This window comes from Marmota monax, unplaced genomic scaffold (assembly GCF_021218885.2).
Source record: "Marmota monax isolate L192 unplaced genomic scaffold, Marmota_monax_Labrador192_F-V1.1 WCK01_AAM20220418_F8-fsc00043, whole genome shotgun sequence".
NCBI lineage: Eukaryota > Metazoa > Chordata > Mammalia > Rodentia > Sciuridae > Marmota > Marmota monax.
The window spans coordinates 2,365,947-2,438,035 of NW_026691982.1; positions in this window are offsets into that span (position 1 = coordinate 2,365,947).

Sequence of the window (72,089 nt, forward strand, 5' to 3'; positions counted from 1 at the left end):
TTGGCTGCTATACACATCCAGTAGACCCCAAGAAGCCCATGCTGCTAGATCAGAAGAGTTTAGCCCTCCAACAGCTGAAATAATAATACATAACAGGCCACATTAATCTATTATGGTTTAAGGCCTAGATGCTTTGTGGACATGAACTATGAGGGTTTGTAGTCTTCTGTCTCAAGTTAGTGCTATAGTACATCTTGCCACCGTTGACATTGGCATGCACTGTTCCTGCCTGAGGCATTAGATGTCTAATTTGATCAAATTCAGACTCTATAATTTGGATTTTAGCCAAACCACAATCAAATCATAAAATTTCCAAAGCTGCCGCCATCTTGGAAATGTCAAATGTTGGGGGGGTGGGGGCAGGGGGCAGGAAATAACTATATGGGAAATAAATATAGCCCATTTTAATGAATTTTGCATCTGGTCCTTATGTGAGTCCATTAATCCACTAGCTGCAATTTAAACATCTTGATTAACATTTCATTACCTTATGTGACTGCTGGAGAAAAAAACTATATCTCCATGAACCACATATACCAAAATATCCTAAGCTCTTTCAAATTTTGAGGTGCTAAATATAGTGTTCTCTGTCCACTTAGAAAGTCTCTGAAGTCTGCTTGATATTAGGCATAAAAAATAAAAGTTGAGAAAAAAGGATGTTTTTCTATGCTCAGATATGAGGGCCTGCTAAAAGCATAGACGCTTTGGCAGTCACCGTTGGACCGCCCGGTGTCTGAGGAATTGTATGCGCCTTTCTAAATCCTTTCGGAAATTGCCAGTTTGATAGAATAACATTGCAGGAAACCACTCAAATTGAACATGTTTGTTGTTTTATATTCTGCCAGGCAAGTGTCAGAACAATGCCAGGAGACCAGAGTGGGTCACAATTGGAGAGAGCAGGAGGGGAGGTGAAGAGAGAGAACCAGGAGAAAAAGAGACAATGAGAACAGGATAAAAAGTTATTTTCATGGGGAATTTTGAAAGCATAAAACCAACTCTTGCTTTTGAGAATTAAAAGCAAAATGGATTGCATCTTCTCAATTGTCCTGTGGTCAATGGCATGATGTTTAATTTAAAAATTGTGTTGTAGAATTTAATTATTCTGGTCAACAATTATCTGGTAAATCTCTATGCAGTGGTCAGTGCTGTTGGCAGTAATGAATACTAAACACGGGCTCAATTGAAGAACTTGCTGATGGGGGTTGTATTCTTATTTGTTCTTTATTGTATTTTTCTTGAAAATGAATCTGTTTTACTACTGGAACTTTTTTTTTTAAACGTTGCATTTTTCATTTACACAGTGTGCCATATAAATCATTTTAATTAATTAGGAATAACAATTTACCATAACCATTCCCCCCCCCCTCATGTCTGAGTTAAACTTTCTTTTTTCTACATCTGGCAATATAATAGAATTTACTAGTAATGATTCCAAATAGTTCTGCAGGAATTTATCTTTCCAGAAAGATCAACACAGGGAAAAGCTGCATGAACTACTGTTTTAACTTTGCCTTTTTTTTTTTAAGTGGTTGCCTCATAAATTAGGAACTTGATTCTCTCTTCCGGGCTTTGGATGGCTTCCTAATGAGCAGAAGGGCTGCTTTATTTATTTATTTACTAACCTTTGCGGATTCAAACCCTTGCAAGCACTTAACACCTTAGTGACTGTGGTTATATTGGTATTTCAGGCACACAGTATTGACTTGGATACCAGCAAAACTTTTGGCCTCATCTCGACTCAGGTATTAAACCCAGTACCAAATCCAGGCTGCTTAATTTTGCTAGATTATCATTACATTTTTAGTACATTGAACAAATTTCATATTGATTAAAATTGAACGTTATTGATCTACTTTATTTACCACAGTAGTTAAAAAAAAAACTATAGTTTCCTTTATAAAATAATCTAAATACATATGCTCTGACAACAGCCAAATAGTGAAAACTATATCATATTATGAAATGTGTGTCAATGCATCTAGTAATTTTTTTCAAATCATGATTTGGATGAATAATTCTTTGAACAAAATTAATGCTTACATTTAGGTACATATTTGTCTAAATGCCCTAAAATTGAAGACTTTGTTTTGATGTGATTTTAATATACTTAACAGGTAGAAATGAAGATGTAAAGGAAGAGTAGGTGGTCACATATGTTATATGACTTGAATACAAAAACAAAAATTATCCCTGTTATATATCCCCCAGCTGTCTTTATTGAAAAAGACAGATTCAACAAAGAGCAAATTATCTTCATGCAAATTTTCCTGTTACTCTTCAGTGAATGGAATCTATTTTATTTCTTATCAACAATCAAGTAGAAAATATTTGGTCTATCTCCCCCCCACACCCCCATTTGTTCTAACCATCCCTTTTAAAGGATTGAAGGAAGAACTAGAATTTAGTGTTAGAATTGATTTCTTGCTCTCTGGAGACACCTTCTAATAAAAACATTCTGTCAGTTGATTTTTGTTTGTTTTATGTAGTACTGAAAATTGAACCCAGGAGCATCTGCCTCTGGTTACATCCCCAGGCCATTTTTTTTTTTTTTAATTTGAGATAAGATCAGGCTAATTTGCCTAGGCTGGCCTGAACTTGGAATCCTTCTGCTTCAGCCTCCTGAGTTGCAGGGATTACAGATGTGCACCACTGTGCCTGCCATTTTTTTTTTAGTTGTAGATGGACACAATATCTTTATTTTGTTTATTTATTTATTTTTATGTGGTGCTGAGGATCGAACCCAGTGCCTCACAGATGCAAGGCAAGCACTCTACTACTGAGCCACAACCCCAGCCCCTGTTTTTGTTTTTAATAGCCACAGAGATTGTAACTTTTCTAAATTCATAACATTAGGAATGACATTTTGTACCCCCTGGTTCCTTCCTCCCCTGCCCCTCTCTGCTTCCTGTCTTCGCTGAGCTGAGCAGCTTTCCTCTGACATCCATTGTGCCTTGATGTTCTGCCTCATTTCAAGCCCAGAGCAATGGAGTTGGATGATCATAGACTGAAACCTCTGAAACCTTGAGCCCAGAATAAATTTTTCCTCCTTTCAGTTGTTCTTGTCAGGTATTTTGTCACAGCAACCAAAAGTTTACTAAAACAATCATAATGTATTTAGATCTGTGATCTCTATGCTGGTGATAAAAAGGGATTCACTAAGTAACTACTTACACTGGGATCTTATTCCTATTGGTATTAGTTCTTTGCAGAATAGATATTTTTCCTAGAGAGTGATTCTTTTTCTTTTCTCTCTAGTTTTCAGTCACTTTGGGTTCAAATTGATCCAAGTAGCCCTGAAGCTTGGGCCTCAACTGAACTGAATAATACTATAGCATAAGATTAGAACTTTCTGAACAATTTTCAATTCACTAGAATTGTCTCTTGTGCTGCCACTATGTTCACATTGTTATCTAGAAGTTAACCTTTGTATTTCCCATAGTTTGGTCATTTTTAAAGAATAATATAACTATATTTCAAGCCTGTGTCTAAATATTTTGTCTTTTCAAAACCTTAAAACTTTAAAGGTTTCTTTAGTCTCCCTCCTTCTTTAAATGGAGGCTGGGGAGGCTGAGGCAGGAAGATTGTAAGTTCATAGCCAGTCTCAGAACTTAGCAAGACCCTAAGCAACTTAATGAGATCCTGTCTCAAAATTAAAAATAAAAAGTTGGGAGGTCTGAGGATGTGGCTCAGTGGCTAAGCAACCCTGGGTTCAATCCCTGGTATAAAAAAATGACATTTGATATCCCTTACTTTTATTCTCTCTTTCAGTTTGGGGGTTCTGAAATAATTTGTAGAGAGAGAAAGTCTGAAGTATGAATATTGTAGCAGACCCCTATAATGGACACATTTTTAATTACACACCTACCAATGTGCCGGTGCTATTTTTTCTCATTGTTTCTCTCTTGCTTTTCATGCTTTTTTTGAACAATTTTTTGAAGAACACATTTCTTATTGCAGATAGTTGTTTCAAGTACTGATTCAGATATGTAATTAAAACACATATAAAGAGAAAAAGAAGAGTTTTCACATGCACAGGTAGAAACCAATTTATAACATTAACAAAGACAATGATGTGTGGGGTGGGGTTTAAACTCTGTAATATTTTACTTGTTTTTTTAAGTGAGTGAGCTCTGATTCAAGTAGAGCAAACTATAGTATCAATTCACTCTATTTGCTCATTACACTCGGTCCTTTTTTCCATATGTGAGACCTGTAGAGTATGAGAGGAGAGTTGTCTGTGCCTTGCCGTGTCCTTGATTTTCAGCCATCGAGGTCTCTCAGTCTCTGTTGGTGACAAGAACACCACACAGTATTTCTGCTGTACTGAAGGAGTGGCCGGTCTGCTTTGGCTTTCCTCTGAGTTGTACTTTGGGTCATAGATAGTGCTGCCAATGAAAACATCTTGTCTTTCAGAGAGTGATGAGTTTCCCGGGAGGGACCTGGAGGTGCACCATGCAGGAGGAGGAGACGATGATGCCTCATGGAGTCAGGACTGGCCACCAATAGTTATCTTCAGTTCTTTGGGTGAATCCTGAAGGTTTTCTAATGTTGACTCAGGAAGAATCCCTTTGTTATGGAGTATTTTAGGTGGAAACTGTAAGTATGAAGTTCATTCCACAATAAACATTTCTCCCTCCAGTGCTTACAGAAGCCCTTCCTTTGTGGATTTCGGTGGAAGCTTCCTGCCAGTTTTTGGTTCTTCCCTGTTCTCTGACATGGCACTCTCAAGGGTCCTCCATCCCCTTTCTTCTCCCCTAACGGCTAGGACGGTTCTTGTCTTCATAAGTGGCTGCAATTGTTAACTTATATCCAATAGCCCTTTAAGTGTGTAAGTGCAATACAAATGATAAAGGAGAGGAGACGTCTTCAAATTTTTATTTTCATAAATCAGACATGTAGTTGATTAATGGATGCCTTGTTTCAGAAATCTCCAGGTGTTACAATGTGGTCATAGCACACTCAACTCTCACCAGTTGATATAATTAGAGATAAACTCTTTTACCATTTTTTTTTAAATAGGATGCTAGTAGACACCCATTACATACTTATTAATTGATAGATTCCATTTCATAAACATCTGCATTCCTTCCTAATCACTAAAATTTCTTTAATTTGTTGACTAATATGGAACATGAATGTCATCCCATTATGTTACACGTTCTACATACAAAATTTAATTTAAAATTTCTAGCTCATCCAAAGTTTAAAATAAGATTAAAACTATTAGAGAACAGACAACATTGAAAAACAATATTTAAATTTTTGTGAGTAATTTTTATCATGATGGTTTTTTGCTGACTCATAAGTTATTTTTTTTTAACGTTTGTTTTATTTATTTATTTTATGTGGTTCTGAGGATCAAACCCAGTGCCTCACGCGGGCTAGGCAAGCGCTCTACCGCTGAGCCACAGCTCCAGCCCCATGTTAGTGATGTATTAAACATCGACAAGTGGTCAGGTAGTATGATTTAGTTCCCTAGAACTTTTCAATTATTATTCAGATGGTTGTTCTAAAAGAAACTTTTCTTCTTATTGGAAAATCATAATATAAAATACAAAGAAATGTGTACTTTTATAAATAACTCTTTTTAAGAAAGCATAAAAAATTAATTCATACAGATTTCATGATTGCACTTTAATATATTGCTCCATCTGAATTAGTCCTCTGATATTCTGTCAATAAAAAATTGTAGCAAAGGCTTGAATTTTTTTAATGGACTGAAACATAGAAACCAAAATAAAAGCTTTTTTTCATAGCCCTTGAAGCATAAAACTATAATAGAATTCAATCTCACTGAATAAATGCTTTCTCAGTACTGATTTATAGATTACATCTACTCATTTATAAAATGATAATCTAAGTGAGCTCGAGTTTCTTTAAAATCTCTTCAAAACCCATATCCATTTGAGTGGAACACTTGTCATGTGATTGACATTTCACTATGTACCTTCCTAATGTTCTTAATCGTATAAATAATTGACTCTGTGCTATCCTGCTTGTAAGGATGGTCTTCTCCAAGATCATCTTTTGGATCTCATGTATACAAAGTAACCCATATTGTACATCATGTATCTAAATATTCTACTTGATGAACCAAAGGCAAGTGATCTTTATTTTGCTTTTTCTACTGAATTTTGAGATTATGAAATACTAGTAATATTAATATAGAAGAAACTATAATAAATACTTGCAAATTCACAACTTAGTTTTAAAAAATCTTATTTAGAAATATTTACTGTATGTTTTTGTGTTTCTAAGTAGTTGCATAAACAAAAGCAATATTATGATAGTTCTTCAAGTTTTATAATTTTATGTATTTATAACTTTTTATATTATTCATACTGTAATCTACATTACTGTGACCTGACTTTTTAAGAATATGGATTTGATAGATATGACTGAAGTTCATTCATTCTCTTCTTGTGATATTACATTTATACTATAAGACACAGATTATCTTTCTACTGATGGACATTCAGGTAACATAATTTTGTGATTAAGTACTATTATAAAAATTATTTGTAGATGTCTGCTTTGAAAGTGTTAGAGTGATTTTCACTTGGCAGGAGAGAGCAGAAGTTTACTATTCCTAAAAGCAGAATCAAGGGAATCAGGAATTTTTATATATATTTAAATATATACATACCTTAATTTTTATTAAATATTTTCAAATTTCTCTTTACACAGTAATTGTAATAATTTCCACTTCAAGAAGCAACTTTTATTTATTTTTAAATTTGTATGTCTTTATAAGATATCTTACTATATAATGTATATTACTATAGTTCCTTGTAAGTAAATACTGTAAAGACTTTATAAGGTATATTACTGTAATTTAATACATGTATAGAATATATTAATAAAAATAGTGTAATACACATTTCCATTTCATCAACAATTAACCATTGTTTAGTTGGGAATTTCATATGCTTCTTTTCTAGCCATTTTAAAATATACCATAGGTGGTTTTGCCCGAGAGTTATCCTACTGTGCTTTATAAGAACCAGGGGCAGTTCCTCTACCCCGCCTGTGTTCTAGATGCCTCTTATTGAATTTCTATCTATTCTTCCTCCCTCTGCCCTTCCCTGTCTCTAGTAACCAATGTTCCATTTTATTCTTCTACAAGGTTGACTTCTACAGTGAGAACATTTGATATTTGTTTGTATTTTTTCACTTAACATAATGATCTCTGCTTCCATCCAAGTTGCAAAAGCAGTGGTTTTTGAGAATTACCAATTCCAAATATTCTTAATGACATTTGATATTGGCATATTTAAAATTATTTTCAATTTGTGAGTTTGTATTATTCATATGATTTATATTAATTTTGTTTATTTACATTGACTTGATAACTTAGAATTTTGAAAATCCATTTTGTGTGTGTGTTTATATTTGGACCATTCAAGTTTTTAGTTATATAAATTAAACTTTTCCACTTTTCTAGTATTTTATTTTACTGCTTAAAATATTTCTATTTCAAGGTTGTCAAAGTTATCAATTTTTTCCTTTAATCTCCATGCTTTTGATACTTGATATCATATTGATATTATTCTATATTTTCTTCTAAAATATTGAAAGTGTAGCTTTTCACATTCACATGTTAAATTCACTTGGAACCAATTTTTTAAATATTGTGTGAAGTAGTGTTTAATTTATATTTTTTTCACATGGAAAAATCTTGTCCCAATGATGTTTATTTAAGTTATCAATGACTATTAATGTCATGTCTCCCACATGACAAGCTCCATATGTACCTGTGAGTATGAACCTTTCTCTCCACATTCAAAGAGTAGCTACTATCAGTTATAGTCTTTGATATGACTGGCAGTTAAAAATTTATTTATGTTCAGATTGTTGATTTGTGGCTGTATCACTTGGGCTGATTTCTTTGTGTGTTTCTCAATTCTGGTTTTTTCTATTTCTGGTCCACTTTATCAATTTATTATTGAGGTAAATTTACTTCACTTTTTTCTTTTATAAATTCGTCCTTATTGTGAGTCAGGAATTTTGTATTTATTGTTAGAACCCAAATTATGATAACTTGAGGCAGATACCTAGATGAGCACTATCCTCTATTATCCTCAACTCTTTCTGCACACATCAAAAAGCATCTGGGAAATCTCAACAGGTCTCATCCTCATTCTCACTATCTTCTACTCAGCCCCTGTGACAGTCTTCTTGTGGTGTCAGTACTTTGATTGACATGTCTGCTGCTGTTGAGCCACTTCCCTGACCATTCTATTTCTAAGTGAAGGGACAAAATACATTCTTTCCCTTTACTGTGCATACCCAATTTCTCACTGCACAGCAAAGACTTAACTGGTTATGGTCAATGAAGCTCCATTGAAGACTCCACAATAAAGAAAGGAACTTTACAAGGCAGAGACCATGGCTTTAAGGCTGTTTCTCCAGGTCACCTCCATGCTTCATTTTGGGTTCAATTCTCTGAGGCAAGGACTGACCCACTGTCCATCACAGTGTGTTCAGCTTATCTCAATGCATGGAATCCAAGGCAAGACCTCTGATGGCCAGGAAGAAGGGAAAATTATAGTCTCAGGTCTATTCCTTAAATGTTTTTTCTTCCAGGATAACTGACCTCTGGTATATTTATGGCAATTGAGAATTTATTAGTTTCCTATTGCTGTCATAAAAAAAGTACCACAAACTTAATGGGTTAAAACAACACAAAAGTATTATGTTACAGTTCTGGAGGTCAGGAATCCAAAATAGTTCTCAATGGCCAAAAGGAAGGTGTTGGCAGGGCTACATATCTTCTGAAGACTCTAGCAAAGAATGCATCTCCTTGCTATTTTTAGCTTCTGGTGGCTGCCCAAATTCTTGCCAGAGGCCCCTCCTTCTCTTCAAAGATAGCAATGGCTGATTGAGTCTCACTCAATCACATCATTCTCTCTTCCGCCATCATATCCCCTTTCCAGGCTCTTCTGCTTTCCTTTTCTGCATTTAAAGGGCCTTTGTGATTTCATTGGATCTACTTAGTAATCCAGGATAATCTCTTTATTTTAAGGTCATTTGACTAACATCCTTCATTCTCTCTGCAATCTTAATTCCCCCTTGCCATGAGTGTTAGTCAGCTTTTGGGAAAATCTGTTCTATAGTTAAATTGCCATGACCATAATAAGAACCTAATAAGAACAACGTGGAGGTGGAAAAGCTTACTTTGGCTGATGGTTTCAGAGTGTCAATCCATGGTTGGCCGACTCCATCTCTGTGAGCCTGACATGAGGCAGAACCTCATGGTGGGAGGGCATATTGGAGGAAAGTGGCCTGCTATGTCTGGCCTGCTGAGAAACAGAGATTAAGGGGGAAAGCTGAAGGGAAGATGGATTCGTTCAGAACATGCCCTTAGTGACCAATGTCCTCCAGCCATATCCCACCTAGTCAGTCCATTCCAAATAAGATGAATTGATTAGGTTAAAGCTCTCATAATTATTTCACATCTGAATATTCCGGCATTAAAATAGAAGCTTCAGGGGACACCTAGTATTCAAACCACAACATCTGATAACATAACATATTTGCAGGATCTGAAGATTGAAGCTTAGACATTTTTGGGAGCCATTATTTTTTCCATCACAGTTACAAAAGCTTCTATGATCAGGGTTTTGATTCCTCTATAAGTGCATTAGCATATAGTTATTTAGTATCTGTACATTCACCAAATGCCAGGTTATTTGTCTTACTTGTCTTTATATTTGAGACCTTCCTAGCTCTGTCCAGAATGGGTTGCAAAAATCTCAGTCTATCTCCTGCTACATATGGTCATAAGATGAAGGGAACATCATTGGATTTTTAGACCCTTTTTTTTTTCTTTTTCAGATTCCAGGGTCTCCAGGCAGCTGTTTAGATAAGAGTACACATGTGTTCTTCCTAAGAGCAAGACATAAAAATTCATGTAAAAATCAATCTAGACCCACTCTTAGGAAAAGAAACATACCTCCATCAGAAATAAAACTTGCAGAGACTTTTAATTCCTAACAACACATTCAATTTTCAACGCTAAGCTAAACAACGAGTCATTCTGTTTGTAGTATTTATGTTTGATTTAATTCCTTACATCCAGCTTTTCCCTAAAAACACAGGTGGTTATTTGTACATATGCATAATCTAATATATATATTTTTTACAGAACGATGGGAAAATCTGTTCTATAGTTAAATTTAAGTCTCTATTTTAGAAGAAAGAAAACAATTTGCAACACTTAAATGACACTATTTGTAGTTTAGAAATTGCCAAGATCCTATCTTAAACAGTACCCAATATCTATACTAGTCTCACTATCAATAATTTTGATGTCCATATGTGAACAGATTTTCCAAGCCTTCTAAATTTTAAAATACTTGCCTTTATTGTCCTTGTTCAGAGCTTAGGCACTCAAAATGTCATCTATTTCTATCTCAACTTACTTTTTCATCTTAAATGTAGCTAAAAGAATTTGCCAGTTAGTTAACATAATTTCTTTCCTTCATCTCCTCCAAACCCCTGCCTAATGTCTTCCAAAATTTATCTAAGTTCCTCTCACATCCTACAATTTTTCTCTCCTATTGCCAGCCTCTAGTTATACCAATCTATTCTGTTTATTTAAGGCATTCTTTCTCTTCATGCCTAGCCCAAGTTATCATCTCTGTCATGTTAAAACCAGTATTGGATCCTCTTCGTGATTAGGCCAAGAATACATTTGATTTATCATTGCCTTTTTCTTTTTTCCTCCCACATATTATAAATGAGAAAGAGCAGTTTATCTTAATCATCTAAAAATATAAATCCCCTGGGGGGCAAGGACTGTATCTTTCTTACATTCAATAACCTTCAAATAATTGTGTATAGAAAATGTTAAAGTGCTTAATTAACAAATGAATCAAGGCACTACCACTTCTTTCTTAAATGTCACATATTTTTACCCAGCTAAAAATATTTTTCTGTGGTCTTGGCATTTTGCATGTGACATGACATCTGCTCTGAAAGCAACAATAGAATTATAAAAGACCTCTCCACTGCTATTTTGAGTAAACTATTTTGTCATCATAAAATCTTTTGTTAAAATGCAAGAGAAGATAATTATTCTTTTTTCTCAATGTTATTGTGAGTAAAAAAAAAAAGTGCAATGTGCTTACAATAGAAAAAATATCATTGAATGGTCTAATGAGGTTGATATGGAATCATTTCAGTACTGTCCTCTCAGAGATCACTCCAGATTTTTTCACACAAGTATCTTAAGAAGTGATACTCTGACTATAATCTGTCTCTCAGGTATTTGTGTGTGTGTGTGTGTGTGTGTAGTGCTAGGGACTGAACCCATGGCCTTCTGCATGCGAGGCAAGCACTCTGCCAACTAAGCTGTATCCTCAGCCATCTCCCTCAGGCTTTTAAGGGACACAAATACATGATCATTTTCTTTCCTATTTAAATAAAGACTGGGTAATGCAAACCTACCTGAATAGCCCATTACCTAATCTGCCACTGGACAACCTGGTTCAATTGCTTCAAACCTAGCAACAAGCAATGACATTTGCCCAGAGAATTGACTGGGGTAAAATTTAGGCTTCCTAAATATTTTAACATCTCAGTTGTAGATCATCAAATTAAATTTAAAAATTAATCAAAGTGATCAATTTCATTTATATAAGATACCAAATAAATGCCTGTGTTACATTTCCTCCCATGAAATTAATGGGTTGGTTAATTAATTAACAGTTTGCATGGCAAACTGTTAGGAAGAGTATGCAATTGATCTCTGAATTATATCACAGAGATATGAAAAGTAAAGAGAAAATGAAGTGAAATAATTAAACATGTAATTATGCATACTAAAATTATGATAGAAAAGCAATCAGACTTATTGCATAAATCACTGTAGTGTGTCATACAAATTCTCAATTTCTAGTTTATAAAATTGTTCTTGCTTTATCTAATTTATCTCTTTTTAATTGGCAGAACTACAAGTATGGATCAATCAGTCTTGTTTTCTATATTTCAAAATTATAAATTCTTTTCTCAAATTTATGCATAAATTGTATGTTCATTATTCTTTCACCTGTGATGGATACTTGAGTTGTTTCCATATCTTGGCTGTTGTGGACAGTGCCGCAGTGAACTTAAGAGTGCAGAAGCCTCTCTGAGATGCTTACTTTGCTTCCTTCAGATATATACCCAGTACTAGATTGCTGGATCATATGGTACTTCTATTTTTAATTTTTAAAAAACTTTCATATCCTTTTCACAATGGTTGTACCAGTCCCCATCAACAGTGTAATAGGGATCCCTTTTCTCTGCATTCTTGCCAAAATTTGTTCTCTCTTATCTTTAGGTAATAGTCATCTTAAAGCATGTGAAGTGATATTTCAGTGTGTTTAATTTGCATTTCCCTAATAAATAGTGATGTGGAACACCTTTTCTTGTTCACTATTTGTATATCTTCTTTGGGAAAACATCTATTCAAGTTCTTTGCTAATTTTTAAATCAGATTTTAAAAATTTTATCCATTCTTTCAAACATCTTCTTTACTGGATTTCTATTATGTCATTGGAACTAATATTTTTGTACTTACTGAAGGCTTAAGGTTTCTTTCTTTCTACATAGACTCTATTGGCAAATATTTCACCTCTGTGCCCTTCGTGTCTCTACTTACCTTCATCCCCACTGCAACTGCCTAATCCAACAAAGTGATGTCCTTTCCCTCCCTCATTTTACTCAGTCCCTTTTCCAATGTTGAGTCTTCCTCAGAAATATCTGGCCTGATCACCTTCTGGACTTGCAACTTTTCTTCGAGCTTTCCTATTCCCTTACCTTTATCACTTTATCTTGGTGACAAACACTTTGTTAGTCAGCTTTTTATTGCTGTGACCAAAATACCTGACAAGAATAACTGAGAGGAGTTTATTTTGGCTCAGTTTTAAAGTTTTTAGTTCATGGTCAGTGGGTTTCGTTGCTTTGAGCCTGAGGTGAGGTGTGACATCACAGAGGAAGCCATGGCAGAGGAAAGCTGCTCGACTCACAGCAGCAGGAAGGAGAGGAAGAGCAGGAAGAGGCTGAGAGGAAGATAAATCTTTGCCAGGCCTGGCCCTAGCAACCTCCTTCCTCCAACTGGGTTCCAATTCCCAATAGTTCATTTTGCTATCAATGGATTAATCCATCAGATGGACTAACCCACTTATGAGATCAAAGTTCTCATGATCCAATCATTGCCTAAAAGCCTTACCTTTGAATACATGAAACTTTAGGGAACATTTCAGATCAGAACCCTAACAAGTACCTTTTAAACTCATCTCGTTGTTTCCCCCTTGGGTCCCTTTAACAAGTCATCTTCTTAGCTTCCAGAGTGATCTTTCAGTTACACATTACATCATTTTTTTTCACATGAAAAATAGGAAAGTATACTAAGAGGCCCTTGAGATCCATAACAGATCCATGCTTCAATCTCCTGCTATTTAAAAGTTCTGAAATCCATATATTCTAAGTCACCACATATAAGACTTTCATTAAAATGTTGAAAATTGTGTAAGATTAATCATTCCATTTCACAGATAAGAAAACTAAATATTATATAAGATTTGCAGGGATACATAGCCAGTTGCACATCTGAGAACTGAACCAAACTTTTAAAAATTCATATTCTTTCTTTATACCACACAGCAACCAGGTTTTTATTCATACAGTCATGGGAGAGCCAAGATTGTTTTAGGCCTCAGCTTCCTCAACAGCAAAGAGTGAAAACAAACCTTATTTTATAAGGTGGTACAAGGTTAATCCAGACAATGTACCCTCAGTGCATAGTACATGGTTGCCTACCTTATAAACACAATAGATTCAAAATTTCCTTGAAACCCATAATATATCAGATACAAAATAATTATTATTTTTGAAATAATCAAGATAATTGAAGATAAAAAGTCCATATCATCATCTACTTAAAACTATAATTCAAATTATTGTAAAATCTATTGTGGGTACAGATGCAAAAGCAATGTAAAGTCAGTTGGGCTTATTTTTAAAATCATTCAGCTTATGTTATATGCATGCAAAGGCATCTTGGCCTTGCAAAGGCCACAGGTGTCTTATAACCACCATCCTGGTTTGCCTTCTGGGGTTGTATAAGAGGCACTAATCTTGGAAAGTTTTCTGAATGACTTTAAGTGTTTTTTTTAAGAATGTTTAAATTCTTCTCATGACATTCATAGTAAGTTTGATGGATATTATGGATACTTTCATCAAAGATATTTGACTCCACTAATAGCAATGGCATATTCACCTTAGAATTTTGCTCCATTCCTAGTTAGTAGGCACACAAAAACATAGTGGTAACAGATCTCCATTAACAACTTTTACATAAAGCCTTTAATTGTAAAAATAAGTGATATAATTACAGCCAATGTTTTTTGAATATTTAGTGCCAGGTATTTTGCATACACAATTGTCAATATTCCACCAGCCAAGAAAGATGGATATACACTAGACATCAAATGATTTCCTGGGGACTAAATAGTTAACTTAGAGAATTATTATTTTAACCCTGTTTTCTCTACTTACAAAATGCTACTTTTTGTCTCATTCCACTCTCTCATTATTTCATTCATTCACTGAACATTTATTCATTCAATGGCCGTTCTGTGGTAGGCACTGTGTGAACTATTAAGTAAAGCAATATTGCTATTTTTGGGAGGGTGGGGGCTTATAGCTTAATTATACAGAAAGAAATTAAACCAATATGTAACACAGCAAATGTGACATAATGTTAGCAGAGTATTAGGAATGTAGTTATACTCATTTTAAAATAAAAACAAAACAAACAAAGAGCTAGGAAAGGGTGTTTGGTAGTCAGATCACAGAAATTTCCTGAAACTAGACTACTAGAGCAAAACTCTCCTTAAATAATTAGAACTAATAAACCAAAGAATATAGTCATATAAATATCTACAATGATATAATCTGGTTTTTACAGAATTATTTAAATTAATTTACATATTTTTTTCAGAAAATATTTATAGAGAACATTCTATCTATCAAGTATGAAGTTGTTGAGGCAAGAAAAGCAGCTAAGACAACACTTCCAGCCAAGTGGAAGGCTGTAACAAGGAATTCATTCATGAATTTCACTCAGAACATGAAATTTGTACAAAGACATTTAATGAGATCCCATTATGCTCCTAATGCAAATACCACATGAGAACTGTAGATATAGTATGAGAAAGTATGACCAAGGGAGAAGGGAGTCTGGAGCTTTCTCCAGAGGAGAAAACATATGAATTTGTTCTTAAAGGATGAGTAAGAGGTTATCACACAATGACTGGAATGGTCATTCAGGTAGAGGAGATGGCAAATAGTGAAGCAGGGGAGGATACATTGCTTTGTTCAGCAGAGTACAAGAAGAGCAGTGGCAGGAAATGAGACCAGAATAGAGATGGAGCTGGACTCTGAAAGATGCAGCTGGTTGACTATGATGTAGGATTTTTTCCTGTTTCACGTTTCCATGGAGAACTTCCACTGTACTTTCATCCTAACCATCTCATACTCCTCTCCAGAACAGGGAGAGAAGCCCACAGGAAGATCAATTCAGGGAAAGAACGGAGCATGCACAGTCAAACACTCCTCCACTACAGGTAAATCACAGAAGATTCTTTGTCTGCTTTTACTGGCCAGTGACTGGGGGAGGGAAGCATCTCATTCAGGAGTGAAGTGTTAAAAAAGACCATTTGCCATGCACCAAAAGTTATATTACTCAGTCAGTTTTATCAGTAATAAAGCTGATGTTTCTATGCACTTGAGTTTGTCTTTTGTATTCTTTCTTCCAGTTGGTTCCTGAATTGGAAGGAGAATAACAAGTTTACTCATTGGCTTTCCTAAAACTCAAACATGCTTCTGAAAAGCAGCGTGATGGCCCCCAGAGATGCCTATGTCTGAATCCCCTGAACCTGTGAATATGCTACCTTATGTAGAAAAGATACACATACTTTGCAGAGGTAATTAAGGTTAAGAATTCTGAGACAGATTATTCTAGATTACTCCAATCTAATTACATGAGTCGTTAAAAGTCTTTCTCAGCTGTGTCAAAGGGAGATCTAACTATGGAAGAAGCATCAGAAAGACGCAAGGTGCAAAGTATTCAACCAACCATTGCTGGGTCAGAAGAGGAAGGGAGCACAAACCAGAGGATGTGGGCAGCCTCTCAGCACTGAAAGAAAGCCCCTGGCCAACAGATAGTGAGAACATGAGGACCTTGGATTGACAAATACAGGAAACTGAATGGGGTACCAACAACCCAAATAAGTGGAAATTAGATTCCCTCCTAGAGTCTCCAGGAAGTAACGTGGCCTAGCTAAGATCTCAATTTTAGTATAGTGTAGTTTTAATTCACAAAAAAATTGTTGTAATTTGTTATGGTAGCCACAGAAAACTTATCTAATATTAAAAAAATACATGATAAAGGTTTTAATACAAGAAGGTTTACGTGCTCAGATGGATATGGTTGTTACAATGGCCAGTAGAAAACATTTGTAATAGAGAGACAGCAGAATGTGATGACAGAATGCAGTTCTGGGCAAAAGAGTTCAGAAATATTTCAGCTTGCAGTTGAGGGACAGCCACATTTGTTCACCAAGACTGATATTCTAGAAGAAGAAACAAGTTTACATGAACAAATCGTGAACTCTGTTGGTATACTGTATTGAAGTATATAAGACCTCTAGAACATTCAGGTGAAGATTTTCAAGTGGTTGGAAACAAAACCTCCAAAGAAAAGTAGTGACATTGCACAAACCACAGTGGATAGCTTGGGATAAGACCATACAAAATGAGAAACAGTTGTGACTATAATTTAGTCATGATTTGGATTATTCAAACATTATTTAAAGAAAATTATGTATTTTTTTTACTACTAAACCAATCATCCATAGCTCTACATAAAGAAAATGTGATCACTCAACTTGGTAAATAGAGAGGTGACTTTCTAGAAGTTACTTCAGAAGCCAGTTCAGTTTTATGCTGTATCCTAAGCATGACCTAACATTTTTACTTCTTGTAACATTGTGTTTTTATACCTTCCAGTCATCTGAACAAAGTTGAAGATTTTTCATAGAACTTCATGGGTAATTCCACCATTTGCTACAACCAAAAATACTCATTTGACACTGTTTTTGAATCATTTAAGTGCTTAATCCTTCCACTTTGTTTTATTTCCCTTATGAATTCATACCCAGAAAAACATTAGTAATAATTCCCTCATAACTTGTAAAGTGCCATCCACAAAACTGTAATCTAACCAACTTCCATGTTAAGTTCCATTTTTCTTAGAAAGTACATTTAGATAAAATCTTCTTTCTAAACTTAAGGTTGAAAATAATCTTCATTTTCTATGAGGCCTAATCTTCCTCTCTCTCTCTCTCTCTCTCTCTCTCTCACACACACACACACACACACACACACACATGCCACACACACTCACACACACACGAACCACACAAAATCAATACCTGTCACCTCTGAGTTTTACAGTAGGCAATTTTACTGAGGGAAAAATAATCAGGACATTTTATGTAGGGACAGAACTTTAATGTAGGGACAGAACTATTGGTCAGATAATTTGTTTTACATAGTTGAATTTTTTATATGGCCCAACACTCATGCCTTATTAAAAACAGGTGAAATTTTGAAAGATTTTTTTAAAAATCCATTTTTAAAATAATTATTAGCAACCGAGAACTTATAAAAACAATATAGAAAGGTCCCTATACCTATTGGTGAGCTTTCCCTAATGGCAACATCTTACATAACTGTAACATATTTTCAAAACCATGAAATTAACTTTGGCATAATACAGTTACCAGACTACAGACCTTATATATTTCAGAGTTTTTCATATGTGCCTGCTCTTTTTTCATATGTATGAATATAGTTTATGAAACTTTGTTACATGTTCATGTTTATATGATCTTCTCGATGATTTGTCTACAGTATTTCTCTCTCATCGTGAAGGAGCTCCCTGGAGGTAAACATAGTTCCTCCTCCTGCTCCTTCACTACCTGGTAACCACTTATCTGTTCTCCATTCCTATAAGTTTTATCACTTCAAGAATATTAAACAGATGGAATCACATAGTGTGTAATGTTTGGGTGTTGGCCTTTTTCTTTTTAATTCAACTCTATTCATTCATGTTGCTACATTTGTAACAATAGTATGTTCCCTTTTATTGCTGAATAATACCCATGGCATGGATTTCCAGTGTGTTTATCCTTCATTCCCTGAAGGACATTTGGGTTGGATTGTTCCAGTCTTGGTCTATAATAATTAAAATGAACATTATCTAGAAACGTTATGTGAATACAAATTTTCACTTCTCCAGAAAAAAGTCCCAGAGTGTGATTGTTGGAGCATGTGGTTTAAGTGTATGTTTAATTTTACAAGAAACAACCAAACTTCCAGACTGGCTGTACTGTTTCATATTCCTGCCAGTAATTTATGAGAGATCCATTTCTCTACATCTTTGCCAGCTCTGGCAATGTCAGCAATTTTTTTTTTTTTTTGACCATTCTAATAGGCGTGTAGAGAAAAGCAGATGGATTGTTAATGCTACTTTTGGAACTCAGCATAGATACTTGAATAAGATCTCTAAAATAAACACAATTTCCTACACCACAAATGAGCAAAGTGCTTTAGTTAAGAGGTAAAGGACAGTAGGTTGGATCTTAGCCCTCTACATTTAAGATCATCATGGGAACTTAAGACCATCAACAGCCATAAAGGCCTGTTTATGTGTAACACTTTTGGGGGAATCCTTGTAGTCAGTTTCAGGGGAAAGCAGAAAAGAGGTCAATCATCTACCTTAATGACCTGGTTCTCAATGGTCAAATGATAAGGGGCCCATGAAGCTTTCTCAAGAATTTAGCATGTTTGGGGCTTGGATTTGTAGCTCAGCAGTAGACAGCTTGCCTAGCCTGTGTGTGACACTGGGTTTAATCCTCAGAACCACATAAAAATAAATAAATAAAACAAAGGTATTGTGTTCACCTACAAAAAAAAAAAATTAAAAAAGTTTCAAGAGGTGGAGGATGGACTCTTAGAGATTCATAGGAGGGGGTGAGAAGGTAGCTCAGTGGAACCTAGATGTGGCTAGATTTGCATGCCTGTGCTGGGTCCTGGCTTCAATTTGTTTCATTCCCAGCATCACTGAAATAAATAAATAAATAAACAAAGAAATAAATAAATGGAAGAGTTCAGCATGTTCGGACTAGAGAACAGTGAAATGAAGGTGTTATATTGGCCCGAAAGCTCAAGATTATTTTATTTAAAAACAAAACTCCAAATATCAGGTACTATTGGAAAGCTCAGTCAAATGCTATGAATTTTCTCTGAGGGACATTTGACTAGATTGATGAACTCAAAGTTAAAGATTTTTAATGTTTAAATATTCTTTTAGTCATGTATATTTATAAATGTTCTATTTATTCTCTTATTTATGACATTAATTAATAAGTATGTCAGCTACTGTAAACATTACACAGCATATAGAAATCTTTCCAGTTGTAAAAGACTACACCAAACTTTTCCAATGTCAGCTCTAAGAAACAATAGTTCCATAGAATGTGAATAAGTTGAAGAAGAGTTTCATGATCAAAAAAAAAAGTTAAACAGTTTATTTGCTGCAAATGCTCTCAAAGTCAATATTGGAGGAGCAAATGGGCATACAATGTGACATTTGAAGAGGTCAACGTGGTATCAAGAACTTCCCCCAAGCTTATTTGTCCATAAAACTGCTTTGTATAATATCTCAAAGGACTAGTTTAGAAACCTCTGGATGAAATTGATTGAAAACATGATCTATAACTGAATTCACCTATCTCTAAAATTGTTGCTGGGCATAGAGCCATTGAAGAGGCTGTTATCTAAAAATGGGTGGAAAATTTATATTCCTGCATGTGTTTTTGTGTCCAGTTTCTATGGTCAGCTCCTAAAGAAGTCAAGCTCAGATTAGACTATTAACAACTTTAATGATTCAAAAAAAGTTCATTTGGTCTAGATTCTGAGAAATGTTGCCTATGAAAGCTACAGCAAGAAAATAAATCATGTGGTATGATGTTTAGCTCTTTCATTACAATTTTCAAAACAAGTCAAATTCTCTTAATGTTGAAACTTTGGGAAAAGCAAATTCCAAAAAGAGGCACAAATGAAAAAAAAAAGGAAAAGTAAAAGCTAAAAGTGTTTTATCAATGGAAATCAGGATGCTTCATTCTCTTCATACAAAAATTAAGAGAATATATTTAGGCAAAAAGTTGCACTCACAGGCTCAAGCAAGGTAGTGATTTAAGAGTAATATTAGAGGTTGAAGATTATTATCAGCACATATATGAAAATATCAATATACTGTGAAATAGAAGTTTAATTTTATGTAAGAAGCATTTAAAAAGTAAAGACAAGGAATTCCATGCTATTTTTTTCTATGTCCTTTTAAGAGATATAAAATTATTGCTGAATATATCATTTGTTTTTTATTGTAATTCCCTTTTTCTGACAGAAAATACAATATAGTGGAAAGAGCATGGGCTTTATAGCTATAAAGACCAGAGTCTGGGGGAATAATTTAAACTTATTGTGCCTTAGTTTGCTCATCTGAAAACATATATAAAAATATCTGCTCAAGAGGGAACTTGAGCCCGGCACGGTGGTGCATGCCTGTAATCCCAGCAGCTTGGGAGGCTGAGACAGGAGGATCACAAGTTCAAAACCAGCCTCAGAAAAAGTGAGGTGCTAAACAACTCAGTGAGACCCTGTCTCTAAATAAAGTACAAAATAGGAAGCTTTCTGGGTATGATGTACCAGGAGCTAACAAGATGGTCCTGCACATTACAGATATTTTCCATTATAGACCTGCTGGAAGTACAACTGGAGACTTTCCACAGGAAATTCTTACAGGCTGAGAATCAAGTACAAATTTTTAGGTCTGCATACAGGCATATCTTTGAAAAGGATCCTTGTAAGATTGACATGCAAGCCCCATTTCTTTCAAATCAAACTGAATAAAAGCCTAATTTTATTTGGAAATTTTAATTCTACACATCAGTGATTTTCTGTTTTAAACTTTCAATTTTCATCTATTCCCAACTATTTTTATTACAACAGAAAATCATGAAAACATAGCTTGTCTCTACACACACACACACACACACACACACTATAAATATATATTAATCAATCCACAGATCACTCCACTATTCTTTTTTGGTTGTATTTTGTATATCGATATATTTTTATATCAAAATCTGTTAATTTGTGGATTGATTTGGAAGTCTCAAGACATTTAATTGATTTATATTAGACTTATTGATATAAAGGTTCCCAAGAATGCATTTTTGTGGACATTAAGTGCGGTAGTTAAAGTCAATTCTTTTCTCTTTTCTCCAAAGGAAACTAGAATAAGACAACTATGAAACCCTCCTTTCTTAAGGAAGTCAGTATTTGCTTTTCAATTTTCATTGCTTCTTAGCCAGTTAGTCATGCTTCATCTGCATTTCTTAGTAATAAGAGTATGACCCAACTTCAATTAACTTTCTCTTTGAATAGAAAAAATATACATATTTTATTGTGCTTTAAAATAGGATTTTAAGAATTAGTCAAAGGAAATTTGCACTGGGTTTGTAAGGAACCATTTGCCTCAACCACAGTGAAACCTTGCCTTGGAGGCCATGCCTGGACCCAAAGTCCAGTCTGGGTTTCATACTGTAGCATCTGGAATTTACAATGTAAATTTCTCAGGTTTCATCTCCAATGTCACCCACAAATTACATGTCTTATATACTAACCTAATTTGACCAAGTTTATCACAATTGGTGGAAATAAGAAGATACAGCTTCTTTCTGTGGTATTCTATGTTGTTCATCAAAATGCCTTTACTTTACCTACAACAGAACCTTTTTTCTTCCACAAAATATGACAGATTTCAATATGGGCATAAGTCAGAGAAATGCAAATCAAAACCACCCTAAGATACCATCTCACTCCAGTTAGTTTGGCAGCCATTATGAAGTCAAACAACAACAAGTGCTGGCGAGGATGTGGGGAAAAGGGTACACTTGTACATTGCTGGTGGGACTGCAAATTGGTGCAGCCAATTTGGAAAGCAGTATGGAGATTTCTTGGAAAGCTGGGAATGGAGCCACCATTTGACCCAGCTATTCCCCTTCTCGGTCTATTCCCTAAAGACCTAAAAAGAGCATGCTACAGGGACACTGCTACATCGATGTTCATAGCAGCACAATTCGCAATAGCAAGACTGTGGAACCAACCTAGATGCCCTTCAATAGATGAATGGATAAAAAAAAAATGTGGCATTTATACACAATGGAGTATTACTCTGCATTAAAAAATGACAAAATCATAGAATTTACAGGGAAATGGATGGCATTAGAGCAGATTATGCTAAGTAAAGCTAGCCAATCCCTAAAAAACAAATGCCAAATGTCTTCTTTGATATAAGGAGAGTAACTAAGAACAGAGTAGGGTCGAAGAGCATGAGAAGAAGATTAACATTAAACAGGGATGCGAGGTGGGAGGGAAAGGGAGAGAGAAGGGAAATTGCATGGAAATGGAAGGAGACCCTCAGAGTTATACAAAAGTACATACAAGAGGAAGTGAGGGGAAAGGGAAAAATAATACAAGGGGGACAAATGAATGTCAGTAGAGGGGGCAGAGAGAGAAGAGGGGAGGGGAGGGGAGGGGGGATAGTAGAGGATAGGAAAGGCAGCAGAACACAACAGACACTAGTATGGCAATATGTAAATCAATGGATGTGTAACTGATGTGATTCTGCAATCTGTATATGGGGTAAAAATGGGAGCTCATAACCCACTTGAATCAAAGTGTGAAATATGATATATCAAGAACTATGTAATGTTTTGAACAGCCAACAATAAAAAATTTAAAAAAAATAAAAATAAAAAATAAATAAATAAATAAATAAATGTGGGCATATACAGTAAATATACTGGAACTTAGTGTATTTATATACAGTAAGAATAAAGCCATACAAAGCTGGCAAGGGGCAATAACTTGCCTTTCTTCAAAGCAATGTATATACATATTTTTTTCAATGATAGGTTAGAAATCATAATCATCCAAAAATATGTTGAAAGTTTTTGTCAAGTGGTGTAATTTTATCAGAGGTACAATTCAAATGAGTACAATAAACTATCTCAAGAAATATTCCTAGTTATCAAGTAGATAATGTAAAAGCACCCTAACATAATCATATTTGTTCTCTGAGACCTGCTGGTAAATGAACCAACGAAAAACATTTTACTTACCAGAAATACCATTATTCATGACCACCTTTACACATATGGTGCTTAGGAAACATTTTACTAACTTGGTCTCCAAATCATCTCACAGGACTTATTTTTTAAGCATTACATTATTTTTTACAGGGAAAAAGGTCTGATCCAATTTATAGCTCTTTTCCTTTTAATCCTTGGTCTTTTTCCATATTTGGTTCTTTTAGTGCTTATAACACATTTTTCTTCTTTTTTAATCTGGTAAAATTTAGCTTTGGCACACCATCTGTTTCATAGTGAAGTGCTTGTATTCAGCTTCCCAGATGGGTTGAATAAGAGAAAAAGGTTAAGTGATTTAACTTGAATTCATACAGTGAGTCATCTGCCCTCAGCCCAGGCATGACAAAGTGAAAGATCTTGAAGGTTTTTTTCATGACACACACTTGGCGATCACACAACTTTTAGCAGAGTTTTCTCAAAACTGGACAGAGTAGCAAATACATTCAATATTGTCGAAGAATAATTTGGATTTCAAGTTTATTTCTAACATACAACATTTTAACAAAACTTTTGAAAAGCAAACATTTCCCTTTAACAAGAAATGAAAACTGAAATTTTTTAGTATCATTTTTTAGTATCACCTCCTAGCTGGTCTTCTTTCCTTTCTCTCCCTTCTAGCACATCTTTTAAGCTGGTAGTATATTAATTTTGTAATAAAAACTCCTTTTCTCTCATTTCTGTTGAAGAGTAGGCAGTTTCTTTCTCAGCAGGACACAGGCCACCAGCCCTCTAAAGAGTGTCTGAAATCCACGTTCTTTCATGTTTCCCTGGTCAGAGAGTTAGTATTTCAATTCAGTTCCAGAGTTTGGACAGCAAAAGAACTCCCATTATATGAGACAGTTCAGATAACAGGAGATACCAGTGTGGATTAAAGTGTGCATTGGTTAAATTTATAACTTATAAATTTATAATTTATAATTTTAATAATTGGAAAAGAGTGCAAGTTGATTTCTTCTGCCATAACTAAGCTTTCATTTGGTAAAGAATTCTAGTCTAGATACTGTGATGAGATTCAAAAGAAATTGAGATGGTGCTTACTCTTGGGGAATTTGGTTTCTAGTAAAAGCCATAGTAAAGATAGTCCTCCCATTCAGGGATGAAAGCAGGTTATATCATTGATGAACCATTTTTGTTATTAACAATTTAGTCAAAATCTGATAAAATGATTGTTTAACTGAAGTATTCTTTTGACAATCCACTCAATTATATATTCTGCTACAGATTGAATATTTGTGTCCCAACCCTCCCCCCAGATTTATATGTTGACATCTTAATTCCCAGTGTGATAGTATTAGCTGGCCTTTGGGAGCTAATTATGTCAAAGGGAGGAAACTTCCTACGATAGTACCGGTATAAAAAGTCTCTGCGGAGCTTGCTTTTCTCTTTCTGCTGTTCATCATGTGAGGATAAAATAAAGTCATCTGCAAAACAGGAAGAGGGTCTTCACTGGACACTGGATCTGCCAACACCTTAACATTCTTCAGTGTGGTCAAAACACAGGCAATCACTCTGCCCTTAATGTTTTGTGGCAAGATGTCTCTTAGTTTACCATAAAGTTATTGGTCATATTTGTTTAATATGTGAACATATATTAATGTTACATATTTGAAGCTATAATGATTCAATATAATTTATCTGCTTCCTAAAGAGTCTGAAAAAAATCCTTTACACTTAGAATAAATTTAACTTAAAGTTTAAAAAAAATCAACCTACTTGTACATAGAGGGCTCATATACAATATATATATAAGAACTTATCCATATGCCTAATCCATAATTTAGTGACTGTTCTTTATCTTCATGAGAAACATATGCAGTAATTTGAACCATCTAGAAAATTCATCTGAATTTTGTAAGACAAAAGCAATTAATGATTAAAACTTCACTAAAGAAACTTTGATCTCCCGGAACTTCCCTGGCCCGGGGCTAGGAGCCCATGGAAACTGCTTCTCGGTCCGGGTCCTGCTGAGGGCCGGTCAGGACTCACCCGTTGCTTTGGTTGCCCGGCAAGGGGAACGAAATGCTGCCATTCGCATAGGATACCAACATGGCAGAGATCTGATGTCATCAGAAAGCGGCAGAGGAGAGAACTTCATCAATACCAGCGGCAACATAAACAGTTGGTCTCCTGGTAGGGGGGGTGAGGCACAGACACCCGAGTCTCCTCAATTTGTCATCGAGCCAGAGGGGAGGAGCCGGGCCGCCGCCAGCGCCCGGAGCAGGCCCAGCGGCTCGCCAGCGTGGTGACTGCGTGACCCCAATTGGAGAGGGGGCGGAGCGGAGCCGCCACCCGCACCCGCAAGGTGGGCAGACCCGCGACCTAGTGGTACATGGGCGTGGTAGGAGGGGCAGGGCAGAGCCGCCGTTCGCGCTTGCAAGGTAAACAGACCTGTGACAGACTGGCGGGTCAGGCCCAGTGGCCTGCCAGTGTGGTACACACGTCACCCCAACTTGAGTAGGGGCAGAGCAGATCCTTCTCCCACGCCCGGATCAGGCCCTGCCGGTGTGGTGGTCACGTGACCCCAATTGGAGTGGGGGCGGAGTGGAACCGCCACGCGTGCCCGCAGGGTGAGCAGACCTGTGACCAACCTGCAGATCAGGCCCAGGGGTCCGCAGGCGTGGTAGGAGGGTCAGGGCAGATCCGCCGCCCATGCCTCCAAGGTAGGCAGACCTGCAACAGACCGGCGGATCAGGCCCAGGAACCTGCCGGCGTGGTACACACACCACCCTAATTGGAGTAGGGGCAGAGCAGAGTCGCCGCACGTGCCAGGAACAGGCCCAGCGTCCTGCAGGCGGGGTAGTCACGACACCCCAATTGGAGTAGGGGCAGAGCAGAGCCTCCACCTGTGCCCGAAAGGTGGGCAGATCTGCGACCGACCAGCGGGACAGGCCCAGTGGCCTGCTGGTACTACAGACACGTCACCCCATTTGGAGTAGGTGCAGAGTAGAGCCGCCGCCCGCGCCTGCAGTGTAGGCAAACCTGCAACCGACCGGCGGATCAGGCCCGGTGGCCTGCTGGCGTGGTACACTTGTCACCCCAATTGGAGTAGCGGCAGAACAGAGCCGCCGCCAGCGCCCAGAACAGGCCCAGTGACCTGCAGGCGTGGTAGCCACGACACCCCAATTGGAATAAGGAGAGAGCAGAGCAGCCGCCCGCACCTGCAGGAAAGATACGCAAGCAGTATGAAAAGACAAGGAAACAAAGGACCACAAGCAATGCAGGTCAACGCAACTTTAGAAGAGGTAACAGCTACAGCAGATGGAATGTCAGATAAAGAATTCAGGATATACATGCTTCAGATGATCTGGAGTATCAAGGAAGACATTAAACAGCAAAATCAGACAATGAAAGATCACCTCGACAATGAATTACGCAAACAAATCCAGGAAGCAAAGGATCAAATTTACAGGGAGATAGAGGTTATAAAAAACAAACAAACAGAAATCCTAGAAATGCAGGAAGCAATAAACCAACTTAAAAACTCAATGGAGAATACTACCAGCAGAGTAGAACACTTAGAAGATAGAACATCAGACAATGAAGACAAAGTATTTCAACTGGAAAAGAACATAGACAGCTCAGCAAGACTGTTAAGAAACCATGAGCAGAACATCCAAGAAATATGCGATAACATTAAGAGACCAAACTTAAGAGTCATTGGGATACAGGAAGGTACAGAGCTCCAAACCAAAGGAATGAGCAGTCTATTCAATGAAATAATACGAGAAAACTTCCCAGACTTGAAGAATGAGACAGAATCCCAAATCCTAGAAGCCTACAGGACGCCGAATGTGCAAAATCATAAGAGATCCACACCTAGACACATTATAATGAAGATGCCCAACATACAGAATAAGGAGAGAATTTTAAAAGCTACAAGAGAAAGGAAGCAGATTACATTTAGGGGTAAGCCAATCAGGATAACAGCTGATCTTTCAACACAGACTCTGAAAGCTAGAAGATCCTGGAATAACATATTTCAAACACTGAAAGAAAATGGGTTCCAACCAAGAATTGTGTATCCAGCGAAATTAAGCTTCAGGATGGAAGATGAAATTAAAACCTTCCACGATAAACAAAAGTTTAAAGAATTCGCAGCTAGAAAACCATCTCTTCAAAACATCCTCGCCAAAGCATTACAGGAAGAGGAAATGGAAAATAACAATGAAAACCAACAGTGGGACGTAGGACAGTAAAGGGGGGGAAAATAATCAAAGAGGAAAACAAACCATGTTTAGTAACAGAAATAAACAAATATGGCTGGAAGAACAACCCATATCTCAATAATAACCCTAAATGTTAATGGCTTAAACTCACCAATTAAGAGACACAGGCTAGTAGAAGGAATCACAAAACAAGACCCAACAATATGCTGCCTACAGGAGACGCATTTGATAGGAAAAGACATACATAGGCTGAAGGTGAAAGGTTGGGAAAAATCATATCACTCATATGGACTTTGGAAACAAGCAGGAGTGTCCATACTCATATCAAATAAAATAGATTTCAAGCCAAAGTTAATCAAAAGGGATAAAGAGGGACACTACATACTGCTTAAGGGAACCATACACCAACAAGACATAACAATCATAAATATTTATGCCCCAAACAATGGTGCAGCTATGTTCGTCAAACAAACTCTTCTCAAGTTCAAGAGTCTAATAGACCACCATACCATTATCATGGGAGACTTCAACACACCTCTCTCGCCACTGGACAGATCTTCCAAACAAAAGTTGAATAAGGAAACTATAGAACTCAATAACACTATTAATAACCTAGACCTAATTGACATATATAGAGTATACCACCCAACATCAAGCAGTTACACTTTTTTCTCAGCAGCACATGGATCCTTCTCAAAAATAGATCATATATTATGTCACAGGGCAACTCTTAGACAATATAAAGGAGTAGAGATAATACCATGCATCTTATCTGATCATAATGGAATGAAACTGAAAATCAACGATAAAAGAAGGAAGGAAAAAGCATACATCACTTGGAGAATGAACAATAGGTTACTGAATGATCAATGGGTTATAGAAGACATCAAGGAGGAAATTAAAAAATTCTTAGAGATAAATGAAAACACAGACACAACATACCGGAATCTATGGGACACATTGAAAGCAGTTCTAAGAGGAAAATTCATTGCTTGGAGTTCATTCCTTAAAAAAAGAAAAAACCAACAAATAAATGATCTCATACTTCATCTCAAAATCCATGAAAAAGAAGAGCAAAACAACAGCAAAAGAAGTAGAAGGCAAGAAATAATTAAAATTAGAGCTGAAATTAATGAAATCGAAACAAAAGAAACAATTGAAAAAATTGACAAAACTAAAAGTTGGCTCTTTGAAAAAATAAACAAAATTGACAGACCCTTAGCGATGCTAGCGAAGAGAAGAGGAGAGAGAACTCAAATTACTAGCATACGGGATGAAAAAGGCAATATCACAACAGACACTTCAGAAATACAGAAGATAATCAAAAACTATTTTGAATCCTTATACTCCAATAAATTAGAAGATAGTGAAGGCATGGATAAATTTCTTAAGTCATATGATCTGCCCAGATTGAGTCAGGAGGATATAGAAAACGTAAACAGACCAATATCATTTGAGGAAATAGAAGAAACCATAAAAAGACTACCAACTAAGAAAAGCCCAGGACCGGATGGGTATACAGCAGAATTTTACAAAATCTTTAAAGAAGAACTAATACCAATACTTTTCAAGCTACTTCAGGAAATAGAAAAGGAGGGAGAACTTCCAAATTCATTCTATGAGGCCAACATCACCCTGATACCTAAACCAGACAAAGACACTTCAAAGAAAGAAAACTACAGACCAATATCTCTAATGAACCTAGATGCAAAAATCCTCAATAAAATTCTGGCGAATCGGATACAAAAACATATCAAAAAAATTGTACACCATGATCAAGTAGGATTCATCCCTGGGATGCAAGGCTGGTTCAATATACGGAAATCAATAAATGTTATTCGCCACATCAATAGACTTAAAAATAAGAACCATATGATCATCTCAATAGATGCGGAAAAAGCATTCGACAAAGTACAGCATCCCTTTATGTTCTAAACATTAGAAAAACTAGGGATAACAGGAACATACCTCAATATTGTAAAAGCAATCTATGCTAAGCCTCAGGCTAGCGTCATTCTGAATGGAGAAAAACTGAAGGCATTCCCTCTAAAATCTGGAACAAGACAGGGATGCCCTCTCTCTCCACTTCTGTTCAAGATAGTTCTCGAAACACTGGCCAGAGCAATTAGACAGTCGAAAGAAATTAAAGGCATCAAAATAGGAAAAGAAGAACTTAAATTATTACTATTTGCAGATGATATGATTCTATACCTAGCAGACCCAAAAGGCTCTACAAAGAAACTATTAGAGCTAATAAATGAATTCAGCAAAGTGGCAGGATAGAAAATCAACACGCATAAATCAAAGTCATTCCTGTATATCAGCGACAAATCCTCTGAAATGGAAATGAGGACAACCACTCCATTCACAATATCTTCAAAAAAAATAAAATACTTGGGAATCAACCTAACAAAAGAGGTGAAAGACTTATACAATGAAAACTACAGAACCCTAAAGAGAGAAATAGAAGAAGATCTTAGAAGATGGAAAAATATACCCTGTTCATGGATAGGCAGAACTAACATCATCAAAATGGCGATATTACCAAAAGTTCTCTATAGGTTTAATGCAATGCCAATCAAAATCCCAACAGCATTTCTTGTAGAAATAGAGAAAGCAATCATGAAATTCATATGGAAAAATAAAAGACCCAGAATAGCAAAAACAATGCTAAGCAGGAAGTGTAAATCAGGCGGTATAGCGATACCAGACTTCAAACTATACTACAGAGCAATAGTAACAAAAACAGCATGGTACTGGTACCAAAACAGGCGGGTGGACCAATGGTACAGAATAGAGGACACAGAAACCAATCCACAAAACTACAACTATCTTATATTTGATAAAGGGGCTAAAAGCATGCAATGGAGGAAGGATAGCATCTTCAACAAATGGTGCTGGGAAAACTGGAAATCCATATGCAACAAAATGAAACTGAATCCCTTTCTCTCGCCATGCACAAAAGTGAATTCAAAATGGATCAAGGAGCTTGATATCAAATCAGAGACGCGCCGTCTGATAGAAGAAAAAATTGGCTACGATCTACAGTCGGTGGGGTCGGGCTCCAAATTCCTCAATAGGACACCCATAGCACAAAAGTTAATAACTAGAATCAACAAATGGGACTTACTCAAACTAAAAAGTTTTTTCTCAGCAAAAGAAACAATAAGAGAGGTAAATAGGGAGCCTACACCCTGGGAACAAATCTTTATTCCTCACACTTCAGATAGAGCCCTAATATCCAGAGTATACAAAGAACTCAAAAAATTAGACAATAAGAGAACAAACAACCCAATCAACAAATGGGCCAAGGACCTGAACAGACACTTCTCAGAGGAGGACATACAGTCAATCAACAAGTACATGAAAAAATGCTCACCATCTCTAGCTGTCAGAGAAATGCAAATCAAAATCACCCTAAGATACCATCTCACTCCAGTAAGATTGGCAGCCATTATGAAGTCAAACAACAACAAGTGCTGGCGAGGATGTGGGGAAAAGGGTACACTTGTTCATTGCTGGTGGGACTGCAAATTGGTGCAGCCAATTTGGAAAGCAGTATGGAGATTTCTTGGAAAGCTGGGAATGGAGCCACCATTTGACCCAGCTATTCCCCTTCTTGGTCTATTCCCTAAAGACCTAAAAAGAGCATGCTACAGGGACACTGCTACATCGATGTTCATAGCAGCACAGTTCACAATAGCAAGACTGTGGAACCAACCTAGATGCCCTTCAATAGACGAATGGATAAAAAAAAATGTGGCATTTATACACAATGGAGTATTACTCTGCATTAAAAAATGACAAAATCATAGAATTTACAGGGAAATGGATGGCATTAGAGCAGATTATGCTAAGTGAAGCTAGCCAATCCCTAAAAAACAAATGCCAAATGTCTTCTTTGATATAAGGAGAGTAACTAAGATCAGAGTAGGGTCGAAGAGCATGAGAAGAAGATTAACATTTAACAGGGATGAGAGGTGGGAGGGAAAGGGAGAGAGAAGGGAAATTGCATGGTAATGGAAGGAGACCCTCAGGGTTATACAGTGGAGGGGGTAGAGAGAGAGGAGGGGAGGGGAGGGGAGAGGTGGGGAGGGGGGAGGGTGGAGGATGGGAAAGGCAGCGGAGCACAACAGACACTAGTATGGCAATATGTAAATCAATGGATGTGTAACTGATGTGATTCTGCAATCTGTGTATGGGGTGAAGGTGGGAGTTCATAACCCACTTGAATCAAAGTGTGGAATATGATATGTCAAGAAATTTGTAATGTTTTGAACAACCCACAATAAAAAATTAAAAATATAAAAAAAAAAGAAACTTTGAACTTCCAACTTTATCTTTAATAATTGGGAAAAAGGCGCAAGTTGATTTCATTTGCTTGCATATCTCTGCTTATGCAGAACTGTCTCCACAGCGCTAGATTAGTTTCTGCAACATTATAATGATGTTGTGCTGAATTGAATGGCATTGAAGCCCATTTGCCTTCCCTTTCAGGAACTCACAGATTACAGGAGAGGCAATATTAAGGAAATAATTTTAATCAAAGTAAATAAACATTTTCTATACCAAATGAATAGAGTTGTGTGAAAAATACCAAGCTGGGTTTTGCACAGGAATTCACTAAGTCTGAGTGTTGGTCAGTGATTGGAGCCATCTAGGTAGAAGGGTGGGCAAGGTGTTCCAGGCTAAAGAAACGACTTGATTTTTGTGTTAGTCAGCTTTTTGTCATCATGACCAAAATACCTGACAAGAACAACCTAGAGGAAGAAAAGTTAATTTGGGGCTCACAGTTTCAGAAATTCAGTTGCTCTGGGACCAATGTGAGGCAGAACATCATTGCAGAAGGGTGTGGTGGAGGGAAGCTGCTCATGGTAACCAGAAAGCAGAGAGAGTAGGAAGGAAGATGCACCCTTCCAGGGCACACCCCCAGTGACCCACTTGCTCCAGCCAGGCCCCACCTGCTGTAGTTACTACTCAATCCATTCAAACTAGGATGGACTGATTAAGTATCATAATCTAATTTCTTCATATCTCAATATAGTTCCATTAACACAGGTGCTTTGGGGGGACACCTCATATCCAAACCATAACAATTTTTTCAGAACTGGAAATGAAAAAATAAAAAGATCTCCTTTACCTTATTCTGTTCCTCATCCAGGCAAAGTGTTGCAAAATGCTGAATACATTTCTTTCAGTCACATACAATTGAGAAAGATGCCAGCATGACCAGATGGACGGTTTTCAGATTCACACTTTGGAAACACATGGTGCTTCTCTGAGGCAATTGTGTACTATTTCTTTTAAAATAGCAGAAAGCATATGGGAATAGGATTGGATCTGTCAGCTACTATCAAAAGAATAGTGAAGCTTTAAAAATAAATTAAATAAAAACTTATAAAGTAGCAAAATTTTTATCATATTTTGAAATTGTAAGGTTTTACATTTGTAGATACATCTACATCTCAAAAGAAAGAAAACTTCTACCAATTTAGATAAACCACAATCCCTGTTAGAGCTGCCAAATCTGAGGCAATTAAGAGACAAGGTCAGTGTAATGACAGTCTGGAGTAATTACACTGACTAACAATTGAGTATTTCCACCCTTCACCCAAATTATGAATTTCTTTTCCTAAGGAAAGCAAGTATAGAACAGGTTGCAAAGCTTCCTCCAAGGTCTCTACTTTCTTTTCTTAATATAAACATACAAGCAAACGAAAAACAACTACATCAAACTTACATGCACGAAAACACCTGCTTTAGTTGAAGTACGTTGGGTATTATGGCTTGCTGTGGCACACTGAGAAAAGCTCTGTGGAAAGGCATCTCTCCCTCTATCCTGTCAGTACCTTTTAGGAAGCACAGAGCTGGGTGGTTTCCCACCAATTCCAACCACAGTGCTTTCATGAATGGATTTTCTAACCAGGTCAAATCTTCCTAATGCTAGACTCATAACTCCACCATACTCCATGTTTTCTATGGCAATCTATCTTTCCCCAAATTATTATTATGGGATTTGGAATGATTATACTTCAAGGAGAATGATTTCATAGGGCAGAACCCAAGGAATTAAAGGAGCTTTAGATAGCAAACCTCTATTTTAAGAAAATATTTTTTTTTCAAGGTGCATGACTTCCTCTGCCTTTCATCCACATGGGGTCCTTGATCCCAGATAAAGTAAGCAGTCTGCTAGTGGCTTTGAAGTCATCTGCTCTCCTTCCTGATGCAGGAATGTGCATTATTCTTTTTTACTTCCACATGCATGGAACTTTGTTTCCAAAAATCTGTTACATCTCAACATGAATTTGTCAATATTAATTCTGGAATGCTGATATGAAAGTAGCATTATTTGTTATTCTTGTTTAATGATTGATTTCTATGATAGGTGCTAAGGGCATTTCAAGACAATTCAAATATTTATCATGTCCTCAAGCTATTAGGTGAACTAAAATAAATAAATAATACAGAACAAGGAAAAAAGTGATAAATATCATAATAAAGATACAAATTAAGTATTATGGGAGTTCAATGGGTAGTTAGAGACGTTCAATATTCATAAATATTTGGCTGATTTTTCTTTTTAGTGTATTTGAAAATCTCCCTTTACACAGTCAAATGTTTTGGTCTAAGTCATTGTGTAAAATACCCTTCTAACATGTGAGGCTTAATATTTCTACAATATATTAAATTGTCATCATCATCATCATCCTGGCTTATTCTCAACCCCTTCTTATATTTATAGGCAAAGTTTGCAAAAGATGAAAAGATCACATATACTTTTTTTCTATAGTTTTTTAAATAAAATTACTTTAACTTTGAATCCATTCTTATGTAAAGTGCAGTAAAAGCTATTTTTGAATTAACTTTTAATATTGGTCTCAACTTGAAGGTATAATGTTCTCAAAATACAAAATAACATTCTTGGTTATTAATGGTGAGTTCCATTTATGTTTTCAACTACCTTATTGTAAGTTGAATCAGAAAGAAAAGCTCAAAATCTGATATGCCAGGATACTGCCTAGCTCTCATGTTAATATAACTTAAAAATATTGAAAGCATGTCTAGTTGGTAGTAATTTTTATTGTGGCATTTTAAGATGATTGTTAAAGTACTATGGAGTAAAAATGAAGCTAAATTATAGTGAAAGGAATCAAGATTATAGCTAGGGAAACACTTCACACTTTTTTGAGACTGGATGACCAAGTATTGAAGGAAAAGAAAGAATAAAACCTCAAGGTCAGTTGTCAAGAGAAAAATCTGCTTTGGTGAGCAACTGAAAAAAATAGCTCAGAAGAAAAGGGTCTTGGAGTTTCTGTCCTCACATGAAGTCTGGTTTGTTGTTGGGACAAGGAAGGCAACTTGAAGGAGTAGCAACATTCAATCGATCTTCATTTAGTTTCTGAATAAATACTCCCAGATAGTCTTGCCACAAAATATTTATGTAATAAATATTTATATAATAAATATTTGTCATCACCCATGCCAATTCAGTTTCAAACTCTTCTGCATATTTTAAGTAATAATGAATGATCACCAAGTATGAGGGCCAGGCTTAGGCAACTGTCATTCCATCGCCAAGACACTTTAAAGGTGTTACTCTGTTTCCTGGGTTTCCAAATCAAATCACAGGAATAGTAAATCTGTTAAGTCGTGGGCATTGCCAAAAAATAAAATTAGTATCAGCTCAGTGAACATTTTATTTCTAATTCCAACATAAAATAAAGCATGCTGCACAGAAAATATGTACTTTGTAAGTAAGAAAAATTTTAAAAGAGCTTGTAAACACTAAATTTTCAATGACTGTGCAAAAAAAGTCATCTGTGTATATTTAATTATAATATATGCAAAACAAAATGTCATAAAGTAAATGCATACTAATAAAAAATTGGTTTGTCGTAAGTAATGTTTCACATATAATAAATTTGCTTTAACAGTAATGATTTCTTTGCTAGGGTGGTGTCACCTTCCACAAGTTTAAGCTTCCATCCTTCCAAACATATTGGTCTCTAGGTAGAAAAAAAAATTAAACATTTTATTAATAACAGAGTTGATAGAGACTTCCAAAAAGGTGGTAATTGAATGCTTTCCTCCTTTCCTCCCACCTGAATATCTTAAAGTTACGTATGGCTTTGGGGGAAAGTCACTGCCTCTGCTCTCTGAGGTCCTTATGGTAAGATGTTCCTGGACACTCTGCAATCAGTTCTCTGTGCCTGAACATCTCTGTTGTCTATAAGTTTGTCTCTTGTGGTCCTACATGGTTGCTGTATCCCCCATTAATGTGTTTCAGTGTGGTGAATAGTGATGTCAGTTTAGATTTCCCTTAGTAAATTGTGAATCCTTTGGGAGTAAATTCTATGTTGAACTCTTTTTCTCAAAGATCCTTAAGACAATGCCTTACATACTGTAGTTAAAGGAGGAGGTGAAGGAGGAGTGTTATAGAATTATGAGTTTTCTATTAACCCTGTTTTAAGCACTAGTCAAAGTAGTATTAGGGTATCATGGAGGAAAAAAGTTCACTTCCTCCTTTACACCACCCCAAGTTTCATAATAGGAGCTTAGGATATTTCCCATAAACCTAGAGCTACAGTAACCTAGACCAATATAACCAATGAGTGAATTAAAATATTAACATATTACTTTATACTGAGATGCACATGTTCCCTTCTTGACTCAAATTTCTAATTTGGAGCATCTTTTCATCACATTCAGCCCACAATGTGATCGAAAGATGCTCAAGTTTACCAGCAAGACTGGTCTGCAGTAATAGGAAGAGGCAACATATTACTATAATTTAAATTTAAATTACATGATTTCCAGTAACTCAACTAGTCTCTTAGGATTGTTTCCAAGGAGACACTATCAATTATGGTTTGAAGAAAAAAAATATTTCTAAAGAAGAAAGAACTTTTATAGGAATTTAAAATTTACTCATTTGGTTTCTTTTAGTGTAACTCTCTACCTAAATTAATGACATTTTTCTTTTATTTGTTGCTTAACAGATTTATTCAATTCGAGGAAGTTCTTCTTACTCTAGCTAATGACCTAGAAAGTGAATGTGTTTTCCCCACATAATAAACATATATAGTCTTTTAAATAAAAAAATTGTAAGAAAAAATTTAATCAGCAAATCAAGAAAAGCCTAGGAGAGGACTGTATTTTGTGTGATGCATTTCTGTTATTGAGTCTTCTCCACAGCTTAGATTGGAGCATTTATGGTATCAAGAGTTAAAACATGTAAATATTTAAAAATCTTTATAAATTAGTTATCTTAAAATATAAATGAAATATGAGAGATTGAGGAAGGAGGATCACAAGTTCAAGGCTAGCCTCAGCAACTTAGTGAGGAGATCCTAAGCAACTTAATGAGATCCTGCTTCAAAATAAAAAAAATAAATAGAGCTGGGGATATAGCTCAGTGGTAAAGCACCCCTGGGATAAATTCCCAGTATAAATAAATAAATAAATGTGTGTGTGTGTGTATGTATATAAAATATATATGTGCATATGTGTGTGTGTGTGTGTGTGTATATATATATATATATATATATATATATATATACATATATATACACACACACACACACACACAAATAATTTTAATCACAAATTTAACCAAGTATATATCTAAATAATATCTAATCAGCACCACATACTGAACAATATGGCTTCAGCAACAAGGTAGCGATATATTTATTATAAGTCTTCCATATCATCAAGACTTCCTAAGTCACCTTAAATAAACAGCTTGAGGAGCTTTTATCCCCTTCCCCGCAAAATGTATCAGGTACTTTATGAGAGTCTGTTTGACTCATGCCTCCCCATTTGCTAAAAGCTACCTCCAATGAAAGTGGATCCCTAAAGCCACATAAGTACTAAAGGACTTTGGCCTCTTGGCCACACAGGCTCAGATTTGTGGTGGATCTCCAGAGCAAGTTGGGGCCAATCACTTTTTTTTTCTCCCACAAAATTAAGACTGGAAATCAGAAACTGTAGTTGGTCTCTATCAGGGCTGAACTTAGGTGACATAAAGTGGACTGTGTTGGTTATCTACACAGAATATCCCATGTAAGAGATTTTCTTTTAGTGTCTAGCAAAGTACCTCAAAGTACCTGGTAGACAATTGCAACTCCTTTTTGTTTTCTTGTGGTTTTCTTTTTTCCAGTATTAACTAACTGCTAGGCACCACTAAAAGGTTTATGTATATTAATCATCTAATTCTTAAAATAACCCTAGGAGAGATAGGTCTTATAGGTGAACACACTCAGTCATAGAAAAACTAAATAATTTGCCCAAGATTAAACAGCTGGTAACTGGTAGAGCAAGTTTTAGACTCAGGCAGCTTGGCTCCAAAGTCCAAGTTCTTAATCACCTTTCAGCTGCCTCACCCTCAAGAAGGGAAAAGAGGGTGAAAGGAATGGAGAGGAAGAGGAATAGGAATAGGAAAAACTCACTTCATTGTTTTTAGAGGTCTCTTTGCATTCCCAGACGCTTACAATAATGAGCCCCACATCATGAGTCCACTATCTGCTCAGGTGTAAAGGCCCTGTGTGAAGGACACTGTAATGTGTCAGTCCAGCTCTCAATACACCAGTGGCCTGGTCCCTCATCTCCGCCTCAAAGCAGCTCTTCCATTTCTCATGACCATAAAATGGTCTCTCTGGGCAAAACCCACCCACTCAGATACAATGTATGGTTTTGAAACTCTGTTATTTTTATTATTCTTTCTTATTCATAGGATATTAGCACTTCTATTTCTATCAGGGATCTTGCATAGTTCAATTAAAATAATCTAACTTGCAGTAACAAGAATACTGTATTATACTATAAGTTTACAAAATTTGATGTATGCTAGAAAGGAGGCAACGTTTATAATTTGAGAATAGACACGGGAAACGTGGTATTATGAACGAAAACGTGAATCAGCAGAAATCCAGGAAGCAGTGGGCCTAAACATTTCCGTATTTGAGAATTTGGAAATTGAGATAGTTTCCAGATATATTCCTGGAATGTCAAGGATCTTACTAAGGTTTATCTCATGAGTCAATTAGCTTTGATGGTTGGTATTTGTGTTCCTTCCTCCCTAAAAGCATAAGACTCGCTGCTTTTAACTGAGAGTTTAGTAAAACCAGAGGTCAAAAACCCAAACTGAGATGTACACATTTTTTTAACTTATTTTACATTTGAATTTTTTATTCAGAAGGAAAAAAATGGTCTAAGAATCAGATTCAAGTATTACAAGATTAAATATGTAGAATTGGATAGTAAAAAAAAAAATGATAAGATCATGAGGACAGATTTCTTTGTTTAGATATTGTTTTATTGTATTTAGTGATTTTATGGCTGTATGGTGAGCTTATAAGCTAGTGTTGCAAAGGGGCACTTAAACAATGCTTTTTAAAAGCAGCAATTAAGAAATCTATACACAGAGAAATGTTTAACCATGAAAAATAATAATTTTCAGACATGTACATATTGAATTTAGGAAGTAACAAAATACATTTACAAAAATATATTTGTTTAAACTCATGGTTACTATGGGCCAGAACAAAAAATAAATTTCCCATTCTTAACTAAAAAAAAAAAAAAAAAACTTAGGCCAATCTGTCCTAGCAGTGTGAACATTCTAAGTAAAGCAACCATGAGTCTCATAGTTCATCAAAATCCTGGATAGATGTCACTATTCTTTATGGAACTAGAAGGAAATGAAAGTGTCCTGATACAGTTCAAAGACAGGAGACAAAGAAGAAAGGTAGATTCAATAACCAAGAAGTAAATTTAAATTCTTCTTTGTCATTTGTGGGACGTTTCTTTGTTCAACTTTCTTGTTGGAAATCTTAAGAAAAGCCTAGAAATTTCTCCAAACTACTGGAAAAGGGTAGTTTTTGCTTGTTTAATCCCTAAAGCTTTGAGATATTCAAAACTAAATCATATACTAATGGCTGCCCCTCCCCTCACCCCCATAGCTACAAAGCTTACAAAGCTTTCTGGAGTTTTTTTTTTTTTAGCCAGTGAGCAGCATCCCCTAAAAGTAGAGTAATTTTGAAATTAACAATAAAAATCATGGATCATCCAGCAGTGGGTGTTTTTAGAGCTTGCTTGAACTGAATTTGGACCAGCTGACCTCTTTAGAGTGTGCCCTGAATACTTATGCTTTCTTGTGATATTAAGTTATGGATACATTCTAGAGAATTTATTTTTTTTAAAAAAACTGCCACATTATATTTTCAATTTGGAATTTTAATATCTCAAAATGAAGGTCATTTGTAATTGAAAGAAATTGTTTTCACATAAAACATTGGCATAGAAATATTGATCACAGAATGTTTTTACCTTTCTAACATTTTTCACATAGGTGAAGGTTAACCAGTTGAATTTTCTAGATGAAATAATTACTAATGATGAAAAATATTTTGGAGTGTCACCAAATGGACTAGAGCCTGACTGTTTTCAACTACATATATACTTATCATCTAAAAAGAGAACAAGGAAAACTGAGAGAGAAAAGGAGTCTTGTAGAATTCTGAAAACCTTTAGCTCTTGATCACTCCACACACCTTAATGTCTTCTCTCCAGACCATACCTGGAGTTCTAAACAGCCCCTAATTTGACACCTCACTTTCTTGAGTTACAGACAGTTGCATTCCTTAAAGCCAGTGATAGTCACAATGAAAGAGAAAAGATTCTCTGGAGGAAGTAACTGTCAGGGACGGCTAGACTGGAAATTTTACTTGACAGCGGTTTTGACTGTAATGGATTAACCCCCAGGATTACTGTTTGCCTACTTTTGCCTTTTTTCTACCTCTCCTTTTTTAAGCAAACGTCTGGATTGCTATGATGTTCTGTTGTCTGAATTCAGTTGTTACAAATGGTGGGAGGAGGAGGGGTGTACTACTAGCATCAGATGAGTGAAAGGAATGATACTAAACATCTTACAAAGAACAACAGGGCCTTCTGAAAAAGAGTTATCTGCCCAGTACATAACACCACCAAGACCAAGGACTCCAGCATCACAGTGTGTGTATGGGTATGTGTGAGTGTGTGTGTATGAGAGAAAGAACACTGCTTATTTTGTGATATAATAGAATGCCTCCGATGTATGCTCTTGTCATAATTTAACATCTAGAAACATGAAATAAGTGGCAAATATCCTTTTGTGCTTAAAATGTTATCTTCCTGTGTGATGGAAATAAAATCAAGTGTCACCAACTCAGGCAGGAGGTAGGCTAGTGAAAATTGCTTGCCACTGTTGGATAATAGTAATTTGCAGCTAAGGAAGTCATTCTCAACCCTTGCTGCACATCACATTCTAATTACCCGGGGTGATTTTGAAAAGTCCTATTGCCAAGGCCCCACTTCCTGGAGATGCTCTTAATTGGTCTGTTTGGGCCTGGGCGTAGGTGTCTTTAGAATTTGCCATGTAGTTCTAATGGACAGCTAGGGTTGAGGACCACTGATTCTAACCTGTGGGCACCATTGCAATGCCAACAGGTTTACAAATTCACTTGAGAGTCCAGACTCATTTGGGCAATTAACTAAGTAAATAAAACAGTTTTAGAAATTTGTCTTGGTGATCTACTATTTTCAGTTCCTTCTGGAAGGCTGTGGGTTGGAGAGTGAACCCCAGGATCTCCCTAAAGATTCATGCAATCAAAAGTCTCAGAATTTAAAAGCCACACTGTGAATGCTATGTGGTCACACTGTGTTAAGCTTCTGTTGTGTTTATCCTTTCTTTGCACTATTCTTTTTATACCAACAGAAGTATCTCAGCTCTCATTATTGACAACCATCTACAATAGTACATTTTCAGCTTCTTAAAACCAACATGTTAGGGAGAGAAAATACATTTTAAGGACTGATATTCCTTTTTCTTCTCTTCCCATAATCCATTATATTTTGTCAGACACTTTTTATTCCTTCAAGTAATTGTGCTAGTTATACTTTATGGAATATTCCGCTAGAAGAGGTAGTTAACACAGGACACCAAATCGCAGAGGCCAAAGGGATCTTGGAAAGTGCTCACTCACCTCCACACTGACTTGGCTCTCATACCTTTGAAACAGAAAAACCACTCTCTCACCTCCTTCTCTAGACCAACAGCAAAAGGAATATACAACCTCCTCCGATAACCTCGTGGTTTGATTGCCTTTTAGACATATTGCATTTGAGTCCTTTTGATTTTTTTTTAATTTATTGATATCTGGCTTCTAGGTATGATAATTGAGGGATCTGGAAAGTCATTACAACTGTGAGAGAACAAAGTGATCAAGTATAAAAAATAAAAGCTTTGGAGTTTGATAAATGTGAGTTTAAATAAAAATTCTAGCATTTTCTACCTGTTACTTTTGGCAAGTTTTTAAACCTCTGAATCTTGGGCCCTACAACTAGAAATAAGAATAAAGGGAAGCCTACCATACAGTGCTGCTGTGAGAATTATAGACAGCGTTGCTGGCCACAGATGTGGCCTTCAGTGTAGTAGCTGCTATGATTCCCATTGCATTCTTCTTTTGTTCCCTTGGTTTGCCTCTTTTTTAAAAAAAAATATTTTTTGATGTTGATGGACCTTTATTTCATTTGTTTATTTATATACGGTGCTGAGAATTGAACCCAGTGCCTCACACATGCTAGACAAGTGCTTTACCACTGAGCCACAACCCCAACCCCTTGGTTTACCTCTTTTACCTCCCTTGCATGGCTCTTTATATTCTCTGCTCCAGTAGCAAAAACAGGGCTTGACCAAGCAGAAATCAGATCAAGTCAAACGCCCCAACATGGATGAGACCAATAATTAGGGACAGTGGAAAGTGTTAGTTCATTAGGATAAAAAAGATAAGAGCCTGCTGGGAACCTCAGATTATGATACTAAAACTATATCCACAATGGGTCCTTGGCTTTCTTGGCTCACTCTTCCATAGAACAGTTCTTAGAAACTATAATTTTTCATTTTGAATTTTCAGGAGACAAATATTGTGTTTTAATGAATTTATCTTCAGAATTCCTTTTAGAATTCTTCCCTATGATTAGATTTTACTTTTTAGTTTTCTCTTTCGATAGTGCATGCTGCACTCTAACAAGCATCTTTGTTTAAGAGTGGATGATTCTCTTTTGTGATTGATCCAATCTGAAATGACTGATCTTCCTGACTTTCCTAGTTACACAAGGTTGGTTGGTTAATTTGGAAAAGTAGGATAATAATACCCCAAGCATGGTTGTCATATAGTTTAAATCAAATATTTCTGTATATGTAAAGCCCTCCATATGCTCCATAAATATTCATTTATTTCTATTTTCATGTGGTGCATATTCAACATAGTTGTTGTTACAAACTACAAATGTTTTGAAGGTAAAGGGTAAATAAGATTAAGAAATATTAATATTTCTTTATACCCATAGTCCAAATTATTGGTTTCTTTATCTTGCAGATTTGCTTATAACAGAGAAGCCATTAACTTGAAGAAAATCTCTTGTCTAAGACTGGTGTGAAACTAAGATTAAGTAATGTTCAAACACAATATGCCTCAATATATGGGAACTGCCTGCCCCAGACAGTTTTGAGTAAGTGGCTAAATGTTTGGCAATCTATTAATGTTCAGTTTGGGTTCTGTATAAAAGAAATAGCTTTCAAAACATCCTAAATTGTATCTATTGGGAGGCAAGAAAAAGAATTTAGGTTAATCTGGATTTCATCCTAAAAGAAAACTATTTTCTGTCCTTTAACCTAAGTCTCATAAGGATCCAAATGAAAGTTAACTTAGAGGAAAACTAATTTTTTAATTTTAATTTTATTTCTAATTGATAAATAATAATTGTATACATTTATGAGATACGTTGTGATGTTTGAATCCAAGTACACACGGTGGAATGATGGACTCAGTCTAATTAGCATAGACATTACCCCAAATATTTATCATTTCTTTGTGGTAAGAACATTTAAAATCCTCTCTTTTAGCTATTTTGAAATATACAATTGAAATATTCAATGCATTATTAACGATAATCGTCATGCTGAGCAACAGAATGGCGGGGGGTCCTGGAACTGTTGATCAATAGGTACAAAGTTAGTTAGACAGGAAGAATAAGTTCTAGGGGATCTATTTGGAAACATGCTGAATCCGAGGCTTTGGAATCAGGCAGGGCAGGCTCCACGGGCTCCACCCCCACAGACTGGTTACTGCAGCATTTTAACCCTTGGTGAGCTTTGTTCTATCTTATTCCAGAAGGAAAGTTTCATATTGTTAATGAATTCAGTGCCGCATTTCTTTGCCAACACTCCCAACACAACTTTTATTCTGGGTTCTTGAAAGCACAGCAGCAGCATTGTCGGTGAGAGTGGAATTACTGTATAGAAAGCACAATGGCTCCGGGGCTGAATGGGAGAAAATGTGTCCAGTTCCTGGACTCAGAAAAGATAATGGTCATCAAAAGTAGCTCCAGATGTTCCATATAAACAGAATACATCAAAATGTAGGTATTATACACGGGGGAGGGGAGGGGAGGGAATGTAAATATTATGCCTTCACATTTTAATTCATGGTGACTTCTAAAAGTAGTTAATCAACAAGAGCTTATGCATTTGGAAAGAGCATTAGCAGGGTTAGGTTTATCAGAAGACCAGGAGATGGGCACTGAATTTCTTCTAGTTCTGTGGAAAATTCAGTTGCCAGAATATCTATCTTAAATATAAAAGTCAATGTGTTAGCTAGGAGCATAATAGCTTAGATTTTTTTTTCTTTCAATTTTTATTAGAAACAGATTGTAATTTTAATAAATAAATGCAACTGAAAATAAAGCATCAAACGTTGCTTTTTAGCATGAACATATACCTATTCTAAAAACTTCCCTAAGTTAATTAAAATTGCAAAATAAGAACTTTGCAGTTTGAAGATTATATATACATGAAAAGATTGGATAGCATGAGGGGGGCCATGACTATGCTCAAATGTTGGCTGAAAATAGTAAGAACAAAATTCTACATATGGTTAAGGTCTCAATGATCTATTTTTAAAAGATGTTGGAAAAAGACTGGAAGAAAATATACTAAAGTATTCATAATGCTTGCCTTCAAATGGTGGAGTCATGGTTGAATTTTTTCAGCTTTACATTGCTATTCCCATATTTCATATAATCCACATGTTTTATTTTTATAACCCGTTGGGGGAATAAAACGAAATTTCTATGAAATCATAATATAGAAATATGCATATTTCTAGTTCTTTAGAGATGACATTCACATACCCAGAATCTAGCAGCTTTCTACCGGTGGTTTCTTTTTACTTGCTAAATTCTTCTAATCATGATAGGATATATATATATATATATATATATATATATATATATATATATATATATAATTTCTTCTTAATCTCAATGAGAATTTTACTTTGAAACAAGGAGCTCTTATTTTTCTCCCCTTCTACTCTAAAACAGTGTTGGTGCTTTTTCTGGAATCCAAATGAGATGCCTTCACCACACTGATTTCAAAGGCTGGAGAAAAAACAGCCTCCATAGAGCTCCCAGCCAGCACAGTCACTGTGACTTTAAGAGTAGCGTTCCACCTCCCCCTCACACCCACATACTTGTCCTCTCTTTGCACAGCAAGTGCCAAGCAGTGACATCTACTATAGTTTCTAGGACACGATGGTCTCTGCTCGACAGGGAAAGGGGAGAAAGCGTGAGAGAAAGAAGGCGGGTGTCGAGGCAGAGCAAGCACAAACCCATCTAGGCGCCCCGAGGACGAGCCATTTCCTCCCTGTAATCCCGAGACACTGTTGATGGTGGGTCCCCTGATAGGAAGCCCAGTTCCATGGCTGCAGGACGCGGCCTCCCCTCTGGCTGTCCATTAATCATGAGGGGCTGTTACAAAGTGTACACAGAGTGGGAGCTCTGCCTACGAGTGGCCTCTAGCTGTCTCCAACTCAATGAAATGACCCTGTGTGAAAACTTGTTTTATGAGAGATTGGTTTATTTGTAACTAAACGACTTCCTCCGTTATTTGATAAGCTCAAATATTTGCTACTGATAGTCTGAGAGTGTCACATTTATTATCCTGCTTCGGTGGTTGCCTCACTCCTTTGGAAACCGACTCTGTTAACCCTTTAAGGGACAGCAGCTGCTTTCAGGGGACCAGCTCCCATTTGCTTTCAGCAATCCTCAGTCTTTCATGCAGCAGCATTATTGTAGACCAACTGTGGCATGGGAATGAAAGAGGAGTCTTTCTTTGCCCCCCAAACAACTCAGGCAACTCTAGAAACAGGGGTGGGGGTGGGGTGGGGGTGGGGTGGGGGGAGGGCTTACTGAAAAAGTCCCTGGAGGTTTCTGAAGCCACCATATAAAGGAAGCAAAAGTATTTTGACTTACTGACATGAATAACAGACTGTTCTACACAAAGTCATATTTCTGAAATGGTGCATTAAGTGTGTCCTGACGACTTTCTGTAGTTTCCTAGACCCCCAAATAGCATTTGTGTGGGCTCTACTCTCTCAATCCTGTAGCATTCTGCATTTTGACACTTTGCCAGTTGGAGTCTGAACTCATTTGCATTTGGCAGCGCTTGATTTCCTGCTTTCACAGAAGGGGTGGGGGGGGGGCATGCAAAAGCCTTTGCAGTAACCCCCTCAAAGGGCTCAAAGGGCTTTCTGGACTATATAAAACTATGTTTCCAAGAACTGAGTGAACCACAATGAGGCAGATTTCACTTGAAATGAAAAGAAATCCAGGCTTTGTTACATGCTACACATTTGGAAAACCTAAATTGAAATATCTCTCTTGACAAACCCACATTAGGACTGTTTTCCAGGTCTCTGGCTCTCTGGTCAGCTACACAGAGCTCTCAGTGAATGCAGAAGAGGCTAAGGAAATAACCACTTATGTGTGGCAAAATGTTCCAGCCTTGCAGAGATTTTCCCAAAATCATTAGACCCACCAAAATGCTTTCCATTGGCCAGGTCCACACCTTCGCCATCAGAGTTTCCACACTTCTCCAGCCTCCGAGTACAGTCCATCTGTATTTCCTAAGACAGCCAGTCATTTGTAGCTGAAATGTAGCCGAGGCTAAGTTCCTAAAACCGAGTTCTCTTTGACTGTGAACCAAGAATTAAAAAGAAAGGAAAAGAATTTTCCTCCCAACTTGTTTCAAGGTCAGAATGCAAACATCCGTCCATTTTCCCTCATTCCCATTTCCCAAAGGAGGTGAACTGAGGACAGCTACACTCTGAGGGCACATAGAGATGAACATGTAGTGGGGAGGAGAGCCAGGCATGTTCTGCCACGGTGGTGAGTGGGAAGGCGGTAGGGGTGAGTCACATGCGTTCTACTTCTGGTCGCTTTGGGTCCACTTTAGCACCTGAGCTCTTTGCTCTGTGGAAATGCTCTGTGTCACTGCTCCAACTGCCTATCAGTAGATCAAAACTGGGCTGAGTGACAGCCTGAATTACAATCACCTACAGTAGATTAATATTTATAAATAGTCAACTAATATATTGAATAGATTTAGGGTTTTAGTTCTTCCATTCCTTTCTTCTTTTTTCCTTTTAAATTATGACCCCCCTCAAAAAAAAAGCCATATTTTTAACACTGCAAACCACATTTTAACACATTTTTAAGTGTATACTACAGTATTATAACTATAAGCACGGGTGTTTTACAGCAAATCTCTAGTATGTTTTCATCTTGTACGTGATTAAACATTATACCCATTGAACAGCAACTTTCTTTACCCCTCCCCACCTCCTGGTAACCACCATTCTACTCATTTTGCTTTGATGAGTTTGACTACTTTAGATACCTTATATAAAGGGGAATCATATAGTATGTGCCCTTCTGTGACTAGCTTAGCACTTAGTATAATCTCCTCTTCGAGTTTCATTCATGTTACAGCATAGGACAGGATTTCCTTCTTTTTATGCTGAATAATATTTCATTATTTGTATATAACATTGTCCATCTATCAGTTGATGGACATCAAGATTCATTTGTTTGGCTATTGTGACTAATGCTGCGATGGACATGGAGGTGGATAGAAGAAATTTTATCCAAAATATATAAGGAATTCCTACAACCAATAGTAAACAACCAAATTAAAAAATGGGAAAACAACTTGAATACACATTTCTCCAAAGAAGATAAATGACTGACAAATAATATACAAAGATGTTCAACATCAGTAATCATCATGGAAATGCAAATCCAAACCACTGTGAGATGTCATTTCACACCTGTTAGAATGGCCATTGTAGTAAAACAACAGAAAATAACAGGTGTTGTCAAGGTTGCAGAGAATTTGGGACACCTGTGCACTTCTGGTGGGAATGTAAAATGATGCAGCCACTGTGGAGAACAGCATGAATGTTCCTCAAAAAATTTAAAATAGAACTGTCACATTATCCAAAAATCCCACTTCTGGGTATTTGTCTTAAAGAATTAAAAGCAAGGGCTAGGGATATAGCTCAGTTGCTAGAGTGATTGTGTTGCACGCACAAGGTCCTAGGTTCAATCCCAAGCACCACCATATAAAAAAAAATATATTAAAATCAGGTTCTTATTCATTGTAGCATCTTGGGGTTGTTTATGTTTGTTTAGAGATTTGATCCATGTAGAACTTGTATTAAGTGAAGTAAAGTTATGATGAGATGAAGTATTGAAATTTGTTTCAGAGACTTTGCTGGCAATACAACTTCTAGTATGTTACTAAAATTTCATGGGTATGGATTTCCTTTTTGTTAAAAGGAGTATGATTCCATCTACCTAAGGAAGACTGCTCTAAGAACTTAATGGGGTAACGTGGGTGAGAGTTTTGTAGGCTGGAAAGCACCACCAAATATTTATTGGTACTTAAACACTAATTGTGCTTATCCCATTCCCTTCACAAAATAGAAAAAAAAAATCACTCCAGAAAGTCTTCATCAATTCTGGATTATTAACTAGGTAAAAACTAACTGTGCATATTTCTTCTTATTATTTAGATTTATGAGGTATTTAATTCTTAAAAAAATAATCTAAGGCAGAATACTTATACGTGTATATGGTATTTTATGTGCATAATATACTAAATTGTCTTATATGAATCTTTCAAAAATTCTGCACCATTCTTATGTAACAAATTTACTTTCAAAGCAATTAAAAATATATTTCTATATGAAAAAACATTGGAAAATTCATCCTACTTATCCTTTTTAAAATTTTTTTATTTGTTCTTTTTAATTATACATGACAGTAGAATATATTTTGACATAGCATACATACATAGAGTATAACTTCCCATTCTTGTGGTTGCATGATGTGAAGTTACACTGGCTGTGTATTCATATGTGAACATAGGAAAGGTATGTCTGATTCATTCTACTATTTCCTGTTCCCATCTGCCCCCCGCGGCCTCCTACAGCCCCCATCCAATCTGGTGAATCTCCCCTTATTACTCCTAGTGCCTATTGTGAGTCAGCACCCACATACCAGAGATAACATTCAGCCTTTGGTTTTTGGGGATTGGCTTATTTCACTTAGCATGATAGTCTCTAGTTCCATTCATTCACTGGCAAATGCCATGATTTAATTCTTCCTTAAGGCTCAGTAATGTTCCATTATGTATATGTACCATATTTTCTTTATTCATTCATCTGTACCTAGGTTGGTTCCAGAGCTTAGTTATTATGAATTGAGCTGCTATAAACATTTTGAGGCTGTGTCATTATAGTAGGCTGATTTTAAGTCCTTTGGGTGTGTGCCAAAGAGTGGGATAACTGAATCAAATGGTGATTCCATTCCAAGTTTTCTGAGAAATCTCCATACTGCTTTCCAGAGTGGTTGCACCAATTTGAAGTCCCACTCAGGAATGTGTGAGCATACCTTTTTCCCCACATCCTCATCAACATTGTTACTTGTATTCTTGATAATTGCCATTCTGACTGAAGTGAGATGAAATATCAGGGTACTTTTAATTTGCATTTCTCTAATTGCTAGTGATGGTGAACACTTTTTCATATATTTGTTGACTGATCGTAATTTTTCTGTAAAGTGTCTATTTGGTTCCTTTACCGATTTATTGATTGACTTTTTTTGTTTTTTTGTTTTTGTTTTGGTGTTACGTGTCTTGAGTTCTTTATATATTCTAGAGATTAATGCTATATCTGAAGTGCAGGTGGCAAAGATTTTTTCCCATTCTGTAGGCTCTCTCTTCACATTCTTTATTGTTTCTTTTGCTGTGAAGAAGCTTTGTATCATCCCATTTACTGATTCTTGAATTTATTTCTTGAACTTTAGGAGTCTTGGTGAGGAATTTTATTCCTAAACCACCATGATGGAGATTTGGTACTACTTTTCTTCCAGTAGGCACAGAGTCTGTGGTCTAATGCCTACGTTCTTGATTCACTTTGAGTTGAGTTTTGTGCAAGGTGAGAGATAGGGGTCTAATTTTATTTTGTTACATATGGATTTCCAGTTTTCCCAGTACCATTTGTTGAAGAGGCTATCTTTTATCCATAGTAGGTTTTTGGAGCCTTTGTCTAGTATGAGAGATCTGTATTTATGTGGGTTTTGCTCTATATCTTCTATTATGTATCATTCATCTTCAAGCCTGCTTTGGGGCCAATACCATGACTTTTTTGTTACTATAACTCTGTAGTATAATTTAAGGTCTGGTATTGATACCTCCTGTTTCACTTTTCATGCTTGAAGATTGCTTTGGCTATTCTGGGCCTCTTATTTTTCCAAATAAATTTTATGATTGCTTTTTCTACTTCTATGAAGAGTATCATCGGAACTTTAATAAGAATTGCATTAAATCTGTACAATGCTTTTGGTAGCATGGCCATTTTGACCATATTAATTCTGCCTATCCAAGAACATGGGCAGTCTTTCCATCTTTTAAAGTCTTCTTCAATTTTTTTCTTTAGTATTTTGTAGTTTTCATTGTAGAGGTCTTTCACCTCTTTTGTTAGATTGATTCCCAAATATTTTATTTTTTTGAGGCTATTGAGAATGGGATAGTTTTCTTAATATCTCTTTCAGTTGATTCATCACTGATGTATAGGAACACAATTGATTTACATGTGTTAATTTCATATCCTCCTACTTTGCTGAATTCATTTATGAGTTCTAGAAGTTTTCTAGTCCTTGAGGTGCACCTGGAACACTAGTTTTTTTGTTTGTTTGTTTGTTTGTTTTTGTGTGTGTGTGTCTTCTAAAAATAGAATCGTGTTATTGGCAAATAGGGATAGTTTGAGCTCTTTTCTATTGTGTATCCCTCTTACTACTACTTAGTGAGTCTCAAGTTCCAGGATAGAAGACCAATCAAACTCTGAATGAAACAAAAAGTACTTGCAGTTCAGGTGCTCTGGCACCAAATTTCCCATGTGCTGCCTCCTGTGCTGGGGAGGGAGGAGAACTCATCTCCCAAGAGGGTGCCCTTTCTGTCACACTCTGCTTTCTGCAGTTCTCTTGTGTTACTCATTCTACCACATCATCTCTGCAGCTCAACATAACAAGTCAGTTCAGCAACACAACGCTCACTGGAACTTCAGGATCCCTTGGGGATATAAAGTATAGACAGCTGAAGTTAATTTCCTGCACAAGGTTATGTTACTTGTTTAGCGTGGTGGTTCTCTCCAAAGGACTCCAATTTCCCCCTTACATTTTTTTAGTTCACGGTGCCTGATGTATATTAGATATCCATATTGTAAAGATTGTTTTGTTGTAGTTATTTTTATGTTTAAACTTACATCCATTTCCTTGAGGTGCACCTGGAACATCTTGATTCTTCCCCATCTGTGTGTCCATGTGGATATTATGGAGACTCAGGCTAATAGTTAAGATTTGACATTAAACTTGACCTAGATTTGAATTCTGGCTTTTCAACCCATAGCTCTGTAACCTCGAATATGTTACTTAATCTCACTGAGCTTTCAGTTCCTCACCTGTAAAATGGGACAAATAATACAAGCTGCACAGGTTTTGTAAAACTGTATGCAATTGAGACGTGTTGAAAACATAGACCAATGCATATGCAATTTTCTATTTTTAATTTCTTTATAAAGCATGCATTTTTTTAATTGAAAGAAAATAGATATTAAAAGTTGGTGGCTCAAATCTGTAAACCCAGCAGCTCTGGAGGCTGAGAGTCACGAGGATCACAAGTTCAATACTTGCCTCAGCAATTTAGTGAGGCCCTAAGCAACTTAGCAAGACCCTGTCTCAAAATTTAAAAGAAGAGCTTGGGGTGTAGCTTAGTGATAAAGAGTCCCTGGGTTCAGTTCCTAGTACCAAAAAGAAAAAAAGAGAAGAAAAACCCCAGATATTAAGAAAAATGACACAATATTCCCATTAACTTTAAGATAAGAGGTTTGAAAGAAGTTTTATGCATGCTTTGTGTTTATTGGGATATATCTCAAATAGCTACAAATTCATTTTTATTTTCCTTTGCTATTTCAAAGGAAAATTTTTGGAAGTATTATGTATTAGTTGAGATTTTGCAATTGCAAGTGATAAAAAAAAACCTCAATTGAAACTGGCATGAGTGAAAAATGGGATTTAAAGGTTCAAGTTGCGGAAATGTCCAAGAGTGGATTTTGGAATAGCTGACTCCAGCATTTAAACAATTGCACATAGCAAGATTTTAATGACTTTCTATTATCCTTACTTAACAATTTTTTCATTGTTATTTCACCAATTCAGATCAATTCATTTTCTCTCCCTCTTTCTTTCTTGATTTTTTTAGAATATGTTTTCACTAAGAAAGTCTCTAAGATCTTAGCAACTCTGATTCCCTGATACCAATTTTTTTCAAGTTTAGCTTGAATCAAACTTTTTCCTAAATGGTCCTGTTTGATCTACTTTTACCATGATAGCACTAACTTTAAAGCACAGGAGAATGTGGAAGAAGCCTTTATCTGACAGCATTGTTTGTTACTGCAGTTTTTATCTAAGAGGCAGGTACAAGTCTCAATATTCAATCAGTAAATTAAGAAGAAGCCAAGAATCCTGCTTTTCTCTTCTTTCTGCTCTGTCCTTCATTGAAGGTAAGCTTAAAAGGAAAGAAAATAAAAGTAAAAATTTTAATATGACCACTATCTTAAAACGATTCCACATTATCTAAAATAGTTCACTTGAAGAAAGTTGCATATGTTTACGCTTTATATTTTGCTAAGCATGCTTCCTTGATTATAGAACAAATTTCCCAACACATCTAGTGTCTTATTTATTTTTTATTTATTCCTAAAAATTAGCACAGTAGCTTGCAAATAATGGAAGATCACAGAATTTCAAAACATTTTATTTTACAAAAAAATTGTAAATAATATATTCGATCTACATCTACCAAGCTACATCCCTAAGTTAAGACACACATTTCAAAGATAATTTTCTAAACTAATGCTCTCTTAATTGTGTAAAATACAGAACTTAAAATTTGGAATGTAAAAATACAGAATTTTTTCTGCTTAAAAAAAAATAGTAAATATTTCCTGCTTGAGAGACCCTGCAGCTTTGTAACTACACAAATCTGTCATAGTGCCAAATGACCATCAGAATACATAGGTGTTTCTGTCTTCCAGTAGAATGCTCTTTACAAAAACAGGCCAAATTTAACCAACCAACCACAGTAGTTTGCTGCCCCCAGTTCTAAAAAGAGAATAAGGGAAACATCTTTTTCAGGTGATGAACCATTCAGGTTGCCAGGGTCTGAAGGGCTTCATGGGATAAGAAATGCAGAGTAGAAAGGGCAGTCCTGGTTGGGTGTGGTCCCCTTACTTTCCTAGATTCTAACATCATTCAACTCATTCATTCACTCAGTAATCCACGTTGTAATGAAAACCAACTAACATTAAACCAACATTAAAATTTCACATTAAGAAAAAGCACTTAGATGTTCTGCCATTACCCGACAATCATATAAATGGCAATTCTGAAAGCAACTATAACAGGCATTATTTTACTTTATTAATATATATTTTTTAAATTTGGACATACTTTAAAATGAACATACTGCAGTATCAACATGAGACAAGAGGATAGGATATTACTCAAAGGAAAACTCACACAATGTAACAATATAAACTTTTTTGAACTTACATCATATAGAAGTTCTTCTTCACTAGTGTTTCACCAACACGTTTTATTCAAGCAATAAATGATTTCTTCCTGTAATAAAAATCCCAAATTAGACTTCTTTATAGGCCAGAAATCTGAAGAGGTTGCCAAATGTGCTTAGGAAAATCCCAGTGACTTCATGATTCATCATTTGTATTGAAAATTAGAAGGTGGGAAATTGAGGGGAGAAAAAAAATCTCTAATAAGGATTAGAAACAAATGATTCATTTCTTAAATTTTTTTCAGAGAAGCAAATTATAGCCAAATTATAGGTCTAACAAACCATAATTAAGGCATAAGAGGAATTATGGGGGATTGAGAGGTGAAGAAGGCCATGTTTCAACTTAAATATCAATTTCATTTAGCATCATTAAAATTAGCCCTTTCCTGCTACAAATTCTTTTAGTTTCTGAAGTCACTATTTAATGAAAAAGAAAATGGAATGTTAGAACCTACACATACAAATTAAGTGGGATTAAACATGGGATGTAACTTTTATAAAATTTAAAATAACATTCAGATGCAAAGGTGGATAATATTTTTACCTGGAAATTGGGAGAGAGGCTTCCTGTCCAATGGTCAGGAGAACAAGAAGTACACACATTTCTCTTTGCAATTTGAGTGCTTCGAGAGACTCTCTGAAACTGTCATCGCTCTGAGCAGTGTTTCTCTTAGGATAGTTTTGAGACTCAGAGTAGAGAATGACACTAATTTTCAATTTGGGTATTACATAGCAAACCATAGTAAAAAGAGTTCTTAACAATGAAATGAATGATTTTAAAATAAATGGTTATCTGATTATCATTCCAAAGTACCATTTTTCTTACTGCTTTGACTTTTGTTGCATATTTTATTAAAATGGCCAGGGAGAACCATACTTCAGTAATTCAAGAATAACCAAAAAAAAAAAAAAAAAAAAAAAAAACAAGAACAACAAAAAAACAAACAAACAAAACAAAACAAAAAATACTTTTAAACTGTAGAGCATTTTTATTTTATATCATTATTGTACATGTTGGATAGATGCTATATATAGAACAGGATGCTTTGGGTACACATTAAATCAGAGCGAGAGAGTTAGGCTTTTTTTTTTTTTCTTCTTTAGAATTTTAATTGCATCCATTTGCAATCCAGTAGAGGAAGTAAACAGCATACTAGTAACATTCATCAGTGAGAATAGGGTTAAAATTGATTTCAACAGAGTCTGGCTTTGTGAACCTAATCAAATGAGGCCTGCAGAGTTGATACTTTCTCCCATTTTCTCAGTAATAACAGTTCATTCAAAGACTTTATAATCATTTTATTAGACATCCTTGTCAGAAGACTAGTAACTGTGGAAAAATGGAAGTATAAAAATGTAAGTTTGTGAAGTTAGTACATTCCCCTTGTCTGGTTGGAGAACATTCAAAAGCAACAAGGAGAAAGGGGAATGAAAATTTACAAATTCCATTTTCAACAAAAGTGGGAGATGGCTAAAATCCCTGGAGCCCTAAATGGGTGTAAGAGCTACTAGTGCAAAGCAGATTGAGCTCCAGAGGAGAGAAGAAGTCAGGGAGGAAGAAGCCCAAAGAAATGGCAAAGTGGACTTTAGCAGGGGCAGAAGGCCAACCCCCACAGAGAGCAGAAAGAGCAAAATTCAACTTCCAGAAGTGAGGGGAAGAGTCTGTTAAATTTCCATCCTTTTTTGCAACATAGGATTGAGACACTCTGGCACCAGAAGCAACCCTGGATCTGGGTTCATTTTGAGACATGGGAGAAAGAAATCTACATAAAATACCACACACCTGAAACACATATGTACAAACAAACAAGCAGTTTTTCTAGTGCAACTGGGCTCAAGATAGTTTTGTATCCTCCCATCTTACCTGTACCCACAGGCTGGGGAAAACCAAAAAGCAAAAGTCCCATTTGTCTGCAGCACAGCCCCAGATCCTCCTCCACACCTGAAACTCCTGTAATATGGTCCAGAAAAATGTACCTTTTCAATGATGAATTGAAACAGAAAAATAAGAATGGGTGTACAAAGGGATAGTTCCAAAGTAACAATAACAATAATAATATTAATAATAATTTAAAATAAACAGCAAAGAATATGCAACATGGAGACAGCAAAGCATCATCATTAATACAATGGAGTTTGAAAGCAGACAGCTTTAAAAATCTCTGGAGTAGCCAGGTACAGGGGTGCACACCTATAATCCCAGTGGCTCAGAAAGCTGAGGCAGAAGAATCACAAGTTCAAAGCCAGCCTCAGCAATTTAATAAGGCCTTAAGCAACTTAGCAAGACTCTATCTCTAAATAGAACATAAAAAAGAATGGGAATGTGGTTCAGTGGTTGAGTGCCCCTAGGTTCAATCTCCAGTACCAAAAAAATCAATCTATGAATCAATCTCTGGAGTAAATTAATTTGCACCTTTGTGCGTCAGGTTTTTTTCTCAGTTTGATAAACAAAGTTCAAGCTAATACTGGAGTGAGTTATTAGAATGATTAAATAAAATAATTGTAAAACTCTTAGAATCATTCCAAATACACAGTAAGTTCTATATAAATATTAATTTTTAAAAATGATACCATGAAACACATGTATATTGTGACTAATCACATTAGGTTTATTTTTAAAAATGTGTTAATGGTGAAAGATCAGTCTATCTAGCAAGACTACAAAGCAGAAATATAACAATAATCCAACAAATAATGGAGAAAATGAAGCTAGGATTACTTAAAGGGTTCAGAAAGTATACGAATAATTAAAGTGACAAAATTAAATTAAATTAAGGAAAAACTGTTTTAACTAATTGGAGATAAAAATAATGTCTACAGAAGACAAGTGAAAGAAATACAACACAGACATTGGGGTTCTTTAATCACATCATAAAACTAAAAATATGCCACAGAACAAATATTCTCAAACATAATAGAAAATAAGTTTTATGCAATAGAAAATGATTTGAATTTACTGTTTGAAAACATGCACTATGTATTGGGGAACACTCACTCACTAGACCAACAGTGAGACAAATCTTCATTTATTAATAAACTGAAGATAAAGCCTTTCTTGGATAGCTGGCTAAAGGATCAGGTTACTTATGAGAGGTAGGGGGAAATAAGGCTGGCAACAGATTTCTCTCTGACATCATTCAATATAAGAGCAAACCCCAAAAGAAACTTAAAAAAGCACAACCCAGCTAAATTGGTATTTGAGCATAAAGGTCAACAAACTATATTTATCATGTAACAATGAAGTAATATTTCATGTACAAAATTTGCTAGAGGACCCAAGAGAACCACAATAAAAGGATTGGTTGTGGTGTACAATTGACTATATTTACATGTACAAATAAGAATAAAACAAATGTAGAAATTAGGGTGGTGATACAGAGGTAAATTGTGTGTGTGTGTGTGTGTGTAGGTTGAAAGGAAAGAGAAAAGCAGTAGAATGTAAAGAATGCTGACTTCTCATCTATATTGACCAGGAATCAAAGAATATTAGTTAAAATTAATAAGCCAAGTAATAGCAATAAAATCCTATTAAATAAACAAAACCAAACCTTAAAAAAAAAAAGTAATTGATTAAAATTAGGTAGTAGAAGCTAGGTGTTGTGGCACATGCCTGTAATACCAGAGGCTTGGAAGACTGAGGCAGGAGGATCATGAGTTCAAAGCCAGCCTCAGCAACTTAGTGAGGCCCTGAGCAACTCAGTGAGACCTTTTCTCTAAATAAAATATAAAAAAGAGCTGGGTGTGCCTCAGTGGTTCAGTGCCCCTGGGTTTAATCCCTGGTACCAAAATAAATAAATAGATAAATATAGGTAGTAGAGGAAAAAGGAAAGAAAGGGGAAACCATGTGATCAGGAGACAGAAGGGGAAGGGGCCAGGGTCTCAATATCACCTTTGAGGGCATGCTCCAGTGACCAAACTTCCTTTTACTTTGTACCACTTCTTAAAAGTTACACCACCTCCAAATAGTGCTACAGTCCAGAAGACCAAGCCTTTGACACATGGACCTTTGAGGGACAATCAAGATATAAACTATAGCAGTTTTTAAGTTGACAAATAGGATTTGTATATAATTACAGTATATGTGTACATTACAAAATGGTCAAATCAAACTACTTAACATACATATGACCTTACAGTATTACCTTACAACTTCAGATGTTTTTGTGATGAGAACATTTAAAATCTGCTCTCTTAGTAATTTTCAAGTATATATTATATTTAATTAACTAAAGTCACCATACTTTACAACAGATCTCCTCCTGTCCAGCTGAAAATGTGTGTCTTTTGACTAACATTGCTTCAATTCCCCTAGTTCCCAACCTCTGATCATCACCATTCTACTCTTGTGAGCTATTAGTCTGATTTTCATAGATTCCACAAATAAGTGAGGTCATGTGGTATCTCTGTGTGCCTCCAGAGGTTTCATGGCTGTGCTACCACTAGACTGTTTTTACATCTAACCTTATGCAAAGGGATGTCCCTTGTCTTCTCTATTAGGGGGTTTACTCCTTGGAGCACAAGGACTAAATCTCATTCTTCAATGACCAACCAATCTAGTACAATGCCTATGTATGTATTAGGTATTAATAATGACTGAATAGACACGTGGCTTTGCCTAAACTACTAGAGCACATACCTGATGTTTATTTGAATGAACATTTTAAAATGTACTACTTAATATATCTCTGTATACTGAGACTGAAATTGTCAAGCATTTGTTAAGAGTTTCTATTTTATTCAGGTTTCTTATTTCATTTCCCCCCATATTAGCTACTATAAATCATAAACTGACAAAGATGCTTGCTTTTGTGGAGGAGAAAGAGTTGAGTAAATTGTCAGCAAGTTAGACAAAGGTAGGTAGAAATGGAAGGATTTCAGGGCTCTGAACTGGGGGGAGCTGAGGTCAGAGAAAGGATGCACTGAACAGGGTAGGGGCTCATGAGAGTGTGGTGCAGTTGTTATCATGCAGAAGGCTGGGTTGAACTATCACCAAATCCTCTCTCCTGTCTTGCTGACCAATTACCTATGACCAACTTCCACTGACCTAGAACATCATTGAAATCCTTTGTGACTCAAACAGCTCTAACACAATCACCACTGATGAATTTTACCAGAAGACAGATAACAGTTTACAAGATATTTAAAAGATCAGTTTACAAGACATTTAAAAGATCAGTAGTCAGTAATACAGTTTCACAAGTAATATGGTATTTCTCAAGTAGTACCATAGAAATAGTTATTAAAAGAAAAACCAAATATGCAGAATAATTCCAGGAATCACTGAAGTTGAAGGAAAGATGTAAGCTAAGCCCTGAACTAAAGTACATCATTTATTCAACCTCATTCTTTGATCTTGAAATCCAAATCCTATGTGCACTAAGATATTCCAGGAATATTTTAACCACAAATTCAAAAATGTTTTGTTAATATGATCTCATTATAGTTCATAAAAGCCTTTTGTGGGAAGGAGCAAGAGTTTTGGCTTTCTCACCGTTCTGGAAATACCAGTGAAAAGTCAAGTTATAACAGATTGGGGTCCTGTTACTCTAATAGTAGCTGACCACTCTAGAACTTTCTGTCAAACAGATAAAACGTTTCTCTCAGCATCACCAATAGACTAGACCATTTGGAAGATAGAAACTCAGACAATGAAGACAAAATATTTAATCTTGAAAGTAGAGTTGACCATGCAGAGAAGATGATAAAAAAACCATGACTAGAACATCTAAGAATTATGGGATAACATGAAAAGACAAAATTTAAGAGTTATCAGAATAGACGAAGGAGCAGATATACAAACCAAAGGAATGCACAATCTTTTAAATAATATAATAGCAGAAAATTTCCTAAACCAAAAGGATGGAATGGAAAATCAAATCCAAGAGGCTTACAGGACCTCAAATACACAAAATCACAGCAGACTCACACAAAGACACATTATAATGAGAATAACACAGAGAATAAAGATAAAATATTAAAGGCCATGAGAGAAAAAAACTCAAATTACATCTAGAGGGAAACCAATTCGGATCTCAACAGATTTCTCAACCCAGACCCTCAAAGCTAGGAGGTCCTGGGATAATATATTTCAAGCTCTGAAAGAAAATGGATACCAACCAAGAATTTTATATCCAGCAAAACTAAGTTTCAGATTTGAAGATGAAATTAAAACCTTCCAAGATAAACAAAAATTTAAAAAAATTCACAACTAGAAAGCCTACTATAGAACATTCTCAACAAAATATTCCATGAGGATGAAGTGAAAAAAAAGTGAAAACTAGCCAAGGGAGGATCTGAAGGAATATTCAACCAAAGGAGAAAAAAAAGTCAAATTAAAAACCAGATAAGTCAAAATGACAGGGAATACAAATCATATCTCAATAATAATCTTGAATGTCAATGGCCTAAACTCATCAATCAAAAGACAGACTGGAAGATTGGATTAAAAAGCAAGACCCAACAGTATGCTGTCTTCAAGAGACTCACCTCACAGGCAAAGACATTGACAGGCTGAAAGTGAAAGGATGGGAAAAACATATCACTTAAAGGATTGCATAAATAAGCAGGGATTTCCATCCTCATTTCAGATAAAATAGACTTTAAGCCAAAGTTAATCAGAAGAGACAAAAAAGGACATTTCACACTTCTTAAGGGATATATCAGCAGGACATAGCAATTATAAATATTTATGTCTCAAACAATGGACTGTCTACATACATCAAACAAACCCTTCTCAATTTCAAGAATCAAATAGACCACAACACAATAATACTGGGTCACTTTCACACACCTCTCTCACTACTGGACAGATCTTCCAAACAAAAACTAAATAAAGAAACTATACAACTAAGTAATACAATCAAGAATTTAGACTTAACAGACATATATTGAATATTTCATCCCTTAACAAATGAATATACTTTTTTTTCAGCAGCACATACTCCTTCTCTTAAATAGACCATATGTTATCCCACAAAGCAACTCTTAGTAAATACAAAACAAGCAAACAAACAAAAACAGAGATAATACCTTGCATTTTATCAGATCACAATGGAATGAAATTAGAAATCAATTATAAAGTAAAAAATAGAAGCCACACTAACAAATGGAGACTAAATAATACACTATTAAATGATGAATGGATAGTAGAAGAAATTAAGAATGAAATAAAAAAAAAAATTCTTAGAGGTAAATGACAACACTGATACAACATATCAAAATCTCTGAGACACCATGAAGGCAGTTCATAGAGGAAAGTTTATTACACTGAGTGCATACATAAAAGACTAAAAAGTCAACAAATAAATGACCTAACATTACATCTCAAAGCCCTAGAAAAAGAAGAACAAATAAACACCAAAAGCAGTAGAAGACAGGAAATAATTAAAATCAGAGCTGAAATCAATGAAATCGAAACAAAAGAAACAACTGAAAAAAATTAACAAAACAAAAAGTTGGTTCTTGGAAAAAATAAATAAAATAGACAAACTCCTGGCCATGCTAACAAAGAGAAAAAGAGAGAAAAATCAAATTACTAAAATTCCAGATGAAGGAAATATCACAACAGATATGTCTGAAATACAGAAGATAATTAGAAACTATTTTAAAAATTCATACTCCAAAAAAATAGAAAATATAGAAGACATCAACAAATTTCTAGAGACATATGACCAACCCAAACTGAATAAGGAGGTCATATACAATTTAAACAGATCAATTTCAAGTAATGAAATAGAAAATGCCATCAAAAGCCTACCATCCAAGAAAAGCCCAGGACCAGATGGATTCTCAGTTGAGTTATATAAGACTTTCAAAGAAAAAATTAACACCAATACTCCTCAAAGTATTCCATGAAATAGAAAAGAAGGGAACCATTCCAAATTCATTCTAGAAGGGTAATATCACCCTGATACCAAAACCAGACAAAGACACATCAAGGAAAGAAAACATCAGACAAATATCCCTGATGAACATAGATGCAAAAATTCTCACTAAAATTCATACAAAACATATTAAAAAGATAGTACACCGTGATCATCCCAGGAATGTGAGGTTGGCTCAACAAATGGAAAACAATAAACATAATTCATCATATTAATAGACTTAAAAACAAGAATCATATGATGATCTCAATACATGCAGAAAAAGCATTTGACAAAATACAGAACACCTTCATGTTCAAAACACTAGAAAAACTAGGGATAATGGGAACATACTTCAACATTGTAAAAGCTATATATGCTAAAACCAAGGCCAGCAAGGAGAAAAATAGAAAGCATTGCCTCTAAAAACTGGGACAAGGCAAAGATGTCCTCTTTCATCACTTTTGTTTAACATCATCCTTGAAACTCTAGCCAAAGCAATTAGACAGAAGAAAGAAATTAAAGGAATAAAAATAGGTAAAGAAGATCTCAAACTGTCACTATTTGTAGATGACATGATTCTATACCTAGAAGATCCAAAAAATTCCACCAGAAAACTAGAATAAATAAATGAATTCAGCAAAGTAGCAGGATATAAAATCAACACCCATAAATCAAGTGCATTCCTATACCTCTTTGATGAATCCACTGAAAGAGAAATTAGGAAAACAACCCCATTAAAAATAGCTTCAAGTAAAATAAAATACCTGGGAATCAACCTAACAAAAGACCTCTACAATGAAAACTACAGAACACTGAAGAAAGAAATTGAAGAAAACTCAGAAGACGGAAAGATCTCCCATGATCCTGGGTAGGCAGAATTAATATTGTCAAAATGGCCATACTACCAAAAGCATTATACAGATTTAATGCAATTCCTATTAAAATTCCACTGACATTCTTCATAGAAATAGAAAAAGTAATCATGAAATTTATTTGGCAAAATAAGAGACCCAGAATAGCTAAAGCAATCCTTAGTAAGAAAAGTGAATTAGGAGGCATCATAATACCAGACATTAAACTATACTACAGAGCTTTAGTAACAAAAACGGCATGGTATTGGCACCAAAATAGATTTGTAGACCAAAGGTACAGAATAGAGGACACAGAGACAAACCCACATAAATACAGTTATCTCATACTAGACAAAGATGCCAAAAATATTTCCTGGAGAAAAGATAGCCTATTCAACAAATTGTGCTGGCAAAACTGGAAATTCACTTGTAGCAAAGTGAAATTAATCCTCTACCTCTCACCCTGTGTAAAAATAAACTCAAAGTGGGTCAAAAACTTAGGCACTAGAACAGAGACCTGTGCCTAACAGAAGAAAAAGTAGGCCCAAATCTTCACCATGTCGGCCTAGGATCTGGCTTCCTTAACAAGACCCCTAAAGTGCAAGAAGTAAAATCAAGGATCAATAAATGGGATGGATTCAAATTAAAATGCTTTTTCTAAGAAAAGAAAACAATCAATAATATGAGGAAAGAGCCTACAGATTGGGAGAAAATCTTTACTACATGTACCTCCAATAAAGCATTAGGATATATAAAGAACTCAAAAAACTTAGCACCAAAAAAAGCAAAAAACCCAATCAATAAATGGGTAAGGAACTGAATAGACACTTCACAGAAGAAATACAATTGATCAACAAATATATGAAAAAAGTGCTGAACATCTCTGGCAATTAAAGAAATGCAAATCCAAAATTACACTAAGATTTTATCTCACTCTAGTCATAATGGCAATCATCAAGAATACAGTCAATAATAAATGTTGGCGAGGATGTGGGGGAAAAGGCATACATTGCTGGTGGGACTGCAAATTGGTGCAACCACTCTGTAAAGCAGTATGGAAATTCCTCAGAAAACTTGGAATGGAACCACCATTTGACCCAGTTCTCCCACTTCTCGGTTTATACTCAAAGGAGTTAAAATCAGCATACTTCAATAATGCAGCCATGTCAATGTTTATAGCAGCTCAATTCACAATAGCTAAACTCTGGAACCAACCTAGGTGTCCTTCAATAGATGAATGGATGAAGAAAATTATATATATATAAAATTATATTCAATAGAATATTACTCAGCTTTAAAGAAGAATGAAATTATGGCATTTGGCAGTAAATGGATAGAGTTGGAGAATATCATGCTAAGCGAAATAAGCCAATTCCAAAAAACCAAAGGCTGAATGTTTTCTCTAATATGCAGATACTAATTCACAATAAGGGGGACAGGGCACTAGAGAAAAACAGAGTTACCTTAGATTAGGTAGAGCGAAGTGAAGGGAGGGGAGGAGAGAGGATGTGGGGATAGGAAGGACAGAAGTATGAAACAGACATTATTACTTTATGTATATATGTGACTGTTATGAGCAATGTGATTCTACAACATGTACACTCAGAAAAATGAGAAATTATACCCCATCTATGTATGATATATCAAAGTGCATAAATGCATTCTACTGTCATGTATAACTACTTAAAACAAAAAAATATATATATTAAATTTTCTCTCCAGCAAGCATGCTTACTTTTCTTAGATTAGGAGAGGGTTTGATGAATACACAGCATTGCAAACTCTGGTTTGTGTTTAGAGTAATTCTCTGAACTTTCTATTGCCTTGGCCAGAAAAGAAAGGTAGTAAGAATAGAGATTTAACATTAATAAAAAAAAGGAAAAGAAAAGAAAAAACTATCACTATTCTTCATGGCCATGCCAATGCCAAACCACCTCTTCCATAAAACTTCGCTACATTCCCTTAATTATGTATGGCTCACCCTTCCTCACATTCTCTATAGCATTTAGCTTTAATGGACTTATGGTGACTTACTTGAATATATTATACACATTTTAAATCCTATCTCATAGGAGATATGCTTGATATATTTTCATATCTCTTTTATATGTGTGTACATATCTGTACCCATCTTTGTAGTGCCTAGAATATTTTTATAGAGTACATCCAAATGTATCATAATTATATTATAAAATAATCATTACAAACTTTGATCCATGAATTATGAAATAATTCCCTATTATGTTAATTCATAATAATTTATTCCTTTAAAGGAATTGAAAATTTAAAGTATAAAGTAACTTTATTATTTTATGTATTCATTTGGCAGGTTTTAATAATCACTTATTATATTCCAGGAAGTAGGGATATAGCAGAATATAAGAATTTAAAAGTTTCTTTGGTAGTTGTTGTTTTGTTTTATTTTTTGGTTTTTCTTGAAAAATTAGGAATGCAAAGGCAGTCAGTTGCTATTCAAAGGGACAAATCCTTTCCTTATTCAAATTTATGAATCAATATTTTAGTTAAGTGTATACCCATTCATTAGACTGATGACTTAAACTATGCTAGGTAGAAAACAAAACAAAAAATCTAATTATTTTAACCACTGTGAGGTAAAAACTTTTGGAAGGGAATGAACAACTTAACAATAGCATTATAAATGATTCCTAGGCAGGAAAAAAAAAAAAACATGAAAGACAAACTATAAAAAATGTTAGTCCATGTTTAAATTTTTTTTAATTAAGGAAATAACAAATTTCTTGAAAACTCTTCCTAGGCAACTTTCATTCATACCTCATGGCCAAAAATGGAACCTGTGGCCACCTGGAGTTGTAAGTAGGTCTGAGAGGTTAAGGAAATTTTACTAAGCATGTCTTCATCCTAAATAAAATTGGTTTTGTGTGTGTTTGTCGAATGCAGAAAGGGAGTATGCTAGATAAGGTACAGGTTAAGGACTATAATAAATAGCTATAGATGTTTAAATGTTTAGAGTTTAGAGAATGCTCTTAAGGCTAGTATCTTTGCCCCTTCAACATATGGTTGAATTGTAGATCTAAGGTAGCTTTCCAGACACATCATTTCCAAGGCATCTGAAAGAGAGGAGAGACCCAAGCAGCATATATACAGTTATTTTAATAGTAAAACCCACAAACGGTACCCATTAATTCTATTCACAAATTATTGGCCAACACTTACTTGTATGGTTATTGTGAGCCGCAAGGGAGACTGGAAAAAGTAGTATTTGACTGGGCATTCGGGTGTCTTGCTGAAACTCTATTGATCTAGAAGGAGACAATGGAGATTAGGGAGAGGTGCAGGGAATAAATTTTGCCAGACATTTCTTTTCATTTCAGGTTTGCAGGGACCCTATATTTAGCAACTTATGGACAAAATCTTTCAACAATCTAAAATATTCTAATTGTGTTGACACCTACATTATAGTTCTCCACTTAATACAAAAACACAATCAAGAAGGAAAGAATAGATTTCACTCACTCCTTTATTCAATCATTAAATTCTTACTGAGTACCAATTCCCACTAGCAGCTAAAATCCAAAGTGGAGGACACTGCATAAAGATGAGCAGAAACAAAGAGTCAGAAAGGCTGAATGAGCTCGGATTAAAAAAGACAGTTTTGATGCTCATATCACATGGGGTAGCAACGAGGGAAAAGGTTGAAAGGTAGGTTGAAAACTGATGCCAGTCTATCTATGGAGTCGGATTTTTTTTTTCTAAGCAAATCAAAGCTCTGAAAACTATCTATCTAAATAAGAGGACAGCATTATCTGAAATGTGTTTTTGGAAGATTACCCTGGCAGCAGTGCAAATACTTGCCTCGCTCAGTAGAAGTGAGTTCAAGCAGGGATTCATAGTATTACAGTAGTCCAAGTAAGAAGAGAAAGAAAAAAACAAAAAACCAAAAATTCTATATTTCAGAGGAAGAAAGCAAATATAGGAGATGTAGAGGTAGCATCAGAAAGACTTAGCAACTTACTGTATCAGAGAAAACAGAAGATGGAATGAATCACGTTAGCTAATCTGTAGAATCAGAGGTCTGGTATTGACATTAGCTGAAAGATGGGCCACAGAAAGAACATGAGTAGGGGGAAATACTGAGTTGTTTCTAACTTTTCAGTCTGAGGTGTCATTTGGGGGAGGGGCCCTGCAGTAATTATTATATGTGACTAATGAAAGTGAGCATTTTGTGCTATGCAATCATTTGTACTATGGATATTTTCACAGTGTTCTGGGAAACTCTCCCAACTCAACATTTGGCTATAGTCTGTAAGCCCTTGAGAGTTGTTCAGAAAATTCTAGTTGCTTATGATTCTACACTGAGAGTGCACACCCAGGAAAAGACACAAGCTGTGATGGCCTTTATAGAGTCAGGGCTATACTAAGATGACAACAGTTCTGAAGAAGCCTGGAGCATTCTAAGGATTTGCTCTAGGCAACACCATATGTGGGCATAGATTCCATAGGCCATGCAGACATTAGGGCAGATTGAAACTTGCATCCAGCTGTGTAAGACAATAACAATCAGTTATGCAAGAAAGGAAGGAAAAAAATGGAAAGGGAAACCCTGATAACTCATTTAAAAAATCTCACCCACCAGTACTTTATATCATTTATAATAGATTAGTTAGATTCAATAAATGAGAAAAACCCAAACATGCTACTTTTCATGAGCTGTACATTAGAATAAAACTTGCATCATATTATAGCATAACTGGAACCTCAGTGGGTCTTCTAGTCCAAACTACTTCATTATCACACTATGATCATTTCTTGATGTTTTCTCTCACCTACTACAAGTGTTATATGCATTTCTTCAGAGACTGCAAGAGTTCTAATATTATACATATTGGATGCAGAAATAAACATGAGCTACCTATGAAAGAGATTTTTTTCAAAAATGTAAAAAAGTGTTACTTTCACATAAGATAAGCATAGAGAATAAAATTATAGTTCTTTTTAGTAATCCAGAGAGCTTCAAGGGAGAGGTGAGGACCAGACTTATTTCTCTTTAGAACATCAATAACTATATATTTTAGTTTATATATTACTTCCCTACCAACATTACTTGAGAAGACTTCAAAATACAAAGTAAAAAATTAATGTACATTCCTTTCATTTCAATAGTCAAAGAGCAAATAAAAGGTCAATCCTGATCCCGGAGGCAAGGTCCAGTGAGATGCTTTTTGATCTGAACAATAACTCTACTGTGATTAACACAATTGCTGCATATATTTTTTTTTCAATTTATGGATACAAGTCCCATGGAGTCAAAGAGACTTCAGTTTATGTGTCAAAGGAATATCATAGGCTGGGGTATTAACACTAGCATATATATTGATGGAGACCCATTTTTTATAAAGGGTCCTACATATTTTTTTAAATCTACATCACTTTTGCAATTTTATATCACAAATACAAAGTTTTGAACATACTTTTAATAACAAGTATAATTTCTTTTGAAATGAGACATTCTACAGCATTTACATAAATGCTATGTGCATTGACTCCATATGTTCCCAAGAGATCAATAAACATTGTTTTTAGATGGGACAAATTTCTCACAAAAGATAGAATGATCTTAATATCCAAATAATGAAAGTTTATGATTTAATGTTATTTTTACAGTTCAAATAGCACTCTTAAGTCCACACACACACAAAAAAATGTGTACATGAATATTCATAGCAGCTATATTAACAATGATCTAAAATAGGAAATAATCAAAAGGTTCATCAATAGATAAATGAATAAAACATACATCCATACAATAAAACACTACTTAGTAATAAAAAGAAATGAGTCATAGTAAAAATAAATTGATGAATTTAAAAATCATGCTGCATGAAAGAAGCCAGACACAAATAATACAGTATATGCTGTATTATTCCATTTATATTATACAAATTAATACATAGTGATAGAAAGCAATTTCAGGTTGGTTTCAGGGTGCAGGGAAGAGGAGGAGCAGAAAGATGAATAGACTGCAAATTTATGTATGAGAAATCTTTTGAAGTGATAAAAATATTTTATAATGTGACTATGGCAATGGTATCACAGGTGCATACCTTGTCAAACCCATCAAATTGGATGCTTTGAGTTGGATGCAGGTTTTTGGACATAAATTATACTTCAATGAAGCTGAAAATTTGAAATTTCACTTTATCACAAATGGTGTCATTTGATCAAATAAACCATCTTGAGACATAGCAGAGAAAATTGTGATCTTGTTTTGTGAATAAGGAAACTGAAGTTTTCGAGATGGACCAGCTTGCTCCTGGCTAGTAACTCTCAGAGCCTGAGGAGGCAATGGTAAAGAGGAGTGACAAAAAAGTTTTTTCATGTGACATTTTCTTTTTCTTTCTTTCTTTTTTTTGTCAAGCACAATGTTCTGCAGAAGCCCATTGTAGAAAGCAGTGAAAGCTGGGTTGCTTTGACTGGGGCAGAGATGCATGTGAGTGTGAGCCAGCAGAGGGAGGAGGGAGAAGAGGGCAGATGCGCCACCACTAGATACTAAATAGCTTGAAACCCCTGAGGTGATAGAACAAACATGGATTCTCAACACTGAGCTCTACTCTGCCACACAGTAGCTGAACATCTACATTTGCAGGTGAGGTAAATATATACACAGAATTCATCCCGGAGAGCCTTACAGAATTTATGCCATTTACTTTACATTTTGTATAGTCTATTTGTTGTATCGTTTCTTTCTGTTGATTTACTTCTTGGCATAATGCAACCATAAGTCAGTGTCTGATATTTTGGTTACTCTCAAGGGCACTGAAAACGAAGATGATCCCACTCAGTAAAATTCCATGAAACACGGGAGAATTCAGGAAAGCTGGGTGAAAGGTGTTATAATGGCAACAGTAGGGAGAAATAAGCAAAAGTCTGAACCTTTGACTCCTCTTTTTCCCACATGTGGTGAATCTCCTGTGAAAGATTACCCAATAGATCCTCAACTGAGTAGTTGGACTTTTTTGTTGTTGTTGTTCTAATTAGTTATACCTGATAGCAGAATGCATTTCGGTTCGTTGTACATAAATGGAACACAACTTTTCATTCATCTAGTTGTACACGATGTAGAGTTATACCATTTGTGTAATCACATATGTGCTTAGGATAATGATACCCATCTTATTCCACCATCTTTCCCACTCCACTACCCCCTCCCCTGCCCTCACTCCTCTCCACCCAATCCAAAGTTCCCTCCATTCTTCCCTTCCCTTGCCCCCATCTCTATCATGGATCAGCATCCACATATCAGAGAAAACATTTGGCCTTTGATTTTGGGGGATTGGCTTACTTTGATTAGCATGATATTCTCCAATTCTATCCATTTACCTGCAAATGTCATAATTTTATTCTCTTTTAAAGCTGAGTGATATTCCATTGTGTATTTGTACCACAGTTTCTTTATCTATTCACCTGGTGCAGGGCATCTTATCTCTATGGTCACCACCATCATCCAGGCAATGGACATCCTTCTCCCTTCAGCAGCAAAGGCCCAACTTCAATCTCCCCCAATCCACTCCCTACACTACCACCAAAGTTATTGTTTCAAAAATGTTGTTAATTCCTTCCCCTCCTTTGTGTAAAATTCTTTCAGGGCTCCCCATTCCCTTCACAAAAATTGCCAAATTCCTACGCTTTACAAAGTCTGTATGAACTTAGGGTTTATAAAGTCCTTATTTCTCTGCAACATCTTTGACCTCATATAACTTTAAACTCTATCCCTCACCCATCCCCCATGAAATGAAACTTTTCCTAGTCACACAAACATGTGATTTATGGGCTTTGAAAAATGCCTTTACTTTCGCCAGGTGCGGTGATGCACACCTGTAATCCCAGCAGTTTGGGAGGCTGAGGCAGGAGGGTCGTGAGTTCAAAGCCAGCCTCAGCAAGAGCAAGGTGCTAATTCAGTGAGACCTTGTCTCTAAATAAAATACAAAATAGGGCTGGGGATGTGACTCAATGGTCGAATGCTCCTGAGTTCAATCCTCGGTACCAAAAAAAAAATCGTCTCTACTTTCTCTTCTACATATCCTTGCTCTCTCCTCTTCATCTGACCAGTAGCCAGTCATGCCTCACCTTACTCTGCCTTCTCTGGGAGCCCTCTTCATGTACTGTGTCTTGGTCAGCTGCTCCTCCAAAGACTGAGGGCTTCCATCATGGAGTGTATCACAGTATTAGAATGACCTATTTGCGAGTATATTATCTGCCTCTGAATTATGAACTCCTCAACAGGACACATCTTGCTCCTTCACCATTTCCTTCTCTAGTATCTAGCACAGTGCCTGACACTATGAATGAATTGACTGAATAAGCCATACAAACAGCCAGAGCAGATGGTCCTATATTGCGGGATGGCACTAGATAAAGATAACACATTTGCTGCAGATGGGCCACCTTGCCTTATTCTAAAATGAAGGTAACAGAAAATTAGTGCGAGTTCCTAACTCACCATCTCTTCTGGCTGATTGATACATGGAAGGGGTGAATCGAATTCAAATCCTCAAGTTTTAATCTTTGTAAGAATATACAAAAACACTGTCATTTTCTAAAATATTATTCTTTCTTGGATAAGAAGGGTCTTCTAGCATTTTAATCCATAAAGCACTTCGATGATTAAGTTTAAGATTTGCTATGGGTATAAGGACCCTGTCTAAGGAGACTACCGCACGAAGGTTGAAGAGGAAAAATACTGGTAAGTTTTAAGCATGTTAGGATAATTGGGCCCAATATGCGTAAATTGCTTTCAGATGAAAGGCTCTAAGCAATTGTTAAATTATAAACTTTAAAAAAAATTCTCTGCATCCAATCTACAGAAGAAAAGGTTTCCATTTGTACAGCAAATTAGATTCAGGTATTTCTGTAGGTCAGCATTTTTTTTTTTTTCTTTTCTTTTTAAGGCAGGGGAAGCTCTGCTGGCACTTACTGCATCTCATTCAAGAGGGAAGGGATTTGGTGACTGCGGAAGCCTTTGCCTTGCACTTGTCCCACAGCAGTTAAATTGGAAGGGGTCCTAGACTTGTGGGGTGTGGGGTGTGGGATAAATTTGGAGAAAGACCACAACATGTAAACAAAACCTGCCAGTTTTCCAAAATACCTAACCACAAGACATCATATTTTGGCAGCTTAGAAAGCATCAAATGTGCTTTATTCTGAGAACAAATTTTATTCTCAGCAGGGAAAATGATGGATTCCAGTTCACAGAAGCAACTACTAATGGCCAAAGTTAATGGAATTTTAAAACATGGCCTATGAAGTAAAATTTAGCTAGCCCCATCATGAGGCAATATTAATTGAAGAACTGATGATATCAATGCAATCAGCGAAGTAGATGTATGTTTTCTTTTTTTTTATTTTAGTAAGTTTTTTTTTAATTTGTTATATATGACAACAGAATGCATTACAATTCATATTACACATATAGAGCACAATTTTTCATATCTCTGTTTATACACAACGTAGAGTCACATCCTGTGTGTCTTCATACATGTACTTACTATAATGATGACCATTACGTTTTTCCACCATCTTTCCTACCCCTATACCCTCTCCATTTGCCTCCCTCCCCTTTTCCCCCTTGCCCTATCTAGAGTTCATCTAATCCTCCCACCACTCCCACCCCACCACTGCCCACAGCATATTATGAATCAGCATCCTTAAGTCAGAGAAATCATTCGGCATTTGGTTTTTTGGGATTGGCCAATTTCACTTAGAATCATATTCTCCAACTCCTTCCATTTACTTGCAAATGCCATGATTTTATTCCCTTTTAA